This window comes from Penicillium canescens, assembly GCF_028828765.1.
Source record: "Penicillium canescens strain IBT 15451 chromosome Unknown utg000009l_segment0_segment0, whole genome shotgun sequence".
NCBI lineage: Eukaryota > Fungi > Ascomycota > Eurotiomycetes > Eurotiales > Aspergillaceae > Penicillium > Penicillium canescens.
In genome coordinates, this window is record NW_026703971.1 from 687,053 (window position 1) to 758,762 (window position 71,710).

Consider the following 71,710-nt stretch of genomic DNA (forward strand, 5'->3'; position numbering starts at 1 on the left):
TTGGGTGCGGTTTGGGCGGTTAGAAACCGCACCCACTGCGGTTTGGGTTTTGGGGGGAAGGTTTTGCCCCCAATTGCGGTTTTTGGCGCAGTCTAACTTATAGATACGCTCTCGAAGCGCCGATGTATGCTCCTTTAAGCGACCTATCGTATTTAATAGCAGTATATGTAGTAGGTATAGCTAATTAATAGAAATAGGATCGATAGAAATAGGTAAATCGGGATTGAATTGCTATAATATCGCGTTGCGCGTATACTAGCGTGGGCGGTAGGGAAGTGGGTCCTCGGGGTGTTGTTAAAACTTTTTCGTAGTCACTGTACCAAGATTCTCGTGACGCAGAAGAATCCCTATCCGCAAGTCACCGACCCCCATGAAAAAGGGATTTAAGTCTTGCAGCACAAACTAGATGATATCAAATACCAACGCATCCAATTTTCGCTGAAATTATACGAAACAGAGTCTATGCTTCTAAGCCTAGTTAAACGTGAGTACGACTCTATTCGAAAAGACCCAAAATGGTACATGCGAAAGGAGCTAGTGATGGACTGCGTAGATAGAGGTGGATGTTGCGGCCGTTAATGCGGCTGTTGTGCATCCTGTGCGACCTAGTCTTATGAAAAGGGCGTAAGTCGCTGCACTATAGAATGCCGTTGCTGTGTTGGCCATCGTGGCTTTAGGCCATCTTCAGAGGAAAAGAAAGAGATACTTAAGGGAATGGCCATGCTTTTAAGATCCGACATTGCGATTCATTTTCTAAGAATGGTGAACGTTGATACCTCTTGCTGTTCCTAGGCAAAATCCTAGTTCTTTAAGGTTGGATAGCTGATTATTTCTCGAGCTGGTAAACCCTGCCTCTCTCTACGGCTCCGCCTACAAGTGCCGGGAAGGCTGGGTGAAGTAAGGCGGATTTCTTTCCCCAATCGCCCTTAAATTTTAATGAATTCAAATAATGCCTATGACAAAGTTTAAAATCATACAGCACATGTGCAGTCAGAATGAAAAATATATTTCCAGCGCTATTCGTTATCTTCTTTTTCAAATGTTCTTCAAAGCTTGAAGCACTTGAGAAAAAGAAAAAAAGACTTGGACCTCTGGTACTGGCATGCGGTATATTTGCCATGAGAGGGTAATGAGGACCACCTTTTTAGCACATGGCAACTTCATCTATCAATTGAAAGAATTTGGTCCAATGACAAGTTTCAAATGTTTTCATTCAAAAGTTTTGGCCTTGGGCAATTCCATCCATACGCAAGCACATGAGTAGAACGTCATCCAGACATCTGGAGAGATCATGGCGATCGTTATAAGGCCCCGGCCCCGGCCGGGGCGAGTTGCAAAATGACAACAGGATTGATGGTAAGGGCTTCTAAGCATTTAAATGCGAGAACAAGAGTACATAAGATTGATTATTTCAGACATCTGGATCATGACGCAATTGAAGGGCAAACCAGCGGAAATACACGCGTACACATGTATGTATCTACTCCGCCCATTGCCCCAGTTGAGCTTCATAGGCCTTCCAACTAATATATGTTTGCACAACGGAGGCTGCAAGCTGCAAAAACGACAAAACTACCCCCAGGGTGCCAAAGAAGATCACGGCCCAGAAGGTGAACCACTTCAGACCATCTCTCCGATCATTCCAGAGCTCCTTGAAACCACTCGGCTGTTGGTTTACTATGTACTCTTGGATAAACAAAAGGCGAGTGCCTAGTATCGGAAAGTCAAATTGTGTATCGTAGGACTGTTTCGGAAGGAAGTTGCCAAACGAAGGCCTCGTGCAGCCGCACAGCTCGTCTAGAAGAGGATCGATGATATGGTCCTCGTCTTCCAGTCGCCTCCGCTCAAGATGTCGGTAGCGCTCTAAAGACCGCTTGTGCTGAGCGAAGAATAATCGATAAGAGAGCATCACCTCTTCAAGGAGAGCGGGGACCGGATTCGGGGTGCTGGAATCATACATGTCTATATATTCGTAATCTGCTAATATTCTTTCAATGCACATGTGAGTTAGCGGTGCAACATCTGGATTAAAACGGAGGATCTAAGAAGAATATTTTACCGAGCGAAAGCCCCATCCGCGGACAAATTCCATTTGCAGAACGAAGGAAGTCGGAACAAATTCAAACGTCGATTAACAAGGTCCAACTGGAGATGTGCGCTGAGACAATAGACCCAGTGGATCTGCAGCCCTCCTATTTTTTGAAGAGTAAATGCATTAAGATTGGCAACGCGGAGGATTCTTGATGACTCGGAGGGGTGCCGAGCAACCGAATGGGGATCCTTCAAGTTCCCCTCTCCAAAAAAAGGGGCAACGCCAAAGCCGCGTAGGATTTCAGCAATGGGGCGCTCCGACATTTGGATAGGCTGTGATGTCCTGAAAGCCGTGGTAGTTTCGCCTTTATCTAGTTCGAACGTCGCCGTCAACGAATGAGGCGGGATGTCGGCAATGTAAACAAGGCTTATGAGGCCAACCACTGCGAAAACAAGCTGGCGGACGTTATTTTGTAGCGTACTCCAGGAATTTGGGTCGATATTCCCTCGCTGAACTAATGTTTGGACTATATCGTCGGGACTCAACTGGGTATTCGCTGTCACGACATTTATCACAGCGTTGAATAGGTGAAGTGCCGCTGGATGGTCAGGGAGAAGCAACCTTCCAGCGGCAGTCGACTGCAACCACTTCAATCTTCGGTTTACGAAAAGGTAGTAAGGATGGTTACTTGAGAGCTCGACCACGGGAGTATCTGCGCTTTTGGCTGCACCAAAAAGGTTCAGACTGATGTCCCTAAGGAGGGAATCTTCTGCTTAAGCATTAACACAGAGTACAATGAGCCCGTGGATGTAGATACAACCCTGAGGAGTATGAACCACTTCAGGTGGCTCTTCGATATTAGATCTCTTCGAATTATACCGTAAGATGGTCATAGAGTTCGGGGCCATACTGATCTGAAGGTATGGGCTTTGTGCTACATAGCACCGTCGGAACTCTTTCACCAAAAATAAAGGGGGCTTTTTCAACTGGTAGAATATTATATAATCGGAAGGAGCGTCAACGTATTCCACAAGTGTTACGGACCCTGCGACACGAGGAGCCGCAAGCTACAGAGGCTGAGAAGGGGGCATTGCTGGGATGGGCCACCGGGAGCCAATCAGTCATGCAGGCACGAAGTCACGAGCATGAACGGGTACCTAGTCGAGCACGCCCCGGAGAGCGGCCGCAAACCATCTCCAAATGGAATTCTACTCGCACTGACCCCCATCCCAGTGAAATGAAAAGCCCATCCAATACCTGCATAATTGAGTACCGTCACTTCATATCTATATATTGAATTTTGCCTATGAGTAGTAGAAATGATACTCTTTCAAGCTCTCATTCCAAGGTTTCCTTTCAAAGATTACGAAGAGCCAGAGTGGCGGATTACATGGCGACACCTCTCCGCTACCTAGGCTGCATGTAGCCTCCAGGGCTGTAGGTATGAATGGCCAGTCGCTAACGACTTTTGGCTAGTGTACCAGCCAGCACACGACCAATTAGATCTTCTGCTGCATCTCCGCCCGAGACCGTTTTGGCCATACCACTGTGATACGCCTTCTACTACATCATTTGCAGCATCTTTGGAAGCCCTCCCAAGGCATCATGATCCCCGAGACTCATATGTATCAGAGCCCCTCCCCAACGTGCTCCCTGACGTGTTCAGCACTCGGGACGTCAGCTAAAGTCAACTTGGAGTGGAGATGGATGGGTGACGCGTTAGGCTCACCAGATCAACCAGAATCAGCCTGTAGATTAAATAAAATCTTTGAGTTTTTGATTTTGATGATTAAATGGCAGAAACATTAAAGGTGGTAGAAAAAGTGGCAGAAGGCATTCGTATCTTAATCAGCAAAGGAGAGTGGGGCGGTGGTGGGTATAGTAGCCAAAGGCGGTTAGTTACCAGCCATTCTGTCCACAAGTGTTTTGGCTTTGTAGTTGGAACTCGGATCAATTGATTGGGGTTCCTTGTCGACTGGTCAACAAGTTCAGCAATAGAAAATTTGAATGATCATGATAAACAAGTCAATCTGGATTGTGAACAAGTAAAAGTAGGCAACGAGGCAGCCATAAGGATTGATCACGAAGAACTAAATACATGATAGCGAATGAGCGTCCTTCAAATGTTCAAATCCATGTTCAAGTTACATAGCTAGTCCTTCCATAATGATGTCCACTGGGCAGTGCACATGTGGGATATGATCTCTCATCCTCATGTAATTGATGTTGTTATCATCAAGCGACATCCCGATTTGGCCTTCCGTGACTTTGTCCGCCCTGATCCAAGTTGATTGGTCCTGATGTGTCCATTCTTGGACATCCCTCCGGGTGCTCCAGGTGGGTCTGTACCAAGCAGCAGGAGCAGCGGAAATTGCTACTGTATCGCGTCGGCATTTACCGAAAATAAGCTGCTACAAGTATATTGTAGCTATCATCGGTTGCAGGCAGTTCGTCAAAACGAGAACCCTGGATTGCTCTCCTGATTCCTTCAGCTTGTTGACGCAAACGACGAGCCTCAAACCCTTCATTTTTCAGCTCCAACGCTTGGCTGAGCTTCCAGAGCACACGGGCATAGTCCCCTTTATCACCTTGGGTGCGTTCATTATATTGGGAAAGTTTTAAAGCTGCTTTGAGGTAATCTCTGATTCGACTCATACGTAAAATTAGTTTCAAGCTGAAAGTGCTACTAAGGGGAAAATAAAGATGAAAAGAAAAGATGCGAAGGGAAAGGGGCTGCATACACGGCCTTATCGGCGTCTTCCTGCTTGATGCTCAGGCTACCGAGTCGCAGGAGCTTTGCGCCAACGATGGGGTGCATGTGAGCCAGGTTAGAGAATAGCTGGTATGAATTTTCATAGAGTTTCTCAGCCTCAGTGAAAGCACCTTTGGCCTCACAGATTTGACCTTCAACGTAGTACGATCTGTGAACATAACGTGAGCACGTGATGCTATCTCTTATGGTCAAACTACCAGGAACTTACTGCGCTTCAAATTCAGTCTTTTCTCCAAACGTCTCAATAGCCAGCTTTCGACACTTCAAGAGGTTTGGGCGAGCCTGTTCATGGTTTCCATCCATTGTGTATCCAATAGCGATGTTTTGATAAATGCAAACGATGTCCTTCTTGCCGCTTTCAGCAGGCAAGGAGAGGTAGATGTTTAAGGCTTTCTCGTAATAGGCTCGGGCCTCCGCGGTTTGGACTTGCGATAAGAGGCTGTTGCCAAAATTGTTGTAAACAGCAGCTAATAGCGGGTCCATGGGGTCGAGAATTCTTTCTCCAATGTCTCTTGCGGACGTCAAGTACTGTTGAGCAATGGAGGTTTTGTTTTGCAGAGCGTAGATGTTTCCGATCTCGTTAAGGATAAGCATGTACTCAAACGAATCTTCATGGCCGACGCTTATCTGCATGCTCCTTTTTAATAGATCAAGCCCTTCGGCGTAATTACCCATGTCGAAAAGAAACCTGTGAGCAATCAGTTGGCCTAGCCACGGATCTAGAAGAAGCGATGGAAGCTGAATCAAGAGTGCAGGAGGAAAAGAAACCCAGTATGCTCCTCACTGACCTTCCTGCCGCTGCGAGACAGGAAATGAACTTTTCCCTCCCCGGAACGGTGTCGCCCTCGGCCGTGACATCCGAAATATGTGACAGTGTGCAGACCACATGCGCTATGTACCTTTGCCCTTGGGCCCAGAGCTCGGGATAGGTGCGAAACGATGCGCGCTTATGCGGCGGAAACTTTCGAGCAAGCAGAGCCCCTGTTGCCCCAAGTAATTTTAGGAATGTAGCATGGTCCAAGAATGAGCGGAAATTCAACTGGATTACTCGATGGACGAAAAGAGTCATGTCCTCCGATGACCTCCTGATAAGCCCAGCCCGGATGAGTTCGTGAACGGTTTGTTCAAAGCTGTGAGTTTAGTTTCAGCATGTTGATCAAGGCATCTCCACCTCATCCTAAACTTACTTCCATTCGTCAAAGCAGACGGCAAGTTCTATTAGATTATCGGAGAAATCGGCGCCGCTGGTTTCGAACAACTCTTCTGGAATATTGTCTGGTCCCAGGACGCTGATTGATCCAAACAGGGACAGTGCATTCTCTCCAATCGACTGGAAAGCCACTTTCCACGCCGTTGTCAATGAGTGCGCATAGTAAGGGCCCAAGTCACTAGGCTTCGATTCTTCGAAGAAGCTCCCTGCATTCTTTTCGTAAAGCTTGCAAAATTGGCGAATCTGGCATCGTCGTCGGCGGATATTTAAGGCTAAGATTACTACTGCGAGAGCTAATCCTCCAACGAATTTGGAGAGCTCCCCCGCCGCCGCAATCTCATCCGTTGAATAATGGCTGCGGCCAATAATATTCATAATTAGTTGGCCGGCTTCGTTGTTCCCGAATACAGGAATCTCGAATGAAACGACGTTGAAGTTTATGAGATCCATCTCCGTTCGGGATGTGATGAGGATGCCTCCGAACTGCGAGGTAATCATCAGGCATTCCTATATATGCTCTTTCTCCGTAACGTTGTCCAGAACCAGAAGCCACTCACTCTCTAGCTCAATGTCAGCCACGTGGCTCTAGAGGCATGGGCCTGAAGAAAATGCATGAAGGATAAGTGAGTGGGAACAAACCGGTGCTCTGGAGCCATTTCATGAGGAGATCTTTATTGGTTTGCAAGTCGTTCTCTCGCGAGGCTCCTGTCAACTTTAGAAGTACAGCTGCAGCGGTAAAGCTCTGATCTACAGTTAGCTGAGTCTCAGAATTAATCCAAAGAACTACCCCAACGCCCCTTTCCCGCTCCTCGTGCGCATAGGCTAGTGCAATTTGGGTCTTGCCAACGCCCCCAGCGCTCCAAAGCATCATTGAGCGCTGTTGTCTATTGATATCGTTATCGCGGATGAATGTTCGTATATTCGTAAGAATTTCATCTCTTCCGAAGAATGATTGATTGCGAGCGAGCGGTATGTTGTTGCACGGAAGTTCTGCCATTGACTGAACAACACCCTCGTCGTAGTTGGAGTGCGAAGCGGACGGATTGTTGAGACGCGGGTTCGCCATCGCATAGGTCACCTCGGACCTAGAAACGACTGCATCGTTTTCCATTTTTCTTCTCTGCTCAATGGCTGATATAATTGCCTTCACATGGTTCACCTTGGCGTCGATGCGGCTGACGGTCTGCCGAAACTCGCTCAACACGTTGGTCGTCCAGGCAGCAACCGCAAGACTTTCTAATGATATCATGCCATTAACAAATGGATCCATTGAGTGCTAACATCAGAAAACCTCATTGTTAAATCTCACCAACGGGGTTGCGTCTTAAGAATCTGACGGTATGCGACCAAAACATGATTATCTCAACGAAGACCTCGACGATAGCTTTGTCCAATAACGCATTGCCGTACTCCAGCGGGTGATAGAGTTGTAGGAGTTCCATATGTCCGGTAAGTTGATCCGTCAATTCTACTGTTCGGGTGAGTAACTGCTCAGATTGCACAGTAACCTAAGATGGTCAGCGATCCGTCTCCGCCGTAAGTCTAATGTGGATTCCCTCCGAACCTCAATCAGCAGCATCATGATTCCCCATATAATACCGCCAGCCGTGAACCTGGCACCCAGGGCAAGAGCGCAGGCCAGGTTCAACTGGCGGATAGCATGTAGAAAAGGGTCGAGCCTTCCCAGCAACCATGGGATCTTCTTGTTTGCTTGCTCCGCTGTCTTCTGAAGGCTATGTATGAGTTCTTCACACGTAGAACACTCCAAAACCTTCTTGAAATCTGCCAGTGGCAGCCTATCTTTACATAATTGCACCGCATCGTTCCAACGAGCCCCGCAGTACTCGGAGCTGGCATATATTTAATAATCTTCAGTTTGATAGAGAGAAGAAAGAGCCTAGACTCACGTATTGAACTCCTCTGGGTGAGTAGCCATTTTTTCTAAGCTCCAGAAGGCAGAATTGAAAAGATGTTAACTAGAGGCCAGAGAACAATAGAGCGCTTTAGTCGAGATAAGGGTACTATCTGTTAAAGTTTTAGCTCCACCTTCTCATTCGGGTTATCCCGAGTTCGGACGCTGTGGTTACTTTCCCCGTCATTCTTCGTTGTCACTGTCAGGCCTACATATTCTTTTACATGTTCTAGCCCCTTTTCCGCAGTGATATGTTTCTGCAAGACTATGATGCCTTTGCCGCTATGACCTCCTGATACCCAGGTGTCTTGATTTAGGATCCGCAGAGCGGGGTAAGAGGTCAATGCGGGTAGGTGATAAGAGCGACCCCCCAGCGAAAAGTTTTCTCTTCCAAGATTTAACGTTACCACCTAGGCACACATTTCAATGTTTATACCACCTAGGAATCCATGGATAGGTCTTGCTGCTCGGATCCAACCCCTGTGGACTATAGTGGTCTGACACTTACACACAGTGATCTTCATACATATGTTTTTTGTACTTGCTACCGCTACACATGTGCACCTAAGTTAGGCAGTACTAGCTTGCAAGAGTCGGCTTGTCCTTTTACACACACTCTTTCTTTCCTAAATCCAGTTGGCAGGGCCACTCCAACCTTCATCGGTTACACTTAAAACGACCCCTGGTACTGCCTAGTGTAGAGGGACTAGCGGTGTGTTAGGGATAGAATGCTAGTTACGTGGGACACTGTATATACATAAGCCATACGTAGCATAGTTAGACACATCAGACCACTCTACTTTCTGGACTACCCTAGGTCTCCCTCTCCATCTCCCACTAACCCCGGTGGTGGACCTGCACTCTATCCCATGATTCGCAGACATTGGACAACGACGCTCCCCACTATGCTAGTCGGGTACCAGGGCGGAGAACAGGGTATTTCTAACATGGCCCGAACAGCACTTGAGGGGACCAATATGGTATTGACAGGGCTTCCAGATGTAGAAAGAACCCAGAAAATAAAGAATGTCTATAATGTTTCAAATTTGACTGGCATTCGTACCTAATGCCAATAGCCTCAAGTGCTGTTTTAATACCAACAGAAGATAGGCTGTATTGAGAGATGTCAGTATATAGAAAGATATCCAAAGTCAAAATATATAAAGAAGAAAATGTTATCAGAGCCCTTTCAAGTTGATTCAAATATTGTAATCTCAGGATGGGTCGATTTTGTATATTCCTTGGTGTTTACGTAGCCTGGAGCTAAGTAGTATACTTCATTTTTTCAGAAGTCTTGGATATGTAAGCTCCACATTCTCCTTTATTTCTTCTTATCCCACAGAGATACTGATGGCAGCGAGTTATGAGTCCAGGACTATACGTGCTGCTCATGCGATGGCGCGATATGACTCGAAATTCATGGCACGAAATATCAACATTTCAAACTTCATATTACGAGAGATATGATTCATTCGAACGCATATAAACTTGAAATCCAAACAAAATGACTGCTGCAATAACAAGGAAGGAAAAAGAAAAGGGGAATAGGAGTGCTATTAGTAAGAGAGAATGGGGCGACAACAGCTGAGGTATATCAGGACTTGAGGTTAGGCTTCGGTTGGCGTAAAAACGATCAATCGCACTTCGACACTTTCACGCAATGCAGCCCCGTCACTACTTCCCGGTTCGACAAATGCGGCATGTGGACAGGCTAGGCGGTTGTATTAGAACAGGCAAAGAAATCTAGCCCTGGAGCATGTGTGATCAATTTTTGGGTTCTTACTCATCCATGGAGACTTATCTAAACGACAGTCAGAATCGTAATTAACGAAGACCAAAAATTCGTCCGTAGTTTGATTTGGCAGCCAGAACCATTTTTGGTTGGGGTTGTATTTCACGTAGTATACTTCGAGCGCAAAATCGGGGGTGACGCGATCAGCTGCTAATAGGTCGGCAGGGTCAATACTTCGAGGATCACAGATAGCGATAGGACATTCTTCGACCGGAGTCCTCAATGGTCGCCATAGACTACAATAATTGAAATTAACCCCTCGTGTCTTAGCAAGTGGAGGGGCAATTAGCTTTAAAACCACCTACTTGATGATCCGGGCCTTGAAGTTAGGGGTGAGATACATCGATGCCTCAAGCTCGGTCAAATGCCTTCGGATTCGTTTTAGCCCTCCCTCGACGGTGTGGTCAATATGAACAGGGAAAACAGGCGGTGCTGCATTTTCTCTGCCATAATTTTCCCCCTTATCATAGTCCATGATGTTTGTATTATTCTTTCGAATCTACCCAAGTCAACGATAAATGTTAGAGATGTCATAGCAGAGAGCAGTATAACGTGTCCATGGATTCTAAAGGTGGACAATGAGGATACTAACACGATAGTCATAGCAAAAAACATGTACTGCGTTGTATTTGACCTTAATGACTCTCGCCATCTCTTCACAAAAGGTTCCAATGTCTTCCGTTGGGTTTTCAAGCGTGGTAACGCTTTTGTAGTTCAAAATTTCAAACCCATTCGTCTGAAGGGAGAACGCCGGAAATCCTCGTTCCCGGATATTTTCGATCCGAATTCCATCTTGTGGTGAATATTCCAGATTAGTCTGCGGCACTTCGCGCGAGCTTTCGTTTTCAGCAATATTCAAAAAATAGGGCTTTTCTGTTTCATAACGTTCCAGAGGAGATATATGTTGCAAAGTTGCTAAGACCATCTTGTTGCTTCTAGATGTCGCAAAGTATACCTAGGTAGTATGCATGTGCATTCATGTACCGAGGAGAGAATGAGAAGATGGAGGACGTTCTACGATTGATAAGACCTCGGGAACCTTTCACATGTGGAAGGAATTCCACCTGGTCATGTAGTATGGATGATATCCTGGGCAGGCCCCACAACCCCACTACCCTAGACGGATCCACTTTCGCGACCTGGCACCTGGGTGATTCAAATGTTTACAGAAGCCGCAGTAAACCAAAATATTTCAAGAAATTTCCAGATGTCGACTACTCCAATAAATCTTCACTTCCGGTATTCATTGACGATTAGAGATCCTTTAAAATGTTACGTAGGTCGGGGCAGCTAATATCTTACCAAACATTTGAATGCTTTCAAGAGGATGTCCCCTGAGTACTCCGTCAACTGCCCAGGTGGTAGTGCATTAGGAAATGCCGGCCCGAAGCGGAGTGCGGTCTTCCACGGCATTCAAATGTTGAATTGCAGCCTAGACCCCGCCAAAGAACTAGCTGTCTCAAAATACCTCAATATATTGCTGCATAGGTATATTTTTTCTCGCCAATTAAATATTGTAGAGACGCACGTACATAAGGTCTGTACAGCCAGAGTGCACGGCCCAGGGTCGATCCACCATGGCATATCACCAAAGCACCAGCAATCAACACACAGCATAGGCAAGAGGGCCCCTCCTGGGGCCCAGATCAGAGCATTTGAGAGATATAGGAGTGTGTATTCTAGCATCTAAATTCAGTAGCTACAGTCACCACTGGCATCAGTGCACATGTACCACAATGGAATATATTTTAACTTTGGAACATTCAATAATTGAACTAGATCAGTACTCATTTATATGCGGTCGTGTGATATGTTACATTGAGTGTCATCAATCCTTCCAAGGCAATGAGTTGGCCTTGCCAACAAGCAGGCAAAGAGAGATCACCGATTTTCATTTCCATTTTCATTCTCGTCGCCTAATGGGGAAAATACAAGCAGTCTCAGCTCGACGCTCTGACGTGAGATCTCTGTTGCTGTGCGTTTGGCCGAGGTATGCGGACAGACTTGGACATGTCAGCCCCAGAACCTCAATAGAATTTCACTCAGTCTCTCCAATACTTACATGGAGCCCCAGAGCCAGGGAGACTATCAAAATTGACAAACAGTGATGCTTCATCTGGTTCTTGGTGATCTATGTAATACCAATGATAATAATCTTTCGGTTTTAACATGTATACTTCACCAGCATATTCACTTGACACACGGTCAACGGCAACTATGTCAGTTGGCTGAACGGTGGAGTGGTCGCAGTATAGCAAGTCGTAATCGTACACGCGTCCCAGCGGCTTCCATACACTGCCAAGTCGATATGCCATTTGAGTCGACGGAGTGGAATACTTGGAAACACATAGGTAAACTCACTTGATGATACGGAACCTCCACTTTCCGTTGAGATACATTTCGGCCTCCGCTTCCGACAAATGACGCTTAGCGCGTTTCAAGGCACTCCCTGGGGTGTGATCTGCCTATGTTAGTACGAAATACAAACAAACGGGAAGGCCAGTCTGTCATGTACTACCAATATGTGCAGCCTCAGCTGGACTATCGGGATTGAGCTCGGTCCCCATGGGACTTTCTGATTTGGATGGCTGGTGTGAGCGGCTTGATCGAAACTTGGATCGTGGGATTAGTGGGCGAGACACGCAGATAGAAGTGCTAGATACACATACTCGACAATCATAACAAATGATATGGGTTCCATTGAGATGCCGTTTCATGATTGTTACAACAGCCTCAATGTAATCTTTCTTCCAGTTGCCCTTCACATCCAAGTATGCTATATTGCTTGGAAGTTTGAGAATTTGGAATCCGTGCTTTAATAATGAAAGCCCATGTTCCTGGCCCCGGATATTGTAGAAGTGTCTCTGCTCCTGTTGCTGATATTGGATATTCGTACGAAGGTTTTCACACCCTTCTGGCAGCTCTCCGGACAGATAATATGGCTTCGTTATCTCATATTCAGGCAGGCATTTTAGAAAAGTGAGTTGAATATTGGATCGAGGACAAGACAGAAATTCTGTACATAGAGCCATTCTCGGAAAGAAATGTGTGAACTTCCCTCGCTTTGTAAACGGACCATTTACTTTGAAGAGCAATGAAAGAAGAGGGTCATGAACTGATCTTTTGTAAAAAAAGCTTCACTCGAAGCGGCTGCATGACGTAGATACTTTCGTTCGTGTCATGCAATATTGACCCTAGGCCATTTACAGCCCGTACGCAGTATGGAGGATTCACCCACGCTTCATGTTTTCTAAAACAGCAAAATACAAAGGCAATCAATGCAGGTACGAAGGAAGGATGATTTCGATAAGGGTTCTTTCCTTCAACTTAATTCAACGGGGAAATAAAATACTCCACATAACAATGAGACGGTGAATAGCAGGCCAGAAAAGGCCGCTTCGGGGGCCGTTTTAAGCCTCCCATTCACCAGCGACGGTCTTGGCGTCACGTGTATCTAAGGACACAGCCAATGTGACCTACTGCCACTTTCACTCTCTTTTTGGCCGTTGCATGGCGCCTAGCCCCGCAGCGACCTCACTGGAGCGCCGGCCGTTCCTGGTCCCACTCGTGATACTGCCGCTGCGAGCCCGTTCCAACCAGGGTCCGGAAAGAAGGAGCCATTCTGTCTCCCCTTTCAGCACCTTTTGAGCACCTTTATTCCCTAGATTCCATAAATACCGACCGCCATGACTCCCGAATTTTCATTCTTCCCGCTCGCCAGCGATCTTCTCATCATCCAATCTCTTTCTCCGGCAGAACCCTGGTGTTTCGAGTGGATTCTATACACTCTTGATCAGTTCCCTATTCCCTGCCGGACACTGCTCCCACATCATGCCTTGCCTTTCACGTCCTAATTTGTCAGACGATGAGAGCGACGCGAGCTCAGAACTGCCTGAGATCTTCTCGAACGAAGCCTCAGAAACAGATTCGGTCACCACATATTGTGATGACGAGGATGAATCGGAGTCGGAGGATGAATTCCCCATGGAAGACGAAGAGAAGCAGCTTCCACCGGAGCACTATCTCCAGGAGGCAGAGTGTCTCGATGTCTCCCAGCTTCGGCAAAAACGCTACAGCCCAAGAACCCAAGACAAACTGGATGAGACGCGGGACTATTGGGACAAGTGAGAGCGTGCCACCCCCATGGTTTCTCCAATTGCATTTGGCTAATTATTCCAGGTTTTGCGAGGGCGGAAAGCGGGACCCGGTGGAATGTTTCTTCTGGCTCTCTGACACAGAGGAGACGATCCGTTTTTTGAAAGCCCTCTTTTCCTGGCGCTGTGATCAGCGGAGGGGGAAGAACGGGCGACACACGCCGGGACTGAAGTATAAAAGCTCGCTGGAGACATTCTGGAAATGGTGGCATCTGGTCTACAAGGCTGAAGTCGGGCATGGACTTAGTAAAGATACGATCGTCAAAATCGAGGATGTGAGTCTGTTGGTCCGCTAATCTGTCAGACTGATCTGTATATGGCTGACAGCCCATAGGTGCTTGCGATAGTTGCGACTGAGAAAAATCTCTGCTTCGATCGGCGACCGAAAGCGACCATGTATATTGAAGATGTGGCCGAGTTTGCTCGAGTGGTACTGTCTACGACGGAGATGACTTTCCCTTGTGGCTGGTACCGGGTGCAGCTCCTCCTGTACTGTCAACTGGCCGCCATCACTGGCAGCCGGCCTGGAGCGCTCTTGAACCTTCGTTACCGGGACCTCATGTTGACCCTGGTACGAGATCCAAATGGCCACCTTCCTCGGCTTTTCATTTATATGAGACCGGAGTTCACAAAATCATTTCTTGGCAAGAAGGAATCGTAAGAATATTCCCCTAGCCCTGAATCCCTCGTTTATATCCATGGTTCTATTCACCTTGCCCTGTCGTTGTCCTTCCATTCCACTTTTACCCTCCTCACAGCGATACGAGCTCGAATCAGGTCAGCTTAGCTGATTGCAATAGGAATACCTTCCCTATCCCGGAGGTTATTTTTGATCCTACGCTGGTCCTTAGCCCGCACGTTTTCTTGTTGGGCTTGCTTTTTCGAGTCGGGGCATTCAAGACGCTTTCTAAAGACGGTCGCGTGATGAACTGTCCAGAAAATTTGTATAGTCTTCGGGTTTTAAATGGACTTGGACAGCAGGAGTTGAAGTTGAGACCGGAAATTCTTGATCAATATGTTTTTTGTCACGCATTGAGAGAACCCAATGGGATCCGAATTGCCCTGGAACAGAATCTGTCAGGCGGCTGGCTACGTTATCGTATGAAACGTGGGGGCGAAATTACGGGCTTTGAAGAGGTCACGAAGCCCTATGGCCTCCGGTACGGCGCGGCGAAAGCATTCAATGATAGTCGTGAGTGGCCCTTGTTTAGACTCTGCGCTTCTTGACTAACAAGTCCATACTATACAGCGGATGTGTCAAATGAACTACAAAATGTGATGCTCCAGCATGCCAGCATTAACACATTTGTTCGGCACTACAGTGTTGGTATCCACGTCGATGCTCAGGCAATTGTCCGAGGCATGCCCGCTCAGAAGCAGCTCATGCGTTTTGCCTGCTCGATGAGTCGGTCTATCGATCCGCGCAGGCCATATAGGCTAGAAGATTCGAGCTCTGTCAATCAAATCCCGCGTGTGATTGCCATGGAAGAGTTCAAGCAAGCACGAGAGCAGGCCCGGGACGTGAAAAGACGAACGTTTGAAAATGCTCAGTTCGCTCTCCAGCGCGAGTTTGGTGATGATCCTCCGCAGAAAGGGTCAGTTTCTCGTCGTCTGCGGAAACTCCACAGACGATGGGTACTGCAAAACAAAAAAGTGGACAAGTTACGCAAGAAATTTGAACGTGCAGAGGAGCAGTATAATCTTGCTGTACGTGATTCGCGAAACGAAAAAGGACGACAACGCAATCGCTTGATTCGTGAGAACTTGGAGCGGTATAAGAACGAGCAACCGGTGATCGACAGCGAACGGCAACTATCCGGAAAGATGGTCGACGAAGAAGTAAAGGTCGCTTTAGAAAGCACCGGCTATATGACACCACAGCATATGACCCTTATCGACACCGTCCTGACGATGCCGGGTACGACGGTTGAGAAAGAGTATGAGCGTCGAATTGCTGCAATCAATGCAGTGATTGCGGTATGTGATGCAGAAGAGGGCGCACCCTCGCGGCCTCGTGTCACCCAAAAACGCTCCGCCGATGCTGCCAATATGCCACCGGCTGCCACTTTGCCTAAAAGGCAGAATCCAATCCCTTCACATAAGAGCGACGATATGTTTTCCCAGGCTATCGCTTCGGTTTGCGTCAAATCTCCAACAGAGAGACCAACGATCTGCTTTATTTGCCTTGGTAGCCCTATGCTGCCACAAAGCGATCGCATGAGAACGTACAAGAATTCTGGATCTCTGAGCCGACACTTCGTCAACAAGCATATCAAGCCGTTTCCAAATGACATGCGTTTTGGGTGCTCTATCTGCGGAGAGAAGTTGGAGTCGAAGTCTGCGCTACTGAACCATGCAGAAAGGGTGCATGGAACCGTCTCCCGCTCTTCTAGAACAGCTCTTGGTATGGCATAAATACGAAATAGTCTCCGTTTTCTCACTTCATGAAGATGTTATCGGAGTTCAGGGTTATGGGTGCGATATTTGTTATCTCAGCTGGGATTTATAGACTTATTTAGGTTTTGGTAGAGCTGGTCTTTGCCGTGTGACAAGAATGTTTGATCTTCGCTTCCACGAATCTGGTCAATCCTGGGTAAAAGACACTTTGTAGTCACGGGGTATGACCACATGTACTGTATCACCTTTCTCGTGTTGTGGTCTTCATTTCTTTACTGGGTGTAGCCGTTCTAAGCATAAGAGTCGTCTCCTGGCAGGCCGCGTCTTCCCTTTATTTTCCCGAGCCACAGTCTCCTTGGGGCCTCAAACTAGAGATAGGCCATGTTATTGACGGACCGACGAGGCCACCAGTGCACCTGTCTGTGCTTTATTTCTAGGCCTTTGGTATGGGTTGCCTTCTATCTTTGAAGCCTATAAGCAGTCGCGAATTACGAGTCTGAATCATGAAGCTGTAGTATGGTATCACAGCTAAGAACTCGATTGCAAGCGACAAGTAAAACGGGCATCGGTCTCCGGGCGTCTTCCAAATGGCGTTATACACCCCGTACCTTACGGACAATTTAACGTTGTTTGCCCGGATACTGGAAACTACTAAATTGAAGTATTGAGGACGACCAATTGATAATAAGATAATTGACCTGATGATCTATTGTAATGATCCACAGTCTATGTAATCGCGCCAGGCCCATCAACACCCTCCTGGTATTGAAAGCTGTGTGTGGCACGATTACTGTGTGTTACAACACAGTTATTCCGGTATGGTGAAGATTACCATACAAAACACACAGAGATATTCGCCGGTAACGAATAACCAAGTGTGACAATACGGTGCGGGGAAATCACAGAATTTCCCCCATCGGAGTTGACTCCCAATTTTGCCACCATTGAGCCAACCCTGAGCCAACCCTGAGCCAACCCTGAGCCAACCCTGAGCCTACCCTGAGCCTACCCTGAGCCTACCTGAGCCTACCCTGAGCCAACCCTGAGCCAACCCTGAGCCAACCCTGAGCCAACCCTGAGCCAACCCTGAGCCTACCCTGAGCCTACCCTGAGCCTACCTGAGCCTACCCTGAGCCAACCCTGAGCCTACCCTGAGCCTACCCCGAGCCTACCCTGAGCCTACCCTGAGCCTACCCTGAGCCTACCCTGAGCCTACCCTGAGCCTACCCTGAGCCTACCCTGAGCCTACCCTGAGCCTACCCTGAGCCTACCCTGAGCCTACCCTGAGCCTACCCTGAGCCTACCCTGAGCCAACCCTGAGCCAACCCTGAGCCTCGGTGCTCAAGGAAGACATAGCAAATACAAATTCCTATGTACTCACTGTTCAAGTTCAACATTTTAGATTCTGTTTTGTTTTGGGATTTTTTAGAACGTGTGGTTGTATTTTGTCTCTGTCAAGACTATAATGTTCTTTGATCTCAATCTGCTCAACTTGAATAATATGCGGCCTTACATAATGCTGTTTACCATAAGATCCAGCGAGCTACGAGAAATAGACGTGATCACGCTTGGGCAGAATGGTTCGCTATGTCTAGGTTTCTTAACACTTGTTGCATACGGGGCTATAAACGCAATTCACACTACAAGAGAGCAGAGCAGCTCTTGCGAGAATGACTAGATCATCCCTCGGGCGATGCTTGGCCGCCAACAGTGGTTGCTACTGGATTTTAGCAAAATACGATATGTTGTTAGCAAAACTTACATTTCTTAGAAAATCAATCGATCCTGCCGTCTCGGTGGCGGATAAGAAATCCACCGCAGCGGAATCAATTGGCCAGCGCTCTAGATCATTCACGCCAACAACGCCTTCATCTTTGTCATATTTCTGCATGAGCCGCATCGTAATTGACGGAAGCGCGGCAATATATGCAGCTTCGGATTGCTGTGACGTGCAATCTACACAAAATTCTAGAGACGCTGTCATTTGTTAGCCAGACAAAGCAAGAGAGGTTCACCAACAGACCTATCTTGATGGTCCCGTCAATCCCGAACAGTATCTCGTTACACGCCAGAGACTGATGCGCAAGGCCAAATAATGCTAAATAGCAGGCACCGTCGAGGATCTAAAAAGTCAGGACAGCTCATCAAACAGACTACGACGGGCAAACCTGGAAGATGATGGATCCCAATTCTGCTTCGCTGGGATAAAGTGTGGGAGTAATCACAACATGCGCGAGGGTCAACGGCAAGTCGTCAACCAAAAAGAACGCAAGCTCGTCATGCATATAGCATTCATGCAAGGTGAGGACGTTCCTATGCTCGAGACGCCCGAATTTGTGGATTAATCTTTGAGCGTTCTGCCTCCGGTATGTCCGGATGGCAACCATGCGAGACGGACGGGTACGGCGCGTGGCAATCGTAACTTTCCCGGCAATCTCATATGTAATTACCTTCCGATAGGTATCCCATGGCGACTCTTGTCTTACAATCAAGACGGACGCAATATCTCCAACGCCGCACAAGCGTGGTAGGCAAAGGCTCTTACGAGACCCAGTGACAACCTTCGATTGACTATGGCGGCGCAGTCTGGCAGCTTTCGTGGCGGCAGCCGTTTGAGCCTCGCAGGTGGTGGGTCCCAACATTGAGGTGGGGAGCTGGAATTGGGCTTTGATAGTGTCAAGGTCACATATCATGTTCTCTGTGTATGGCTTGGTCATGATGTGAGAAGTGTGTTACTTCCAGTTTGATCAGCGCAAGCATTGAAAGGGAAGTGTGATCCTATTTATTTATACGCGCAGTGATACGAATTGGTTTTTACTGGACCCCAATATCGTTTTCGATAATTTGAACGTTTTCTTGTTTTCTCAGCTCAAAGATGATCGCAGTATGATCGACCGCCATAAGATGATGCTGCCGACCCACGGTCCCCACCTAACATTATCACCGGTACATATTGCGTGTTACGACAGATGATCAGCTGTTCAGCCCTCATTAACATGGCGCCTTGAGTCAACTGAGGTCTTGTTTCACTAGAATCGACACATGGCCTGACTGCTCAGTATATTGGGCTCTCAATTAACTACCTCAGGATTCTGTTGCCCACAGCAGTACTAAATGTTAAAGGGATGTTATCCTCGAACGACATCTAGATTTTGTATGACCGAAACATTGAGGGTGTGATACTGTCTGCTTTCAAGTATCAGGGCTTCAGATATGTCAGACCATAGGATACGGGATTTTTCCGTTGCCTCTATCCCTATTGGTTATTATCGATCGATTCTTGTAATTGCTCGGGCTTACTGAGAGGACTACATTGTCTACAATAAATTGTTCAACCCATCGTCGTACCTGGGATCCCATAGTCCATGGACTGATGGATCTGTGGCTTAGTAGATTCTCAATCAACAATTCTGAGTTACATGTCCAACTCATTGCAATGGCTAGTCATGCTACCAAGGGTAGCTAAGAAGAACGAGGAGCTTCTCAATCATAAAGCCGTTCCTCATCCGCAGCAGCACACCTCCGGCACTTGTATTCTGGCTGTGTCTGTGCAGAACAAAAGCCGGACACAGCATGTATTTCCAATCCTTCCCTCACAATAATCTCTTCGTACCTGCTCAGTAGAAATTGTGTGGCGAGGTGCATCGTGGCCCACTCCCTGGATGAAATGGTGTCGGAAGCTGAGATATGATCAGATACCGCTTGTAGGTATTGAATCGTATCGTTTACCATGTTTGTACTGATTGCTGTAACGCTTAGACGTCTCTTTCGTTCCATCTCTTGCGTTGCCAGTTTCCGTGAGATGGTTGAGGATTCGGCTGCTCTCTTTTTCCCTTCCAGAGGGGATAGGTCTTGAGTTTCAGCCTTCATGTCGCTATGAGGCGATGTAGAGTCCCTTGAGCTAGCAATAGAGGTAGCAACAGATGTAGCTACAGAGTCAAGCAGGGACCGGTCAACGGATGGTTGGAAAACCTGGCTTGCGTTGCCGCGATCCCCGTAGATGAATTGGCCGACGACCCGTCGGAAGTTTTCATCCGATTCATTGCCTCCATGAAACAGGTTTGTTAGCCAACGGATTCCTCGAGAAAGGGGGTCTAGAAGGATGATACCAGCTTGCCATGTATGTCCGTTTTGACCTTCTGTGTCTGGGGCAATGGGCCTATTCGATACCCGTGACAATTTGTAATCCATAATTGCTTGGTTCCCCTAGTACGGGTACTGTAATGACAAGATCTTATAGGGAAAGGAAAAAACTTGAGAGAATCGGCCATAAAGTCAATCATGACCTTTTAAATATTGTGGGCAGAAGCGGTCATATCAACCTTGAAAAGTATATTCACAGTTACCTTGTCGCGGGTTAGCCTTATCAGCACCGCCTCCTAGGAGCACTGTGGATGTCAATATGTTGCCCCACTCGCGGTACATACACCCTCGCGACGATTAGACCCAGGATATCCGTATCCACATGGAGCCCGAGCCACTAATTGATTTGAAGGAGATTCCCAGGAGCAACATGGCTGCCAGATCATAGTTGGTCATGAATAGGAACGTGTGGAAGGGAGTTGTATTTCCGACGCCTCGGGGTTTGTTATTGGCTCATCATTCAGCCGCACCGAAAGCCACACACTACAGAATTGCTAAGACCGCTCAAGGATTAGATTGATTGACTGAATTAAATGCGTGTTCATCTTTTGATTTGACTAGCCAACCGATCATGGCCGATGTTACAGCAGTGTCGTCACATTAACGCTCATCCTGGAGTTGCTTGGTGCAAAAGACATGTTGGCTGTCGATCACCTGTGTATAAATTTTCGTCAACCGTTGTACAGTATGTGTAGGGACTTTACAAAGCTGACTTCGGAAACATGTGAGGCATCTAGGAATTACATAGCCAGGAAATTGTACGAAGCTTGCAGGACGCTATTGATCCATTGATATTTTTGTTGGCGGCTGTATCGGCCTGTGGGAATCCACATATTAGTCCTGGGATCTCCCTTGCTCCTCGTGAGGGTCTCACGTATACATAGAGGTGGATGGTGTTTCAAGATGAACTATCAATGTTAAGAACAAATATAGTTGACTCTAACTACAAGATGTAGCGCGAGAAAGCCGCTTCTGCTTCCTCGCGTTCAAGGGAGCCCGGATGCATGTCCCGCATATCATTTCTCCACGCATCGAGTATGCTTCATATATAACCTTGAACAATGCGACTAGAGCTCCCAGGAACTAACACCGTTTTTCAGGAATGAGACGAGAAATTTCGGTCGCCAAATAAGCCCAGACTTCATGCTCAGGCATGTAAGGGCCCAGCGAGAATAAATTCCCACTACGTGCTTTCTCAAGCATCTATATATTGCACTCTTCCTACTTGATCACAGATACCACTCGAGAATAGAACTCTCCAAACGGAAGATTACACCCTAGATCTCACAATCACCCCGAGGCATTTACAGCTATTCCTCATCATGGCCTGGAATCCTACTGATCTCCAGCGGGTATTGGGCCAAGCATTGGGCGATCCCCTGCACCGTGAGCGGTGCATATGGGATCACTGTCAAAACACCGTGCCGATTGATTCCCGGATAAATGGAGTATTGTGCTTTCAGCTCTCCCAGAACTCTTCTTTCGCATATCCTTTAGCGCAAAGATTATCTTTGGCTGCAAAGCAACTTTTTTGTTTTGAGTGCAGACGCCATAGCTCTCGACGAAAGGCGTGGGCCGACCAAATTTTGCGTTTGTTAGATGCTCGCCTGGATCAAGCCAAAGATGTCATGGGTCAATCGGAAATTCATGATTCGCCTCTATTGGTACATGCGTGGCCAAGCAGCATGCCCTACAGCGTTGACATGGCCGTGTTCCCCAATGAAGCATTCTCAAACACAAGGAAAGACTGCCCGAAGAGGCAAATCGAGCGGTGCTTAGGTTGGCCGGAGCCGTGAAAATCCGTCGTCCGGATCTTCTCAAGACGAGAAACCCCTTCAGTTGAGCTGTATCCGTTACATGCCTCCAGTGATAAGCACGGTGTTCTCCGATAAAGAAAGTTGATTGACGTTCTCTGGCAACTGTCGCATGTTTCCCACGGAAGTGGCCACCCGAAAGCTTTTGCTTTTTCACAACCCACCCACCCCGCGTGCTACTCTCCTCGCGGGATCTGAGTCAGATGATGAGTTGAGCTTGACTCTGTTTTGTGACGCTCTGTGGTGATGGACTGCAAGTCAATCGAGGTGTCTGTTGTTTCTTTTTCATGGTTTTTTATGTTTGTTGGGGACACGTCTGGGGATGGGGCAGCTGATCGCCGCGTGCGTTCGGATTCAGAAGCGGTGGCAGGGATATCTGGGAGATATTTTGATCGACAGGGAGAAAAGATTTTGGATGAATTTTGAAGCTTTCGCTTAAGCTTTGGGAAACAAGAAGTTAACATCTTTTTGATAAGTCCCAATTGTATTTGCGCTTGTAGTGTGTAGAAGACTGACAAATGGTAGTTTGAGGAGATCTTTAGAGTTGGGAAGTGACTATTACATCCGAAGGATTATTGGGAACCGGATAGAAGACGATAACTCCGGTCAAACGATTTTGGTGCCGTTGCCAGGGAGACACATGGGCCGTGGTCTGTAAAAGCGAGTGATATTTAATTTAGGTAACTCTCGTGATATGAAGCACTATCTGAAATCGAAATCTGCATCACCGTCGTTCAGATGGTTCGCAGTCACAATAACGTCACAATTAACTTCAGCGAACTCTACTCGATTTAGGATCGAATGCATCAGGAATACACTTGCAAGCCACCATTAGGGATATCATCTGCAATGTATGTTGTAAGGCTTCACCTGTCGCCCAATTCCTCATATAACTGAGTATTTGGGTGAACAACAGGTGAGATCGAGCATCAACGGTTGAGGTAACTGGTTACTGAACTATTCAACGCTGTTGAAAACCAGACCCGAGGGGTTATGAGTGCAATCACAGCAGCCTTGGTGTGACTTTGCCGGTCTATAAAGGGCTCTCGAGCAGAACTTTTCCTCCATTTCATTTCCACAGCCATGATGGACCATCCCACCTCGCCTTCCCCAATTGACCGGCCAGCCAAGAGACAGCGTCTGGTATCCCAAGATGGAGAAGATGATTCCAAGTTGGAAGACCACACACAAGAATCTTCAAACGGCACAATCGTCGAACCCAAGGTCGGTCATACCTCTTCCGCAGGAAATGAACAGAAACACTAATACTCTGCAGATCCCAGTGACACCTGGTGCCCTGACGGCGGAGTTTATGAAAATTCTACAATACAATGACACCCTCGCTACGCCAGCCCTGAAACTGCTCGACTTGTACTTTTGCCTATGGGAATGCTACGTGGTCAAATCTGCCGAGAAGATGCGACTTGAGGATGAGCAGCGACAGCTTCAAGAGTTGAATGAGTGGCTAGCAAGCGACAGTGACATCCTTCTGCAGCTTTGCGAGGAACAGAAATTGGTATTGTGGGATCGGAAACGAGCAGTTCAGGCCCTTTGTAACGGTGTGATTTCAGCCTTGCAAGCGAGCGATCCTCAAGCCTATCACGTTGATGGGAATTGATAAGGTCTCAGTTTTGTTTGGGGCTCATGGATAAGGACACGTTTGGATATTACTGCTATGTATTGGTGCTCTGTACCAGTTATTTTCGCTGATTATAGAGAATGCGAATGCAATTGCGGATGAAATTAATTGGGTTCTGTGACGAAGTGTCAACGTTCCACAGCTGTTGATATTTCCAGCGCTTGGTTTTCTTAGGATCTGCCGTAAAGCCCTCCTAACGTGCCCTGGTCTTCTATAATTGAAGATAAATAAGATCTCTGCTCAGCTTTCGGCATCTTGTCCCTCCCAACCCGTTAAACGCTACTTTATACACTTCTGTAATTTCCCACCAGCAGATCCTGAATTGAAATGGACGAAATGAGCGAGTATTGTCCGTACATGTTTCTTCAATGCGTGTTTTGTGCTAAAGTTAGTGACTGTGATTTCGATCTTGACCTTCACGCCATCTGGCAGAAGTCTTCTGGTATATCGACAACGCCCTCATGTCTTGCCACGGACCTGGATCCGCGACATATTATCTAGGATGAAACCGACCCTGCAGAATATGGGACCGGGGGTCTCCCTCGAATGAATGTTTTTTAACCCCAATAACGACAATCCCTCCGGCTTCAAGTGGACGGGTCCAGATTCTCCGTTCATTTCTACTCAGGCTAGCGATAATTTCTACATGTCAGCGTTCGCTTTTTTTTCCCCGAAGAGGTGCAATAGATAGAGCGTCGACTAGCTCGGTTTGGTTCGACATCTGGCGAGACTATAGGAGAGCATATATTCTTTTTTCCCTGGGTTGAAACGGCCCTGGGGAATCTGTGTCGGGTACGCAGGCAGGCAGTTGCTAGACACAGTCGCCCGACATAGGATTGGTGAAACAGCCATTAGCTTCCGCATGACCCTATGGCCTAGTATGGAGCCTCTACCGCATTCCACGAAGGCTAGTCTATGCTCTTCTTACTGTAAATACGTGCCAAATATAGAATGCTTCCATGCGGTAATTCTCTTTCAATTGCGGCTCTGTCGTATTATCTCCAAGTTGTTAAAGTAAGACATAGGACAGATATGAACATGCAATGCTTCATTCTTCTCTTGCGTTGTCCAAAACCCTGGTAAATTGAGTCTGCAAGGGTGATCCCGGTCATCGAGGATCCTAGTCAATCGACCCCGAGATGACTCCAGTTCCTGCTCAAAGAAGCGCAGCCGAGACAGCTGCTTGTCGTGGCGCAGCTGAAGTCCGTCCCTCTCTTTAGTCAGGTGTCTGCTAGTCTCCTTCAAGATATGATTGCTCTGCTCTAACTTCTGGCCATCGATGTGTTTGGATACGCACGGCTCCCATAGGCGTCGATAGAGTCCGACAAGTCGACCAGCTGGAAAGGCGGACTTGGGATCGTCGCGTTCGAGGTCTGCTAGCACTTTTAAAATAGGTCAAAAAGGCTCGATCGCCCACGTATGTCTTATTTCTGCTTCCTGTTGCGAGGGGGAGAGCTGTAATGGTCAGCAAGAGCATTCGAAGCTGAGTCGTTCCATTTACCATTGGTGCATGATCGGAAGTTTCCTGCGAATTGTCATTTTCACAAACGATGGGCAATGCACTAGGCTGTTGATCTCCTTCTGCTTCCTGGTCTGACGTGCTGTTAGGGGCACCCATCTTGATCGTAGGGAAGAGTCGAGTTTCTGGGCAATAGCATGTCCATCAATTCTCAGAGGATTTTATAGACTAGCAGACGTAGGTGGTTACTCATTCTCACTTTCACCATGAAAGTCAATCAGTGTAGCAGCTTTTTGTTGAGATATTGGCTTACCAAGCCTGAGGCCTCAACATCTCTGAATTCATGCGCAATGGCCATGTAGGGCTCATTGGATGCTCTGTACCGTGGAACTCTTGCAGTTACATCGCACTCTCGCTTATTGTATTTTACTACTACAAATAGCTGTAAAGGTACCTCTTCAGAGAGTGAGAATTAAAATACCTCACGTACATTGACATACACTTCTTGCCAAGAGAACCCTCATAGTCAGACATTTCAAAATTGTTGAGGATATGTATTTCAACCAGACACCACTTTCCGTTTCGTTAAACGCCTCAGAAATCAGACAAATGGAATATTGTAGAACTTAAAGTCACCAAAAAAAGAAGTTGAAAAAGATAACAAAACAAAAAAAAAAAAAAAAAAATAGGCGTGTCTTTCATGGTCGCAAGTTCGGAAATTGAGTGTTGACAACGCGTGGCCAAGCTTCAACGGGTTGACGGGTCGAACGACCTCGGACAGACTCATAGCTCTACACAACTAACACCACACTAAAGCGAGGTTAAGAAAAAGAAACACATACTTCTCGGGACGAAATTGTAGGCGCTTTTCGGTGATTCAACGTTGAGTCATTCACTGGTGAGGTATCAGAACAAGAAATATGAGCCTGCCATTGCGGATTGAATAGTGCTCAGTGCCTGAATTTTAGAGAGCTGTGAAAGATTCAACAGTCAGCCAACGTTTCTTGACCAACTCAGCATCCTTTTTCTCAACACCACTTTTACTCTCTCTCTCGCTGAGCATCTCAAGGCATCAAAGATGTCGCTGCAAATATTGCGGCAAAAAGAAAACATGAGTTTCAATGGACCTCAATTAGGATAGGTACCAAGCTTGTAAGTCACAGAAGCCGATAAGCCTATAAATACGTCCTCTACCCCGACAATTTGCTCTACAATTTATTCTCCTGACTCTGCAAATTCGAGAAGGCTTGTGTCTGAGCCACTTGAGAAGTACTTCCCCATTGATCCCATACTGAAATTGCCACTGTACTGACATTCATTGAATACATCGTGGATTAGCAAGCCAGACAGTGCTTGTGAGAGATACAGGTATGATTCCCACCAGATGCACTGCTATCCACACTAGCCGACTGAGCTGATCTACTGTACAGCCTCTGTGTGTATCCCCAAGAGAGCGCGAATACCCGCGTCGCAGTTATGTGAATCTTAGCCTGACTTGTCTGGATTCTACTGATCCTGAAGTCGATGCGATTTAAATATAACCGAGGAAATTCGACAACAAGGCACGAGCGCAAGGGCCACAGCTTTTTGCCGTCTCTTCGTCCCTAGTTTTGACCACCAGAACATGTGAGTCATGCACTATCTCGCCGATCTGAAAGCTAATGAATGACAGTGAACCAAGGACATCGCATTAGAGTGCCCCCGAGGCTACCGCACTCCTGTTAGTGCTCTGCACAAGCCATGGCCTACACATCTTTCCTGGTCCCGTCGCTTAAGACTAGCCAGCATACCTTAGGTGGAGTAATACCAATAACAGGTATGGACATTCGATTGCGAGCTTGACTGCAAGGAAGTCCATTCATCCTGGTAGTGTGAGTGATTTGTCGCGCCCTCTGCTGTGCTATATCAGTTGTTCGCGCAAATTTTTGTGCTCCAAAACACCGACACTGCCGATTTTCATGCTATTGGAATTAGGAGCAGCCCATCCCCAATGTGAAACATCGCTGTTGGGAGTTCTATCGCCGCATCGGAGATAAGACCAAGGCGTCACTACGACGCGTGATCCATCGCGTCTTCCGCCTCAACCTCACCGCCCTCACACCATGAGCGGGGTGTATGAACCTCTCGCCGTACCCATCGCGAGGTCTTGTCCCATTACGACTGTACAATTTCTTGTCACAGGTGGGTTCGTCACGTGCGCTTGGGGCTCAGAAATTGCCCGGTGCACCCAGCGCGGCTTATCCGAAGCGACAGCCGGAGAGTGCGACGAACTGGATACAACATAATGTCAATTGGCATGAATGGTGACTGCATTGATGAAGACAATTGTAAGTGATCTCGTCGGTAAGATACGGCCACGAAGCTAATTGATCGTCTTGTCTCAAGCGAACATCTATGAACAGGTGAGTCATAACAACTCGTCCAAGTGGTAAGCCTTGCTGACTCGGACGTACAACAGGAGGGCCCCTCATATTCCCGTCACTCGAGTAGAATGCGAAGCGAGCAAATGTCTTGTCTGCTTGAGCTCCCCTATACCGATGCGATCGCATGCTGTCTATCATTTCCACATAACTACTGGTGGCATCGATGATGAGCCAAAGTAATGTTCAGATCGTCTTGGCCATTCTCTCAGTCGACTCTGTGCATCAGTCATGTGCTGATGTGTCTACCTGGTACAGAGTCCAAGCCACAATGGGCTTGCACCACCGTGCGTCTCGGTATCCGAAAGAACAGTTTCTTGTGGGTTAAAATCATGGCGTCCATTGGGTGACCCTCATTGTCCTCGGTTGACTTCTCGTATCTTTCGATGCCTGGAAATCTGAAAAACCCGGGGAGCGCTGGTTGATTTTTCTGGCTTGATGGCAGGCGAGACATACATTCGCAGACGGCCAGATTGTTAGTCCAAGTCTGTGTGCAAGTAGAAGTGAGGCAAAGGCCCCGTCATATCGAGCCCTCAGATTAACATTACCATATCAGCTACGAATCGAGAAAAGGAGGCCATCTAGTCCCGAGTCACAGCCGAGCCGACTTAAGAGCCACGAGCTAAAGAATCACCGACCGACACTGTTTTACCTGATCGTACTCCGCCTTGCTGAGCCGTTAGACGTATTCAAGCGGGTGGAACCTAACAAACGGAAATGAACGAGCGAAAAGGAATAAACTGGACATACAGGACGCTGCATCAAGGGCACTGTCAGAAATGCTGTGGTGTCTTTGGACGGATGCTTGGTAGATTTGATGGGTGTGCAAAGGCCATTTACCCTGGGTGTCGCTGAGCTGCAGGTTAGTCAAGCTGACCACTTGTGTTCTTTTTCCATTGAGGTCGTTTTCTAACAGGTCGCGTGCAAGCAGCTCTTGCTAGGAATGGCCACATTCTCTACGTCCCCTACGTCGACTGTCCTTGAGCATCAATTATTTGTCAGACAATGCGCTTTGAACGACATTTGGTATATCACTGTTCGGACAGATTCACAGAAGGTGGTATTGATGTCCCTAACAAAACCACCCAGAGTCATCCTGCTGTGCGACCTCTTTGACTATCTACGACAACCTATACTGAGATTTCCTACCCCTGATCGGCGCTCATGCCATGTGTGCCTTTAGAGGAATGGTTTAAGCGCATGTCTGCTGCGATTACAAGTCAAGTAAAGTACCAATTGCGATGATCTCTCCTCACGAAAGTATGTCATCAATGATGGCGGAGTTATTTACCAGATCTGGTCAAGATGGCGCTGGCTGGACCCCGATCCGGCTGCAAACGTGTTCCCTCGGCAGTAGAGCATGCTTGATCGCATGGACAGGGGTACTACGCCCAAAAAGCAGTGACCGCCAATTTGAGTGCATTGTGGTTACTACATGGGCGATGGGCTCACAATATAAATCGTAGTTGTTGGCAGGAATTACTCACAAGGGTACGACAACTCCCATATGAAGGAGACGATCGGATGTTCTTGAGCCAAAACCCTCAATAATTTGGTTGTCTTTGTTGCGAATCCAATTTGACTATCGCGATCGTTCTGGGATGTAGGCATTCTGCAGTAGAGTAGGATTGAGTAACTTCATTCGCCGACCAAAGCGATAAACTTGACTACGCAAGGAGCAGTCTATCGCATCACGATGTTCAGTTGAGACAACAAATGATATTTGGAGCGTCTCCTCATCAAATGCTTCTACACCTGGTGGGTCTGACCTTGAGCCCTGTTTTAGCTGAATCGAGAAACGTTCAGTGTTTGCATTCGACCAGCTCAATCTAAATGAAAACCGTATGCCAACTTCACCGAGTGATCAGTTGGGGGCAAGAAATGAGGCGAATTGAAACAATGAAACCGATATCTCTGTCATGCGGGTTAGATGGCAAGAAAGGGCTCGCGCTAATCCACTCACCTTCACCGCCCGGCCGTATGCCACATCAACACCCTCGTCAACGTTCATCAATGTTCATCAACGCTCATAAACGCCTTCGTCAACGTTTATCAACGTTTATCAACGTTTATCAACGTTCATCAACGTTCATCAACGCTCATCAACGCTCATCAACGTTCATCAACGTTCATCAACGTTCATCAACGTTCATCAACGCTCACCAACGCTCACCAACGCTCATCAACGCTCATCAACGCTCATCAACGCTCATCAACGCTCATCAACGCTCATCAACACATCCGCGATGCACCCAAACACTCAAGTCTCTATTTGCTCTCCGCTCTGGTGGCAGATGCAGTCTATTACTGCGGATGGACTAGCATACAGTAAACTATCAAGGCAGGAGGGTTGGGAATACGGCGCTTGATAGTGAAGAAGATTTAGTCGTGAATTTACGATTCTGCTGATTGATAGGCATCTATCTAGTGCTCACTCTATCTCTCCGATGATGATACTTCGGGATACGAAATGCATCATCAAGATGTTGCGCAGATCTTTGCTTCTTCGAGTACTCTTGAATACTCGAATACTGGTCCCTATCACCGCGAAGAGGTGCCTGCACGGGCTAGAGGAACTTGTTGTCGCAGATGCCCCTGCGGAGACTCTTGGTTTCGCAGATGTCCCTGCGGAGACTCTTGGTGTCGCAGATGTCCCTGCGGAGACTCTTGGTGTCGCAGATGTCCCTGCGGAGACTCTTGGTGTCGCAGATGTCCCTGCGGAGACTCTTGGTGTCGCAGATGTCCCTGCGGAGACTCTTGGTGTCGCAGATGTCCCTGCGGAGACTCTTGGTGTCGCAGATGTCCCTGCGGAGACTCTTGGTTTCGCAGATGTCCCTGCGGAGACTCTTGGTTTCGCAGATGTCCCTGCGGAGACTCTTGGTGTCGCAGATGTCCCTGCGGAGACTCTTGTTGTCGCAGATGTCCCTGCGGAGAACTTGGTAATGCAGCGGTCTCCTGCAGATAACTTGTTAACGCAGCGGTCTCCTGCGGGTCTCACTTGTCATCACAGCGCCCCCCTGCGAGGTAGTCTTGTTTTCGCAGCACCTCCCTGCGAGGATTATTGTTCACGACAGAGCCTATCCTGCGGGGAAATTGGTGACGCAGCACTCTCCTGCGGGTCTTAATTGTCATCACAGCGTCCCCCTGCTCACTTGGTAACGCAGCGCCCCCTGCGGAGCACCGTCCCTACGTTGCTGGGCTCAGGCCAGCAACAGCCGTCGTCACGGAAGCCTCTGGCCGGCAGACCAGATGGGACACACCGTGACCGCGGTGTGTGAAGAAGAAAGTTGGGTCGGGGGAGGAGGCTGCTTTTATGGGGGTCAGCTACGTCGTGCGTAGGCGCCAGGGGTGCAGGTCCTTCACCGAGAAAGAAGACCTCGGCCAAGAGAACGCTCTGGTTCGAGGTGATACTTCAAGGCCGCCGTTCCATGAGGGTTGAAACACCTGCTATGCGTGGTTCGCCCTGTTCACATTGCGGTGAGTGAGGGTGGTGTATCTACGTGGCGGTAGCAGGTATTCAAAAAAATTGTTTGCGGGATGTTGGATGATGGTGAGTGTTGATGGTGAGTGTTGATGGTGAGTGTTGATGGTGAGTGTTGATGGTGAGTGTTGATGGTGAGTGTTGATGGTGAGTATAGCTGCAAACCAAAACTAGAGCACGATGTCACCGTAACGCCATTCGGAGGCTCCGTCCATTCGGGACCGACTTTAGCTTTCGACAGTTCCCACACCTAGCTTCTTCTCTCTCTATTCACTAACTTCCCAATGACAAGCTAGCGAGCTTCAATCTCAATTTCCTACTGCGCATACTGCTTAGGTTTTACTCGCAAACTTGAGCCGTTCCTGCTCAATCTCCTGCTTCTTGCGAACTTTACTCAACGAAATCGCTCTTGTCAGTCGTTTTTCTTTTTCCAACCCAACAACCTCTTCCAAATGACACCACCGAACAAGTCGCCTACTGAGAGCCGCATGCACACCCTGCTTGAGGACTTGAAAAAGTCAATTGAGGCTTCCGACAGAGCCAGAGTCTCTGTGGAGCCCACAGTGTCGTCTCAGAAGATACGTCGCTCGATACTCAAGAACCGTGAGCATACTTCGCCCCGCCGAGATAGACCTGAGGATAGACCACTCAAAAGAGTGCGATTCGAGCCAGCTTCAGGAGACCCGTTGAAGGAATCCGTGTCATCCGGCGCGCACGCGCCGGAAAAGTCCATAGCTAGCTGGTCAGTTTCCTTTATCGTTGCCGCCCCAACATCAGCACCCCTGTCCTCTTGCTAATTTATTACGCAGGCCGAGCAGGCGAAAAAGGTGTGTTACGTAGCAATCATGGAGGCTCACTTCAAACGCGACAGCTTGTTAGCAGGACTGATACGTACAAACAATAGGTCACTTCGCGGCAGAGTTAAGCCAGACGAACGACAAAGTCATCGCAACGGAGGAAATTCCCCTCAAAGTATGAAGAACAAAGATCATATTGAGGCCCTCGGAACAGAAGTCAAGAGCCTCAAAAGGGAATTGGAATCGATGCGATCCTGCAGATTGGATGCTCGCAGCAGCGAACAAGACAGATAGTTAGACCATGATCACAGAGATATCTGTAAGGTCCTACCCGAAGTGGATACGTCCAGTTACCGTCATTCAATGCTATTATTTCTCATGAATCTATAGTCTCTTGAACGGCGCAATCATTTGATTTGCTAGCCCAGTTCATCAAGTTCAATATATTGCTGCCGTGCCGAATACCCAACGGCAGCAGGGTCGACTCGAGTACTCACGAGAGCATGATGTGGGTTGCAGTCAACAGGAGCGCCCTTCCTGTGCTAAGATACCCTCGAAAGTGGTATTTCTTCGTTGCGACTTTGATACTCATGGCTCTGAGCATACGCTGGGATAGGTTTGGGGCGTCAGTTGTCACCAACTGTAGTTGGCCGTGTGGTATATGAGACAATTGAGTGAAATGTATGTGTATTGCTGTCGCAATTGCCCACAGATGTGGAATTGTTTGTTTAACCATTGGCTTCCGACAACTTCAGCGCTATTCATTTGACTCGTGAGGAGATAGAACAGCGGTTCAACTCCCTCGGTAGATTTGGTTGTTCAATCAATATTTCGGTAAATGAACATCATGACTAGGCGTGAGAGTCCAGCCAGTGCATTCTACTCGGAAAACGGCGCTCAGTAGAGTCTCGTTTCTTCACCCAATCATCTTACGCTCGGCTTCCTGTCTGGTCTTTGTTCCGGATCACAGCAGAGGCGAGTAGCGCTTAATCACAAAATTTGCGTCGTAATTTATACCACTTAATTTGCTCAGGCACACGAAAACATATTTATCAAACTCCAGTCCGATTAACATTCCAGTTGCTCTCCCATTCAAGAGACCCATCGTCTTCTCAATTTTTCCAGGATGACACGTCCAAGGCGTCAAAGTCGGCGCCGGCGACAAGGAAGATTCCATGTACAGGCGCGAAAGCTGCCGAAAGACCAAGCTTGGACAGCCAAGGATATCCCACGCCGCGGCCAATCGTGTGAAGTGCAACTGCATCCAATTGCCTCGATGCAGTGGAACCAGAATGATATAACGAACAACAAACAAAGCCGGCCTGAGACTAGCACTGTTTCTTTTACAGTAAGTCAGTAGGTGGCCGGAGATACTTTGACCAGGCTCTCTTAGTCTGTGAATAAGCGATAAGAACTCCCAACTAGTCTTCCCGGTTTGACAGTTGTTACTAACGCACTGCTCTCAGATTGGTAAAATAATTGATTGAATGTTGCCGAGGGAAGGTCGATACCAACTTCAGTAAGTTCAAGCTCCAAATTAAGGAGCGCGCCGACTAATCTACGGGCTCGAACAACAGTCCTACAAGGTCTATACTCACTTCTCGGAGTTCTAATGATAAGCATCCCTTTCCGGGCACAGAATGTTCTTCCTCCAAGCCATACTGCGACATCTCGAATTCGATGCATTTTAATTCGTTCACAAATGGCTCTTGGAGGAGTCTCTCATGGTTGGATGGACGTGCCCAGAGGAACTAGAGCTACACAGGCTTTTCAAATTCTTGGGGGAACATCGGGACAAAATCCGGAGTAACTCTTGCCGTCAAGCCGCTGTTACCATGCGAAAAAGGTAAAGACCACGCTGGTGTCCACCGTCTTTCACAGGATCGTGAATCTCTTCTCCACATGACCCGCGTCGTCATTGAATCCTCTCTCTGTATGGGTGGACTTTCGAGCGTGCAGAAGCTTCGCCGTCTACTGAAGTTCCTGGAAGATAGATAGACTCCCAAAGTCAGAGTGCCGTCGAACGCAGTCAAGACGGAACTTCAAGCGCCAATTTTATTTGCCAAGACTGCGCCTCGAAGGTCTGAAAGACCGATTTCTGATTTCTGTTGCTGCCGAAACACACCCAGAACGTTCTTCACCGGATTGAAGCAATGTACAACTTGGAAGAAGAATGATTCATGCAAGCTGAATTCAGATGGCATCTACTCAATCGTTTCAATCTCTTGATGTCGAAATACGACGTTGTATTGACGTGTATCTCGGGATAAACAGATGTGAAATGATTCGTCAAGTGGTCGAAAATACTGCGCTTGAATGCGGACCGACGATTGGAATCTCATCGTCGGTTTAAGGGACAGTGCATCAAGGAGGTTTGAATTTGTGGCCCAGAGGAGAAATCAGAATGATTTGTTAGGGTCCAGCACAGCCAGCACCGCTTCCGTGCCGGCCTAAAAGAACACGGTCGTCATCCTGGAGGTGGGACTATGTGCATCGTGTCTGTGCTGCTAGGAAGCTGAGATACCGGCGAACAGAGCGTGCACTTTAGCAGCATTCATCGGCTGGATCGCTACATAGCGATATCCAGGGAACAGTGGTCAACTACCCCTATACACTTGTCCAAGTAAATGTTACTACATCAAAGGCTGTGATCAGCAATGAAGCCTCAGCATGAGGAATATAAGCGTAGTTGTATATCATTCCATGTATTCCGTAGAGGAAGTAGCAATCGCCCTTCTTAGGAATGGCAACAATATAGAGGATGTCCCAAAGTCAAAGGACTCGAGCACGATGGTGGTGCCCTTGGATCAGGCCCGCCTACACATTTTCATCCTTGTCATGCAAAACCAGGAGGATTTCATCGGAGTGTTATGTGGCCCGGTAAATACTGCGGACAGCATATAAGGATTTACGATACTATGAGTGTTCCCATGGGGAGACAGGACATGGTAGCAAGGGGGCTCTAGGAAAATGGAAATACGGCATTCTTGTTGGCTCAAGGTAATACGTCTGCTTGGATTTGATAGGATCGATGGTCGAAAGCAGGGTAATCTTTGGGGTGAAGCGTACGATTTGTTTTGAACTACACCCAAGTCAGGAGGAAATTAGTTAGACAGAGACCGTGGAATCACGAGCGCAGCTGACGATCATCAGCGGAACCGCAAATCATTTCCACCACTTAGTCTGGACGACCCATGGAATCGCCTGCTCGGTGAGAGAATGCGGTGGTCATGAAGGATTCAGGCCCGGGTTACTGCCTCACATGCTTTCTAGGTTGCTCGTGATTAAGCCCTACAGCCCAAAAGAGAAGCCCAGAGAATTGGGGCAGAATCACGAGAGTTTCGACCTGTTCATCTATGGGGTATTGGAACAGACCAGCAGTGTACTAGAAAGATTCTCTCTCGCTACAGTCGTAATCAAGATGTGGAGGGTAATTGAGATAAAGTTTAGGGGCCGCCGGCCCACAACCTCAACCCATTTCCGGCAGCCAATCGGTTCCTCGGTTTTAGTGCAAAAACCGGAGATATTTTTACATAAGCTCATGAGATCTGTCCATGATCGGATAAGTTTCCACAAGCTATCCGCTAGGGATATGGGACTGACGATTGAGGGGGTTGTGTCGGATTCAGAGAGTACAATCTCTACGGGAAAGCTTTATGCAGGACAGAAGACAGAGCTTCTAGAACATTCGACAGACCTGATAGACAAGGAGCAACTTGCCACTTGACAGGAGAATTATTCTCCTGTGACAGGAACCAGGAAAACATAACCACGGATCGGGATTTAGCCTACCATTCTGTTGCCAGAATTCCGCGCGATATTCCAAATACCTCACCTGCCTGGACTGTACCTCGGCCGTACCTCCTAAGCAACAGAGTCCTTTTCGACCGGACAGTGACGGCCGTCAAGCTTGGGCTTGTGGATCGGTCTGGACCTTTGCAAATCCTTCACTTCTTCTCCGGGCCATAAATAGAACCTCCTTGATCTAGTGTCCCATGGGTCGTCGCTGGGATCTGCATCGCAGAACCGTACCTGCGTCTGTCTAAATTTGCGCATTGTGTTTGATTGGTCCGTCGGGCGCTATTTGTATCAGAGTCTCATCAATGTGATAGTAGTGTTGCAATCTTGTGAGGGGGTGGCGATCACGCGAACCTAGCTCGTGGGCCTGGTTGCACATTTCACATGGTTGTCCTAGGCTCGGTTTCCTATGGAAACTTTCCAATAAGCTCTGGACTTTGTTTATGCCCTCCAAAGAAGGACAATCCTCATCCTGAGCTTGAGAGTATGTCAATATCTGTGCGGTAAGGGAGTAGAGATTCTAGTAAAAGCAACATTAGCTGGCTACGAGTAGACAGGGAAGAAACTACATTCAGCGGCGCGGGCCCAAGGATGAGCAGAATTGATTCGAGCGAGACCAAAGGATCCTCCAGCCAACCGCAGGCACAGTCCAGCGTTTCTGTCAGCCAGAAAAGTTCCAACCTATTATTTTGGCATCTGTTGAAGCACTTCAACCCTCATGAAAGAGAAGGTGACCGTGGCTAAAACAGGAAGATGTACAGTGCCACCGCCTTGAGCGATTTAATTGCAAGCTCAACAATATGTAGGAATCGCATTTTTGCGGCGTTGCTTTCTTTCAACAGTTAATGAAAGTGGTTCACCATACTCAACGCAAGATTGAGAAAAATGATCCCAGGTCGAAACTTCAGTCTATAGGCCACAAATCCTCCAAACACCGTTTCAACGTCGTTCGACTTGCTTCAACGCCAACCAAAGGACAGTGATCTCTCTACCCTCGGCGCAATGGTTCCATGGTAGAGACTTGACCGAAAAGTTATAAAAGGGGCCGGATTCCCAGCCCAAAAAACTCAGGACTTCGGTCCTCACACTTTGATCCTCACACTTTGATGCATCGTAGTGTCCCTCTCTTGCCTGCGGGCTCGAGAGTTTCCGTGACCACGGCTGTCGCTGCCACGAGCCCAGCGATGTAAGACTGTGCTCCCTCGCTGCCATGAGCCCCGCGAGCGTAAAAGGTGCTTCGCAGGATAGGTCTGCGTCAACAACAATCCTCGCAGGGGGTGCTGCGAAAACAAGACTACCTCGCAGGGGGGCGCTGTGATGACAAGTGAGACCCGCAGGAGACCGCTGCGTTAACAAGTTATCTGCAGGAGACCGCTGCATTACCAAGTTCTCTGCAGGAGACCGCTGCATTACCAAGTTCTCCGCAGCCTAGGTCCTGCGTCAACAAAGCGCCTCGCAGGGACATCTGCGACACCAAGAGTCTCCGCAGGATGGGCTCTGCGTGACCAAGTGTGCTTCGCAGGATGGGCTCTGCGTCAACAAGTGTGCCTCGCAGGATGGGCTCTGCGTGATCAAGTGTGCTTCGCAGGATGGGCTCTGCGTCATCAAGTGTGCCTCGCAGGATGGGCTCTGCGTCATCAAGTGTGCTTCGCAGGATGGGCTCTGCGTCAACAAGTGTGCCTCGCAGGATGGGCTCTGCGTGACCAAGTGTGCTTCGCAGGATGGGCTCTGCGTCAACAAGTGTGCCTCGCAGGATGGGCTCTGCGTGATCAAGTGTGCTTCGCAGGATGGGCTCTGCGTCAACAAGTGTGCTTCGCAGGATGGGCTCTGCGTCAACAAGTGTGCCTCGCAGGATGGGCTCTGCGAAACCAAGTACTCCAGACCATCCGTGACCACGGCTGTCGCTGCCACGAGCCCAGCGATGTAAGATTTGCGCTCCCTCACAGCCAATGAGCCCTGTGTATGTAAAAATGTGCTCCCTCACAGCCAATGAGCCCTGTGACTGTAAAAATGTGCTCCCTCACAGCCAATGAGCCCTGTGACTGTAAAAATGCGCTCCCTCACAGCCAATGAGCCCTGTGTATGTAAAAATGTGCTCCCTCACAGCCAATGAGCCCTGTGACTGTAAAAATGTGCTCCCTCGCTGCCCTGAGCCCCGCGAGTGTAAGAGTGTGCTCCCTCGTTGCCATGAGCCCCGCGAGTGTAAGAATGTGCTCCCTCGTTGCCCTGAGCCCCGCGAGTGTAAGAGTGTGCTCCCTCGCTGCCCTGAGCCCCGCGAGTGTAAAAATGTGCTTCGCAGGACGAGCTCTGCGTCAACAAACGTGCTTTGCAGGGGATTTCTGCGTTAACAAGCCCTCTAGCAATGTGCAGGCACCTCTTCGTGGTGTTAGAGACCAGTATTCGGTATTCAACAGTATTCGAAGAAGCAAAGACCTGCCCAACCTCCTCATAGTCTGTTTCTTTTTCCGAAGGATCATCATTGGACAGATAGAATGAGCCCTAGATAGATCGTCCCAAATTCAATGGCCAACATTATATAACAACGAAAGTGTCATTTTTATCAAAGGGGAGGTTCCCAAATGTTCTGCACTGATGGTTTGCGATCCGATAGTCCTTTCGCGTAGTGAAATTGACACCCTTCATTCAGGCGTAGAGCAAACATGTTGGTGAGAATTGGTGAGAGTGTTGAAGTGTTGGTGTTTTGATGTGTTGAGAGTTGATGTGTTGATGTGTTGATGTGTTGATGTGTTGATGTGTTGATGTGTTGATGTGTTGATGTTGATGTTGATGTTGATGTTTGATGTTGATGTTTGATGTTGATGTGTTGATGTGTTGATGTTCGATGTTGATGTGTTGATGTGTTGATGTGTTGATGTTGATGTTGATGTTGATGTTGATGTTTGATGTTGATGTTTGATGTTGATGTTTGATGTTGATGTTTGATGTTGATGTTTGATGTTGATGTGTTGATGTTCGATGTTGATGTGTTGATGTGTTGATGTTGATGTTGATGTTGATGTTTGATGTTGATGTTTGATGTTGATGTTTGATGTTGATGTTGATGTTTGATGTTGATGTGTTGATGTGTTGATGTTCGATGTTGATGTGTTGATGTGTTGATGTTGATGTTGATGTTGATGTTTGATGTTGATGTTTGATGTTGATGTTCGATGTTGATGTGTTGATGTGTTGATGTTCGATGTTGATGTGTTGATGTGTTGATGTGTTGATGTTGATGTTGATGTTGATGTTTGATGTTGATGTTTGATGTTGATGTTTGATGTTGATGTTTGATGTTCGATGTTGATGTTCGATGTTTGATGTTGATGTTTGATGTTGATGTTTGATGTTGATGTTTGATGTTGATGTTTGATGTTGATGTTTGATGTTGATGTTTGATGTTGATGTTTGATGTTGATGTTTGATGTTGATGTTTGATGTTGGTGTTTGATGTTGATGTGGTGAACGGTCGGGCGGTGAAGGGAGCGCTGGTCACCGTCTCACAGAGGCAACGTAGTCTCTTGCCATGTCCCCCACATCATAGAAACTTCAATTGCTTTTTTTTTCCTTTTTGGCCCTGCAAAGCAATTTTGATCACGCAACATACTGTACACTTAAGATCAGAACTACGAAGTGTAGAGCCATGTGATGTATCTCAAAAATCCAAATCATGGATTCAATTCAAGATGATTATGCGATAGGGTCAGTTTCTTGCGTCGCCAAAGAAATTGCTTGAGATGACTATTGCTACTCACTCGTAGGGGTCGGCACGAATAACGAATATATTCGTATTCGTTACGAATATTCGCAATTCGCATTCGTATTCGCAGACATTTTGCACGACGAATGCGAATGCGAATAAATTTTCTATTCGCCGCGAATATTCGCAAGTTCGGTCACGTGGCAAAAGAATAACTAGTGAGCAGTCACAGCCCAAGTGACAAGACTTCACTTGATGTTCCGTGCCTTGCGAACAATGATCCACAGAGGCTTTATACTACTATATCCTTCGAAGCAAAGCAGCGGCTGGTTGGGAATACCAGCAAGACGCTCTAGGATTTTTCACTGGGTGTTCTCTGAACTATATATATCTCTCAACAGCATCACTTTCCGCATTGTCTCACCTTTTAGAGAATGTCGACGTACCCCTAACAGATCCCTACCACGGCTAAACAACCTCTCTACTGCGACTTCAGCCGCCGGAATGGCAAGGTAATCCCTGGCTGCAGCTGCCATCCGCGGATACTCATCCTTGTGCGTCCTCCACCAGCCAAATAACCAATCTTCATCCTTTGTTACAGATTCATCAACAGTCACCACACCTTCCTCAAAGTAGCGGTCAATATCTGAACGCTGGATCACTTGTGGTTGCAGCTTCTGCAGAACACGAGCCTCCAGACTTTGCCGCTTGTTGTCCTGATTAATCTGTGACGTTGATTGCTCCAGTGATGATTTCGATGGGTATTGCTCATGCAAGGTATCCTTGATGGATCGAATAACCTTTGGCGCCGTCACCTGCCCAAGCTCCTTATCCAATAAGAGGGTTTTGAAGCGTGGGTCAAGGACAAGAGCTATATAATAAGCATCTTGGGCGTCCATCAGTTCATAATATTTCTTGTATTTCTTCATCCCCGCGGAGATGGCGGAGGTAATGTCAGAGCTAAGCCCCGAAAAGTCGCCTTGTGCAGAAGCTGCATCTTCGAGCATGTCATTCAGTTCGTAATAGATGGGAATGGCTAAGCTGATCTGGGATTTCCGCCGGGAAACCAGTTGAGTGAACTCATCGAACTTGGAGAGGATCATTTCGAGCTGTTGCAGCTGCAACCAGTCGTCAGCTGAAAATGGCGGAAACTGGTTCTGATGCTCTATCCACATCCGGATCTGTGCTTTGGCTTGCAAGGCTCCCTGGACCATACGGTATGTGGAGTTCCAGCGGGTTTCCACGTCATACTCGATGAACTTGTCGTTCAAGCCATTTGCTTGGCAAGTCACTTTCCACTGCTGTCGTCGTTGAGGTGTCCTCAATATCCAGAGAGTCATGATCCGAATCCGGGCCAACGCAGACTGCCGTCCGATTTTCTTATTTCCCTGTAAGAGATCACAGGCTTCAATGGCAGACTTGTGATCTCCAGATTTCATCCTCGAGAGGATGTCGCGGACAATGAGATTGAGGACATGTGCAAGACACCGGATGTAGCTGTCAATACCTTGAAATCGGAGACGTCCTTTATCGGGCAATTTGGAATCCTCCGAGTTGTACTTTTCCAACAGGTGAAAATACAGCTCAGACACCAGCGTTTCATTATTCGACGCATTATCAGCTGTGATTGTGAGCAGCTTCTCCTCAATCCGAAGCTCGACAAGCATCTTCTGCAGAGTCTCCGCCATATTTTCTCCACTGTGGGATCCAGCAAGTTCGCTGAACTCCAGGACTCGTTCTTGATATTTGAAGTCGGTGGACACCCAGTGACCGATAACTCCCAGAATGGCTTTATGGTTCTTGCTTGTCCAGACATCCAAGGAAAGCGCAATTGTGGAGCATGTCCGTGCTAGTTCATCGATCAACTGGATCCGACAGCGATCAAAATCTGCGTCAATGCGGCGGGCAACTGTTCGAGAAGAGAAAGGAAGAGGAGCGTCCGGCAAGTCCTTGAATATCTGTTGGAACGCAGGGGACTCAATTGCCGTAAATGCCACATCATCTGTCACAACCCATCGAAGTATGTTCTGTTCCAACAGGGCTCTAGTATCATGCTCGGCTCGGGACTGGAATATTGAAGCAATTGAGAGCTGTTTCGTCTCGCTGGAACCCTCGCCCAGGTCCTCTGGACCGGACTTTTCGAAAATGTTGTGTTTGGCTAGGTGCGTCTTCATGTTGGTCGTAGATGTTGCCCTTGCCGAATCTGTGGTTTTCCAGCCACAATGAATGCATTGAATCTCTCGATCCTCAAGCAGCTGTCGGCTTCGCCTGGGCCGCCATTGCTTGCCCGGAAGAGGACTAACTCGAAATTGATTCCAAAGCCATTGATTCAGTGGCTTAATGCGGGCTTTTCTGTGCGATTTGTATGGCCGTATGGCCTCTGTAAAGCATCTAGAGCCCCCTGGTGGAACAGATTCCGAAGGAGTAGGTAGATTGAGATGCAGCTGGCTGGCGGAGTCTTCAGGACCAATCGATTCTAAGCGACCAGGTGGCGAATCCAGTCGGGGTTTCTTTCTGATATGATCTTCAATATCGTCTTCGTCACTTCCACCATTTAAGAAGTGGTAGTCTATTCTCTGAGACCGTTGGGGGCGTGGTGGCAATTCGACAGATGAGCTGCCGGAGCCATCATAGTTTGAAGCTTGCAATTCAGCACCAGACATTCTGAGCTCTATTTCCGTCATCGAAACACGTCCTTGAAATAAACTTGTCAGATTCGGACGCGACTTGTCACTTGGATAAACAAACTGCACGTGATATACTTTTTCCTATTGGGTGGGAGTTGGTTTTGGTGACGGGGCAATATTTGTACGAATATTCGTACGAATATTGGCCTTGCGAATACGAATATTCGTAGAGGTCTGTGATCTACGAATGCGAATGCGAATATCTCAAAATGTTACGAATATGTATTCGTGCCGACCCCTACTCACTCGAACCTATTCTACACTAGAATGCCTACATAATAGAGCGATTGCGAGAGTGAGAGTTTCTTTCTCGAGGTTAACATGTCATTGGTAGCTTTGGCTCGGGAATATCTGACCCGCTCCTTCTACATGTAGGAGCCGTCGCAACTTTGTGAATAATACCCCGCCAGTAAATCCAACCAATCTCTCGTAGAAGTCCACTACAGCGATGAAGAAACGGTCATTACCTTCTGTGAGGCTTATTCCCCACTACATGCGATAAACCATGCTCCGCTGCTGATATAGCATGATTGATTTTCGATCAGGCCCCAACAAGCCATCTGAAATCAGAACTGGTAAAGACACTCTCCACGATCACCGCTCGGGACCTGGTAATTTGTACAGGGGTGTTCTCACCCACGTGTGACCCAAGCAGGCATCCACTCAAATCCTCCCCAAGCAAATGTAACATGAGCGCTTATTGGGGTAGATAATTCGTATAGGCTGTACGGGACATTCAGAGGTCCAACAACCCGAGGGCTCTTGTGGTGCTGTTACAGATATCAAACCCACCGTCACGATGAATTGCTTAAACAGTAATATGCCGGATATCGTCCTGGACGCGGTGACAAATACATCATCGATGCTCAAAGGACAATGCGCTCGGGAGGTAGAGCAGTCTGTGATTTTGACAAGACCTTCTTGCGCCGCCAATTGCGATATGTTAGACGACGGTCTCAATGGACGAAGGAACTGGATAACTTGACTGACCTCCAGCTGCTCTGACATTCAAGGTGTATGGGCTTTGCACGTAGTGCTCGGGCTTGGATAGAAAAGCACAGGCTTAGGAATGAAATCGCCAAGCTTCTGTCTAACAGGGAAAAGCAAACAATCCTGATAGCATGCAGCTCCGTGTATGTCCGAGTGGTTCCCGCTCGCTCGAATATGTCGATAAGCTGAGCAACAAGGAGAGGAAGAGGAATCAGGGGGACCTATCAGGCGTGGTTCTTGGGTCATGGGTCCTCTCAATCGTTTGGCCATCCTCGGTCTTGTCCATCGATTTGAAGCTGACTGGCTATTGTTAGTTGATTCGGGTAGAAATGACGGGACTTTTGCCTCACCTTCTCCATGCAAGCAGTCCTGACTAACAACCTCGCCAGTACGAAAATATGGCTCTAGCTAGACAAAGCATTGGCTTCTCCCGGTTTCTTAGGGGTTTCAGGCTCGAAAGACGCTAGATGCCATCTGAGGACAACGATGGTCACCCACTGGACGCCAGGGATCCAAGCCGCAAGTAGGCCATTCTATGAGAGGGTTCAAATGCCGGGGGACAGACACTGCTATGCGCTCCATTTGGTCTGCATCAGGTAGGCATACCAACGCATGATCTGATGAACCAAATCGACTGGGAGAAGGTCGAGGTAGCGACTCGTCGATGCCACCAGTAGTCATGTGGAAGAAACAAAGCATAGATGGTATTGGTGTAGGGGAGATCGAGCAGATAAGAGATTTGCTCGCTTTGCATTCGGGTGATGGGAATCTGATGGCGTCTTCCTGTGGTGAGACCCGAGTCAGCAAGTGTTGATTCAGTTGGACAAGGTGTTGTACTTTACGCCGTTCATGAAGAATCCGAGTGTATGCTTGAGACAGATAATCAACAAGATTCGTGATCATACCTGCTTACCAACTAGATCACTGCCGAATCAGTTCTGCGATGCAGTCACCAATATGCCATGTTGTATCCAGGTTCGTCACACTCTCCGGCTGTCGCTTCGAGAAGTCGCGCTGGATAAACCGACAAGTTCTCAACACAGCAAAGGCGCATGACGAACTCACGTGTGACAAAAAATTGTACAGTTGTATTAGGAGACAGCTTCGTGCAGACAGCGAGAGGTTGAGGCACTCCGCCGCTTTGGCGCGTCGGGCCCTGGGTCTTATCTGACTCGGCGGGAATAGGTTACTCGCCACAAGAATTGTCGCGGTTGGCGATGGGCTGGCTGCTCCTGCAATGGCATAGAGATGTCAGTGGAGTTTGTGTCTCCGGCACAGAGTTGACACAAATCATCGGACCCGGCGCAGCAGGAGGCGTGATATTGCACTCACCTCGTCGTGCACAACGAACGTCTGGGGCTTATGCATCCTGCTGTTTGCCCGCGGCCTTAGTTTGCAGTATTTCACATAGGACATGTTGCATGGTTTGAAGTGATAGGGCCAGAAATGGCATGTAAGCCATGACCCTGCGCGGAGCACTGACGGAGAGCTGGTTCGGACTCAGTCTGGTGCGCTGTCAACGGTTTCCTGTCCATCGTTAGCTTGTCGATCGGCGAAGCAATGCTTGACTCACATGTTCTGAAAGACGACACGGGAAAGGGCACCGTGGCTGGTGTATATTGGATGGAATGCATGGATCTTTGTTTCGCACCGTCTTTGAAGTCAGTCTAGTCTCGGATAGGGTCGCGCGGAGACAGACTTACCTCGACCGCTCTTCTGCATCGGTATATTCAGGAGCGGACAGTGGTCGGCTGCTATGGTGGACAGATGTTCGCATAGGTACTTTGACTAGCTAACCCAAATATGCTTCTTTGATCGGCTGGCATGAGTGACATAGTGGACCTGGTGGTCGTCGCGTCTCACAAGCACTTTCTAGCTTGTCGGTCCACGATGTAACTATAGATGTCAATACAGTGAAATTCCAGTAGGTCAAAGGGGAGAACTTATCAGGAATCGAAGACTTGCTCGACTCTGCATAGCCAAGTGATGGTAATGGAGAACAAATTGCTGGGGGAAGAGGACGTATTTATAGGTTCTCGGCTCCTGTAGCACGCGGGCTCTACTAGAGAGCAAACGTTGAACACGATGTCTATCCTAAGTGAGGCCTGTTGCAACCCATGCCTTCATTCTACCGCAACTATTAGCAGCGAAATTCGTGGTGCGATCTTAGATGCTCATCGAGAAAACAAGCTAAAGTCATGTTGAAAATGAGTCAAAGTGAGTCGGTTAAGAAACGTTGGGCCACTGTTGAATCTACGGTCTTAATATTGAGGCAACGGAAGCTGTGCATTCTTTGATTTTAGCAAGAGCGTTCACATATTCATCCAAGGAACATGAGAATTTTCTGGCCTCGCTTGAGTGTTGATTGTCTGAGCCGTGTGTGGTTCTGTCCGTCTAGGCAGCGGAAAGCGTCAGGCCGCGGTCGCGCGAGCGCGGGTACTCAACCCATCACCCGTTGACGCTTGGTCGTCTTTGTTGACGGGAGTCAACTTTTGAACTTGCGATCATGGTTGAGATAGATATCTTGTTTTTACGATTTTCTTTTTCAGTCCCCTAGATTATACTCTATTTACTTTTGGGATTTCTGAGCTCTCAAACGAATGTGGAAAATGCGTTGTGATTGAATATATATCTCCTGGACTATTCATCACCGGAAGCCACTAATATGAGGCACATTCACCAACCATCAACACCACGAGACTGATCACCAGCACCATCATTAAACGGACTGCTAACAGAGTGCTGAGATTGAAAAGCGATTGAAAAGCTGACTACGCTGATTAACTTTCATGGTGAAATGAGACTGAGTACCTAGCCACCGATGTCTTCTAGTCTATAAAAACCTCCAAGAATTAGTGGACATACTATTGCCCAGATACTCGACTTTCCCCTGCGATTAAGATGGATGCCCCTAATAGCACGCCAGACCAGGAAAGAGAAGGAGAACAACAGCCCAGTGCATTGCCAATCGTTTCTGAAAAAGAGAATTCGCAGGAGGCTTCTGATCATGTCCCTCCACTGGTAAGTAAAGCGACTCAGCTTCCAATGCTCTTGCTGACCGTCGCAGCTCTCTCCCTCGCAACAGGAAGCAGAAACAAGACCTGCCTTGGCGACTGAGCCCTTTCAACCTATTTTGAAGGCGCTAGCAGACCTCGAACGCGACGATCCCAAGTCCGCCTTTCCAGCAGGTCGAATTGTCGGACTGTATCGACGCCTATGGGAGTCGTGCGTGTCCAAACACATCGATGGCCAGAACCTAGAGCAGAGCAATCAGATCTTGAAGGAAGCTAGCACACACCTGACTCAAGAAAGGGACGGCCTTCAGCTGCGCCACGACAAGCAGCTATCTCGGCTGCGCTTTTTCGAGCAGGCACTGGAATCATCTCGGGGTCGACTGACTCGCGTACTCGATGACTGGAACCACCCGTCCAGACTCAATCTACATGTACCAGGGTTCTTGGACAACGCAAGAGAAGGGTGAAGGGTTGCATATGTATTCATGATTGTCGTAGGTCTTACTTTTCCAAATTGGCAATAATATGACAACATTGTAATTGAGAGAGAATTACCGCATGGAAAGTAGCTTACATCTGGAATAGCATAGCCTTCGTGGAATGTTCTGCGAATAATCCCTCATGTTCTAGTATCGCTTTTATTACCCCAATATATTATAAACAAAAAACTACGGATCCAGTGACAATGTGGGCAGTGTAGCTAGCGGAGAAAGTGTCGATTAACTCGGCCGTCCCGCATTGCATCACGACAGCTACCCGAAGTAGATGTCGCCAGCTCTTCCAGACCACCAAACCTTCTCCCCGGAGACCGCTTCAGCAATCTTTGCGGAGTGTTGGCATCTTCCATTCTGCTTCGAATGGCCCTCTGGATGCAATCGTTCCTTGTTAGATGCAGGGATTTTGCCAAACTGAAGTATGTCAGTCTCGGATTGACCACAAGTGCATTAACAATCGAGGAATGCCCGCCCCTGACCGCCAACATCAATGGATCCTCAGAACATTGATTCCTGAGGTTCACATCAATCCGATTATGGCTTAGTAATGCCTGGACCATCTCCAAGTCACCACAACCGGCGGCAATGCAGAGAGCAGTGTCGTGAGTTGCGATCGTGCTTTCATTGATGTTAAGACGTGCGTCTTGCTGCACCAAGAGTCTTACCACATCGAGATGGCCATGTGCAACCGCTCGACAGATGGGCGGATCTATTACATCCCTTCCATTGATCTCCACGCCCTGCACACTTAACAGACAAGCAACCGTGTTCATGCGTCCGTGATATGCTGCCACGGAGAATGGAGAGTGGCCTCCAACACAGAGATTCAGACTGATCCCTGGCACCGCAAGCAGCCGTCGTAGGAGCACGGTATCCAACCTGGCCGCGGCGTGGTGGAGAGATGTAGACAGCGTCTCGAAACTCCCGCGGCCTCCAACAAAATTGACGTTGATGTCTTTCTCAGCCAACAGCCTTTCGGTTATCTCGTCGCATGACGAGTAAGTCGACAGCCAAAGTGGCGTATTGCCATTTTTGTCTTTGCAGTTCACGTTGGCACGGGGGTGACTTAGGAGCAAATTGACCATTTCTAGGCGATCGCTTTGAATGGCGAGATGGAGCGGCGTGTAGCCATTCCGGTTCTGGATGTCCAAATTCAGGCCCTTTTGTCCGAGAAGCCGTTTGACAACATCTACCGACCCATAGGATACTGCATGGTGAAGAGGTAGCTCAGCCTCCTGTGATGATTGGGTACCAAGAAACACCTCGGCCATCGGATCGTTTGAAAAAATCATTTCCATCACGGGTCTATTGAAGCGACATGCCCAGTCCCATGGCGAGTGGCCCGAATCATCCTGTAGATCAGGGTCGCTGCCTCTAGAAAGTAGCAGATGCACGAGCCCTATTCGGCCTGCGAAGACTGCTAGGTGGAGCGCCGTTCGGCCGTGTTTGTGCTTGATGTCCACCTGGACGTTGGGTTGTTCTAGAACGCGCTTGACGGTGGAAAAAGTTCCGTAGTGGATGGCATACCACAGGGCGCTCTCCCGCGCTTGATTTTGAATGTTGATGTCTAGGTCTCGACGATTGAGCAAGAGGTCACGCACAGCAGCGGAAGAGAATTTCAGCGCCCTCATTAAAGGAGTTTTGCCTCGGTAAAATGCATTGATGTTGGCGTTGTGCCGGAGCAAAACCTCCGCAAGACCGACGTTGTCGTATTTGACGGCCAAGTGCAACAGATTGCTGTTCTGAAATTTGATGTTGTATTTCCAGATGCTGGGCTGCAGTTTAAAATCAAAATCTTTGCATGATTTTGCGAAGGCAAATAATGCACTACCGTCCAAATACGACACAATCCACAGCAAAAGCTCGTTGGGCAGGTCTCTGATGTTTGGCTGTAATGTATTAGCTCATCGGTAAACTCCGTAAGAACGAATAGAACAGACCATGACGGGACAGCGGATTGAGCTAACGAAATGTAGATGAAGGTGAGGTGAGAGTTGTGAAAGTAGGATATGGGAGGCCTTTATATACTCACCTCAGCCAAATTCCACGGTCAGCTATGAATGTAGTCTGTCACTCCGCTGAGAGATGCGTAGCAATCACACGGCAGCATCAAAGCTTTGACAACAATGTTCAGGCGGAGTTGGAGAATCTGTGGGGTCTAGCTCCTGGGAACGCGAAAACTGTTCCTGGTAGTGTGTCAATGGCCTGGGAAACCAATCTATCTCTACGTACCCACATCTTGCATCTAGCGCCATAAGAATAAATCACAACCTATCATGCACTTCGAAATTCATAGGCAACCCAGAACCTAACGCAGCATTTGTCGACTTCGCTGCCTACCGCAGTAGCCAATCTGTTCGCCAATGTATGGTCCCCGCGATGGATAGTCAAATGTGCAGCTGATTGCAGCAGTGGTCTGGAATGATATCCCTTCATGCAGGCCACTGACCGGCTGTATACGGCGCATACTGCGTATGAATGCATTCTTCGACGTACCGACTGTTTCATGGAAGTGTCCCGTGCCAGCCACGCAGCCATGTAGGTAAGGAGCCCACGGCGATGGCATATAAAGCTGGCGAGGGAACGCCGCAGTGGATTGCCCAACACCACCACAATCCGAAGCATTTTCTGCCTTTGACGACTACCTCAATAACTACCATGCTGCCTTGGAATCCGTTTCTTGTTTGTGAGATAGAGGTCAGCCCCAATGGCGGTCCTGGCTCTTGTTGCGGGACGACGAAAAAAGGCGAGCCGTGCAAAAACTCGATCAAAGTTGAAGACACCAAGATCGGCCATCAAAAGTTGACCAGTCTCGCCAGAGAGCCGTTTGACTTGTCAACGTTGCAGTCCAAGCTCTGTGATGTCGCCAGAGACTTCCTCTGCGCGAGATGGCACCGGCAACGGCAGGCCGACCAAGTTGGCCAGCAGTGGTATGAAGCCGCCGTCCGCAACCAGGCGCGAGTACCACATGGCTCCAGAATGGCCTCTCCATCAGTCATTGTACATCGGGGCCAGCGTCAGACATCGTCAGCCTCCAGGCGACGCCCTGCATCAGACAACACCCGGTCATCACCACCACCGGTGCCCCTGTCAACCAACCCCGAGCCAGTGCAGCCATTCTATCCATTTGTGACTTCTGCAACGCTGCGGACGAACAATGTTCCATGGCGCGTTTCGCCGACCCGACCAGCCATCCTCTCATCGGCAACTAATATCCGGGCGGGTGTCCAAGACTTGACGCTGCAGAGTCTCAGGCCGAGCCAAGCGGTCGACAGCATCCACGTCGACAGCATCTACTGTGTGTTCTGCCAGACCGAGGATGAAGACCATGCGGACGAGAGCGTGATCTTGCACTGCGGTCAGTGCACATCGCTCTGTCATCTGTCATGCGCCGAAGAATGGTTGGAAAAGCGAGATACAGGGTTTGGCACGTCATGCTGTGTGTGGTAAGTGTGGATGACCTTATTTCTGAGACGACCAAGATACTGATGACCGCAGCCGAAACGAAGGAGCCCTAGATGCCATCACTCGCCCCTTACGAATCCCCTCGTCGGATGCCGAAACACATTCCGTCCTCGCAGCAAGTGAATCATCTCCCGATGGTGGGCCCCGTCGCTCAGCCAGACTAGCAGGAATTTATCTACCGCGACAACCTTCCACCGCTGCATCGCTTCGCCGATCGGCACGACTCAATTCCACTCAGCGTAGGTGATCACAGGTTACAGCCGTTATAGCCGTGATATACAATTTTGAAGCAAATTAGCAAGAAATGAAATACCGATGGTTAAACTCAGAAGGACAACGCGACCGTTTCATCTCGTAAGTGCTGGACACCAATACACCATAGCCAGTAGCTATTGACTGCTTCGGTGATTCCGAAAATGTCTGAGCTCGAAACTATAGTGGTAGATAAAAGTTCTGTTTTCATGATACCTAACGGCGGTGACCAAAGAAACAGAGGATTCATCTCAGTGGAGCCGTGTCGCGTGAAGGCGGGGATTGTTGGCAGAAAAGCCACAGGCAAGAGACTGACAAACTCTCGTGCTTGTTAACCTACTCTGGGAACCAATATGTTGGCCCTGGGAACCTCAAAAGCATTTCCTAGGGGATAAACAGCCCCTAGGAAATGCTGTTTAGCTCCTGGAGTCATTTCTAATCTCTAGGAAAGCGAGGTCTACCCCCGGCATCTTCACTTTACGTTCCTGACTGAATACGAAACTCGCTCTGGGAATACATTGACCAGATCTGGGAGCTGTGGAGCCCCTGGGAGCTTACTTTAGGGTCCTAGAGTCACTATCTTGCCTTCCGAGATCGCCGACAGCCCTCACAAAAAACCTTCACCGGACCTGCGCACAATTCTGCGTCATTCGGTCACTCCTAGAGGGCCAAATTATAGCCCCAGGAATCAAAAGAATCGTCAACAGGAACGCGGCTTTGATTCCTCGAGGTGGGGATACTAGACCCCAGAAGCTACATCGGGTTTCCTGGGGGATATGTGGCTCCTAGAAGCTGCTTCTTTGCTCCCAGATATGTTTCAGGAGCCCCTGGGAGTAAGATAACTCCCAGGGTCAAGAGATGAGCTCCTAGCACTGATCGAATCGTCAATAGGAGCGTGACCGGTTTCGTGATAGTGATGGTGGATAGTCTTACAAGCTACGTACGATTTGCTGGGGCTATGGTATTTCCATAGTCACCGTTTTGAAGTCTTTACGAACACCAAGTTTGATCGATGTTTACACAGAGCAAGTCGTTGTTCGACAGCCCCGGAAAATGTGTCCATGTCTTGGGAGTAACCCAGCTCCTGGAATCACCCTGAGCCCCAGGGTCTGCTGCCTTTTAAAAACTTGCATCAGGTATTCTGGGGTTGGATTGGTCGCTGCATATACCATATTAGTGCACCTCGTGGAAGAACATTTGACCCGGACGTGACGTCGTGGGTGAAGAAATTCATAAATACATGCTTCCCATCCTACTCTTTCCACAATTAGGCTCCTCAGTGCCACCTTCTGCCTTGGGAGGATGATAACCACTCTTTTTTGATGATGACGATACTCTCCAACCTTGAATACCATATTCATAGGAACTGACTTAAGCAGTTCGGCTTTAGTGGATTCGATGCCTGACTTTCGATTGTAACTTACAATGTCATCCCCAGTTATATGTTACTCTGAAAAGGGAACTTGAAAGCAAACTCAACGTCTCCCAAAATATTCCTCCCATTTCTGTCTAGCACCCTGCCATTGAATACCGCGTTCGCCTCCGGACCGTACATTCTCTTCCACAAAACAACCGAGCGATCTTCATTATGGGTATCCGACTTGAATTCCATCGCCGTATCATGCTCTGAAAATTTGATCGTGTGGGGTTCTCCTGAAGCGTCGATGTAGGGTAGGGTAGAGCCGGGCCGTATGTCTTGGTAAAGATCATCCCAATCGATCGCAAAAGAGGATGATTTCACGGTACACATGTATTTCGACCGTTGAGTCTCCATTTGAGGATGTCGATGTCTCAAGTATACGCCCGTACCCTTTAACCACATCACCGGCATGCTCGTATCGGGGTCTCTGTACATGTATTTGCTCTCCACAGGCTGGACTAAGGCGTCAAATGGCTCTTCAGATGCCACGAGCTCTGTTGGCGCTTCGTACGTGGGCTGGTTGGGGCGTATTGCCACGATCCAAATTTCAGGCGTATGTATGAGTCCGCCATTGGTCTCTACCTCCGCAATTCGACTGCCCCAGTACGTCGCCGGACGCTGGATTCTCTCCATTAAATCCAGAATATCGCTACCAAGAATTAAGACTTGCAGTCCCTTCTTGATCAGTGGCTCAAAGTAGACCATGAAAGGGTCCTGCTCCCTGAGCGGATTCAGATATCTGCTGGCGTAGAGGAATTGTTCTGTGACTCCGAGCAGGTGCGCTATTAAAGAGATTTCCGTGGCGGTGAGTCCACTCAACAAGGGGTCGGCTAGCTCGTAATACTCGCTCTCCGTCATAACCAACCCAAAGATAGACCCGATGACGTTACGATATCTTTGGGGTATTGGAAATCTGTATACCCATGCCTTTGGCTCCATGTCTGGATGCGGTGGGGCAATTGTGGCCGGCTTGCAGAGAGCATGCGGTGTAGCTTTTGAGGGATGTTTGCATGCGCCAAGCCGATATGAACATCAGTTCTTTCAGTTGATAGATGATATGCAGGAAATTTTGCTAGGATATACAAAGGAGCGTACGTGCTACTTATATTACGGCGTCTAGCCCGCAATCTTGTAGTTGCCTTGACCTATACACGCTTGATGTTGTTCTTTGGCCCCGTAAGAGCTATTCCATTGGATGTGACGCGAGTGAGTCGCGCTAAGGCCTTGGCGGTGGGGCTAGTAAACAATTGCCGGACGTGTATTGGTTAAGACAATTTCGAGGTTTCGGGCTAGACGTACACACAGAACACCGACACTTCCCGGCTCAGGAGGGCTACAGCCTATCGGCCAGGATGGCGCCGCCCTTCCAAGGCTTCCAACACCCATGGGTTGGCGAGACCTGCTTGCAATCTAGTTCCGAAGCTGTGACTCCTGTTCCATTTACGACACAGTTAATGTAATTTATGTTGGAATCGGCCGAACTCATCCTAGGAGCTGCCACGCTTTTTGTGAGGGGCCCCGCCAGGCGTTAGTCTTCAATATAATTACGAGGAATGTGAACAAGGCGCCATGTGGGTGCGATTCAAACAACGTAGTCAGCCTTGACAGTAGGCATTTGAGATCAAAATTCATGGAATTATCGGCTCCATGATACGTGGACCCGGAGTCTTCGTAAGGAAGGAGTTGAAGGATGCAGGGGGAAAATTCTCAATCCGGTAAACGGCTCCATTACTAGCAGCCAAGTGCGATAAACCAAACCAAGAAAAGTTGGATTCACCGTATTGCAGTCGGAAGCCTTCAATTTGATTATAGGTTGCTTATGCCTGCGAAACCCAAACAGGGATTCAGGCCCCTAGCGGCTCTCCAAATAGGAATGGTCCAGCTTTCATGCCCTCCAAGCTAGCTCGGCAGCTAGGTCAGGGCAGTGACTTTTCCCAACGATTGATCTGTTGCTCTTGTGTTTAAAACAATCCCTTGCCCTCCTACTCTTTGGACATTCAAACTTTACCCATCCATGAATAACACAATGGACGCAAAGGTCGACTTTTCGGTTCCAACTTACGCCGACCAATATTATGGAGAGTTCCAAGCACTCTGCCCTAACGATAGAGAAGTGCTCTACAACCACTTTCTGGCGACTGCGAAACTGAGATTGGAAAACAAACCACATTGGTGGCCAAGCGCCGTTGATTGGAATTTTATTAATGACGAGGTTTTGGCTGCTGTGAAATCGAGACTGGAAGAGGAACCTAGGTGGTGGCCCACTAGCGTTGAATGGGGCTTCAAAGACGCCTCAGGTATGCAAGAATCCGGTCAGTCTTACGTCGTGCACTCTTTTTAACACTAATACTAATGTATGTCCAGAGAAATCCGAAGTCCTAGCATGCGTTATGAGAAACTATGACCACCAGGACCTTGCGAGAATACTCGACAAAGTTAGCGGGGAGCTTTATACAACAAATTGTTTCACAATCGTCGACCGATTATTCGCAATTGGGAAGTCTCAATCTAACAAATCCCAAGAGATCTTGAGTACGGTCCAGAACAGAGAGATCGTTACCAGTTTGCTGATGACTCCTTGTTAGGGCCCCAAAGCCGACCAATCGGCCCAAAGACCGCCCTGCGAGAGTCCCTGCCGATAAAAATATTTGCACTGCGGAATCAGCAATCCACGAGTGATAGCACGTTCCGTAGCGGTCGTCCGGGATATGTTGGCTTCCGGAAACATACCGTAGCAAGAACTTACGCCACGCCCGTCGATGTTAGTAGCAAGGCTGCACTCGTAAACCAACTTTACGTGCGGGTGCTAGAGGTCGAATACCACTGCAGGGAGTTGCATACAACCCAACCCCAACTTGCAAATCTCAAGCACGGTTTCTCCATCGACATAGCTTCTTACTCCCAACAGGGTGATCTGTTGTACGTGATTCCTCGATCCAAGTGATAAGAAAGAAAATTGAAAGACTAAACAATGCGCTAGGACAAGCAGGCAGTCGCTCCAAGCAAACCATGCGAATTCCGAACTGATTCTGGCAGATTCTCAAGGTAGCAAGATACATCTTGAGCCTGCTATTGGTATTTGCATTACCCGTGCTCCCGTGATTGGCGAGCTGTTTGTCGTCGAGCTCGAAGACCGTCGGAAAACTCAAGAAGCGTCATATTATATGTATGTTCAATCCCTGGGACGACAATATAACGCGCAAACTAACCTGCAACATCAAAGGGCATATTCAATCACCATGGCCCAAATTTCCGAAAATGGGAAGTCCCTTATTTGCTTTTCGTCGGATTGGGACAAGGTCTCGAATACTATCATATCGATGGAAATCTTCAAGAAAAGCGCCCAAATTGGAAAGCAAAGCATAGATATAGTACAATCTATTACTACTCTCCCAACTGAACCTAAAAAACAAAATGCAGAATCGAATCACAATCTATGAATGAGCATAAATCTATCAGAACACCCATCCAGTTTAACTCAATGCATTGCTGTCCTCTTCTTTTTCTGATGTTGCCTCAATACATATAATGTTCAAAAAGGAAATAAAACCAGACATTGAAAAACATAACTAAGAGAAAGTCAAAAATTCCATGCACCTGCAAAGTAGTGAAGGGTATGCTTGGTACATCCCGAGAGTGATGTCACTTTGCCACTTGTTCTTCACGTTTCCTCAATCCGCGAAACAATCAGAAGAAGGTGCGGTCTGGGAGGTAGTCGAAGATGACTCCGAGATTGATGACGAAGACCTCGGTGTCGTCAAAGCGGAGGACGCCTTGGTGGAGGATATCGTGTCAGTAGCTCCCGCGACGGTTCGGTGCCACAAAAGCAATCTTCATTTGAAGGGGCCTGTAGACCTGCCTTCTTTGGATCGCTCTGCTTCACTTTCCAAGCCAGTACTGTAAGTATTGCTTTCCCCTGGCGTGAAGCAAGGTTTGGTCAGGATTGAAATCTTTGTTTATTCCTGGCGGTCTTTTGCTATTTCATTCTGCATCAAGAGCCGGTATTCTAGCTCTTACGTTTCTAGTTTCTCCAGATGAATTCACTCTGCGTCATGAAATCTGAGCTTCTACATAGGAAAGCTTAAGATGCTCGCTGCTCTTCATTGGTTCAACACGATAAGGCCTATCAAGACATTGACATTAACCACCGTATGATGGCCAACTGAACCGGTGATTTTATTCCACTTGAGTTGCGTGACAACATTTTCCATTTTGACAAGCCTGATTTGGGTGAGCGAGAGGGTTTACACGCTCCGCTTGCGCACGACTAACTACTATCTCTAATCAGCTTGAGCATCCCGGAGTCTTATGCTCTTTGCGGAAACTGTAGGCGAGCTACGTTGACAACGAAGTAGTCCTCGTAGAATTACGAGTACGAGACGAGTGGGTCATAATATTAAGAAATGTTTCACCGGAGCTGAAGGAATCAACAAGATATAACAGTGATGTTTCGTCTTTGAGATAGTTGTACCAGCTTTGTATTCGTTCGAAACGGGAAGTTGCAGAAAAGCAAAACAATTGCGGCCGACGACTGGCGGTGGGTTTTGAAAGGCTACCATCGCCAAGTGTCCCATAACAAAAATGCCTCCAACAGCGGGGCAAGCCACCATTGCGCTGGGATTTATCCCCAATCTCGCTTGTTTGACCTGCTTTGGGACTAATGCCTGAACTCTAGTATCCCACCGAGTTCGCACGTCGAATTATGGATTTGGAAAAGAATTCCAAATTCGCTCATGCTTCACATCGGGCGATTTTTCAAGTTGGACAAATGGAGGCGATCTAGCATTAATGAAATTGAAAATCCCTGAACAGATTTAACGGGAGGCCTGAAATGGTTGGGCAACCAATGAAATCATTGGGCCTTTCCAACCACGGTCCTTTCATGTACTTTCTCCCCAGGTTAACTGTGTTGTGATCTGAAGCTCGCCAAGCACTGCTAATGCTTGGCTGAGCAGCGCTATAGAGAGCTTCAGAGCACTTGGTTGAATGCATCAAGCAACGTGGCCTTTTCATATTGCTAGTGAGCTGATCACGCAATAGTTTCATGAAAGGCATATCGTATGCATTTGACCATTATAAATAGCTATAGAGAAGCCTCCTTCGGGAGGTAGACTTAAATCATCTCGTTTTACTGCCCATTGCTCATGCATAGTGCTTCTCAGACCATTGTAAATTACAACAGGTTATGAGCCCGGCTTCGTCTCCGTAAGCCGGGAATAGCTTCATTCTTGCTATCAATTCTTTACTTGCTTTACCCCTGAGTCCACTCCTCCAACAATGTCTGATAGACGCACCACACGTTCTCAACGTCGCCGTCTCGAGACCGATCACCTCGATTGGAGTGAAAGTGAAGCTCCACCAATGAGCGACGCTTACCCCTCTGATGTTGAAGACGATACGCATACCGTGATCCAGGACTCGGCGCCGGGCCCTTCATCGCGAGCAATTGGCAACCAACCAATAAGAGAGCAGCCAGCTTCGACCTCGCTGCCTCAATATGGGCCAGAGATCACTGGCACCAACCAACCACATGTCTTAGACGCCAGTACAACGTCTGATAGATATAGGCTTAACATTCAAAGTAGGAGAGCACCCTCTCTCTTTACTCAACCAAGTGAGCCAATCCATGGACCATCGGACCAGTCAGAGACCGATGGGCCCCATACAGATGCCGACGTAATGTATCGCAACCGAACTGCGTCGAGCAAGCCGGGAAGAAGCTATACAGCTCACCCGAACGGAACACATACTCCTAGAGCCTCCAGTCGCCATAGTGGAGAGCCAATTCAAAGAACAGCTTCGCGGAGATCTCACTTTTCCACTGGCAATGCACCGCTAAGACGTCTACCAAGCCATCAACCGACGCCGGCAATGACCAATGAAGAGGTCCAATACGCAAGAGCCGTTCGCAAAGCCACCGAGCACATCAAAATAGCTGCGACTATTCATCGCAAGCTTACTGATGACGACAAATTCGAAGCTTTGAAGGGAAAGGAGAACTACACCCTTTGGGTAATGAGCATGCAACAAGTCTTTGAAGACAATGCAATTGAAGCCATTGTATATGGCGAAGTCATTGCCCTCCCAGCCGACCATCGGTATTCAATGATGCAAAAGAAATTCATCAGCCACGCGAGAAAGGTTATTTGCAATCACATATCGAAGCCCATTCTCCAGTTCTTACAACACCGCAAAATCAACCAGCCGCATGCTATTTGGAGAGCATTGGAGCTGAATTATAAGCCGCATCCATACAAAGTAGCTGAAGACGGCATTGCGGAGCTTGAGCGATGTAAGCTGAGCAATTACGCCAGCTTCGACCAATACAAAAACGCCTTTCAGTCTGCATGGGCCAAGGTCCATAATGAAGGCATTGAAAGCGAGCGAATCAAATGCCTTTGGTTCATTCGAAAGCTCGACTCGGAGAAATGGCAAAGCTGGAAGACCAACCTCAAGTCTCGACTCACAGCTTCATCTAACCCTGATAAGGAAATTCTCCAATTCGAGCTGCTCGTCAGCGAGATAGAGAACCAGACAGAGAACGTCTCCAACGAGACATCAAAAGCATACTCAACCGCTGCAACGGGAGAGAAATGCAAGCACTGCGGCCGGAAGCATAAAAGCTCCAATTGCTGGAAGAAATACCCCGAGAAACGGCCAAAAAGAGGGGAAAAGGAAGAGAAAGGAGAAGAAAGAAGATCTCTACTCACCGCCTCCCTCACCGCTTCGCTAAGCGACGAATCACCGTCACCAGCTACTATAGCCCTCTCGGTAAACACCAAAAATGGCCCAGGAGCATGGATATGTGATCCAGGAAGCGATGACCACTTTATCTCTTCACCTCACTACTTCGTGGCTGGCACTGCTAAGCCAATTACGACCACCATAGTCACTATAAATGGACGACAAGAGCAAAACGGGCTTCGTGGAAACGTCGTTTTGACCGTCAAATCGGGCCGTAAAACCAGAGAAATCGAACTCTGCAATACAATATGGTGCCCGACCATACAGTGCAACCTCTTCAGCGGCAACCGTATCTCAAAGAAAGGCATTACAGCCATTTATAAGCCAACCAGGGTTGACTTCATTGAGAAGGACGGCTCGCACCTTACTTCGGGAAGGAAGAATGGCTCACAATGGCTGCTTAACGTCGTTAAAACTCATCAAACTGAGAAAGCAATATATGCCTTGAAAACGACGACAGAATCGGATGAGTTGAATGCCGAGAGCCTCACCAAGGAAGCTCCGCATATCGAGGAAGCTCAACAAATTGAGCAAGCTCCGCCTATAGCAACCGAGCAAGCGTCAAAAGCGTCAAAAGCGTCAAAACCACCTGTTTTGGACCGCTCCCGAGTCAATGTCGACACTTGGCACCGCCGTATGATGCATCTCAGCATTCAGGGGGTGCAGAATACAGCCAAAATCGTCAATGGCATTGACATTGATGGGTTGTCAGCCTCAAAAAGGCCATGCGAATGCTGCGCCATTGGCAAAGCAACTTTGAAACCACGCCGCGCACCTGTGCTTCACCGCTCGAAAAAGACCGGAGAACTCGTCTATATAGATATTGGCGGCGGCGGCAAGCTAAAACCTGCTCTCAATACTGAAGCTCGCTACTGGCTCCTAATGATCGATGATTTCGATGGCTGGGCCGATATTTGCTTCCTCAAGTCTAAGAACGAAGCAAAAGACGCTATCAAGAAGCTTCTTGCCCAGTACGAAAGGGACCACCAAGCCCGAATTGAGCAGTTTGTTTCTATCGACTCGACCAAGGAAATTGGAGCCATTCAGACCGATAATGGGGGTGAATTCATTCAGAAAGACCTCCAAATTTGGGCTGAAAACCGCGGAATCCACTGGCATTTCATTGCTCCATATGCTCATGAGCAAAATGGGAAAGTGGAACGACTGATGCGCATAGTAGCTGAGAGAATGCGATCCGTTTTAGCTGACTCGAACCTCCCGCCATTCCTCTGGGCGGAGATCATGAAGACCGTCGTATACGTCCGAAACCGCACCATTTACTATGGTAGACGACTCGCCGGGATGCCACCAACCACCCCATATGAGCTTCGCCATGGCCGGAAGCCGGATCTCTCTCACCTTCGTATCATCGGATGCCGGGTATTCAGAGTATTTGGCCGAGAGCAGGTGGCTCAAGACCCCGTCGGCAAACATCTCGCCCGCCGCATCGAAATCGGCTACCTCGTCGGTTATGAAGATGACAATGGCGGCATTTTCAAGGTCTACCGACCTTACCCAGTGCGATCAGACGGCACTAGACCTAATGGCGGCACTCTCCACTTAGTGAGAGATGCAATTTTCGAGGAAGGAGAAGACTGGGCCCTTTACAACAACCCCGACCTTCCAGACCCTCGAAACAAGCTTCCTCATCATCAAATCGATGAGCCTATTGGCCATCAAAGCCAACAAAGCCAGGAAAGCTTCAAGGAAGCAGATCACTTGCTCCTCAACCCTGAATCGGACAATGAAGAAAGCTCCGATGAATCTGCCGACAATCTCACCTCTGAAGTAGACGCATACCTAACAAGCAATCAATCTCCTCTCGATATGGCCGAGGAGGACAAGCTATCGCCGTCCAAAACCGACAAGATCATTAGAGCACTAGCTTTCAGACCCTCAGTGATCTCAAAAAGTGACAGAAGGGAAATCCAGGCATGGGAAGACACTACAACGGTATTATTAGCTCAAAAGCTGGCTAGTAATGACCTTCATACCCTACCTCAAAACATGGAGGAAATCCCTACCAAATGGCTCGACTCTCCAGTCTCTCTTGCTCAAGCGAAAGCTTCACCTCTCTGGCCATGGTGGCAGAGAGCTATGCAAGCAGAGATCTCACAATTTGAAGCTCTCGGTGTATGGAAAACGGCGACACCGCCTAAGGGCGCCCGCCCACTTCGTGGTCGATGGGTATACAAATTGAAGACTGATTCAGCGGGTAAACCAGCGAAGTTCAAAGCTCGCTGGGTCGCTCGCGGAGACCAGCAACTTCCTGGTATTGACTTTGACGAAGTCTACGCCAGTACTGGCCGATATGACACCCTTCGAGTGCTCCTTGCCGTCATCGCAATGCGAGACCTTCACACCACGCATATGGACGTCAACTTAGCGTATCTCAATGCAGCTTTGGAGGAAGAAACGTATATGCATTACCCAGAAGGCTTCGAGGACCGCGGAGCATTTTGCAGGCTTTATAAAAGCTTGTACGGACTTCGCCAGTCGGCAGCAAACTGGTACAAAACCCTCTCCGAATACCTCCACTCCAGGCAATTCATGAGCACCAAGGCTGATCCATGCCTTTACGTACGCCATGTCCAGGGGGTGGAATAGTGCTCATCTTCGTCTATGTTGACGACTTGCTGATAGCAGCAACTTCGGAGAAGCTTCTTAACGACACTAAAGAAGCTATTTCAGCAAAATGGTCAACTTCCGACCTCGGTGAAGTGTCATATTACCTTGGCCTTCGCATCAAAAGAGACAGGAAGCAGAGGCTGCTGAGCATTGACCAGCAAGCATATGTTGACGGATTTGCTAAACCAACAACCAAGATAGCTTCACCAAGCCCTCTTACTCCGATGAATCCTATCGCAGTACTCAAGAAAGCTGATCCAGAGCTTCCTACCGACACCTTACGAGGCGAGGAATATAGGAAGACCACTGGCAAAATCGGCTATGCGAGCAACAACTCCAGGCCCGACCTTACCCTCGCATTCTCCATACTGTCGAAATTCAATCAGAGCCCCGACGAATCGCATACCCTCGCCGCCGACCACGCCATTAGTTATGCCAAGAGAACCAGCGGATATGGGATCACTTACGGCAAGGCGAAGGAAGCAGGCAATACTGGTTTTGAAGAAGGTCTAGGGTTGTGGGGGTGCGTGGACGCGAGCTTCGCTTCCGACCCCGACACTATGAGATCGAGAACCGGCTGGGTATTCTTCCTCGCCGGCGCTCCTATTTCATGGTGTACTCGCCGTCAAACCAGCGTCACGAAGTCTTCAGCTGAGGCTGAATACTACGCTCTCTCAGACGCAGGAAGCCAGGCCGTATGGCTGCGTCGCTTGCTAGACGATCTAGGCATTGGCAACAAGGGTGAAGCAGTGCATTTGCTCTGTGATAGCCTCTCAGCTATTGCTCTTACGACGTCCGCGAAGAACCATTCGAGGAGCAAGCATATTGACGTCCATTGGCACTGGATTCGCGAAGCCGTCGAAGATCAAAAGATACGGCTGTCGCATGTGCCAGGTGTCCGTAATATAGCGGATGGCCTCACAAAACCGCTCCCGAAACCGTCATTTGACGAGTTCAGGAAGCAGTTATCCATTTCTCTCATCAACTGAAGAGATATCTTGCTCCATGAGCAAAATGGCATTCTGATTCGACCGATCAGAATCGAGTATTTGGGGAAGTTATTTGACACCCTATCCATTCATTTTAGAGCTGAATTTTATGGCTTTTGAACCTCTGAAATGCTTGCTGCATTCAGGGGGTGTGTTGTGATCTGAAGCTCGCCAAGCACTGCTAATGCTTGGCTGAGCAGCGCTATAGAGAGCTTCAGAGCACTTGGTTGAATGCATCAAGCAACGTGGCCTTTTCATAAAAGCTAGTGAGCTGATCACGCAATAGTTTCATGAAAGGCATATCGTATGCATTTGACCATTATAAATAGCTATAGAGAAGCCTCCTTCGGGAGGTAGACTTAAATCATCTCGTTTTACTGCCCATTGCTCATGCATAGTGCTTCTCAGACCATTGTAAATTACAACAAACTGGTTACGGCCAGCGTTTATGCTTTGCGCTCCTCTTACCACGGAAACATTATGTATCGGCCAGATAACTTTATTTGTAGGGCGAATCGGACAGATGAGGGGCGAAGACACTAGAGACTCTTCTCCAAACTCTATTATGACACATGCTAGTCTATTTTCGGGTTTAGCACCTTTCAGTGGTGCACTACGGTGGGGCACTAGCCCGCAGCGCCGAATTAACTGGATGGGTTTCACAAAGCACATAGTTGGATGTATGCGGCTCTGGAGTGAAGCAAATTGACTTTTTGTCCTCGGGCATTCCGTCCAATGCCTGCTGGCCCACCACCAGGAACGCGGCGTAACTCGGGCAGCGAGATTGTTCGATTCGTTGAGCCACGGCTGATCTTTCCACGAAGTTCCATCCCTAAAAAGGCTTAGAGAAAGCTTGTCAACTTTTGCACATGGGAAAAGGCAAGGTCCGATGCTGGCGTTTGACATCCACTCTCGCTTTGCTTTGGAGGACTCTGACAAGGCTGACAAGTCCAAGCACAGCCCGCCCCTAAGTACGTTATCACCTCCAAGTTTCTCCGTATTTATCATCCCGAGAAAGTGGAATGGAGCAGATATCTGGGATGAGCAGGAATACAACCATATAACAAAACGGGATGCCCCGAACCTCTGCTAACAACCACATTATTCCCAAACAGCGCTCAAGGTTAACGACGTCTCTAAGCGTGGCAAGAAGAAGACTAGACTGCCGTGGGTTTTTATTATCTTTCCGTATCTCTCATGCGTTAGACGATGAGAACCCCAAAAGATCGTGCTTATCTCCCGAGAGAGATCATCCTCCTCACGGCGGAGAATCTCAACCCTCGTGACCAATTATCACTCTTACGCGCCGTTCCTGACCTCGCCCGAGCCTTGACATTCCGACACACTTCTGTTCAGGATGAAGAAGGAAATACAATCTTGCACCTTCTCGCAGAAGAAGCTGAGGGCAGACTGAAAGAGCTGCTATTAGCGAAAAGTAGTACTCAAGTGGACCTGAAGAACAAGAACGGTCAAACGCCACTCTCTCTCGCAGCTCTGTATGGACGTGAAGCGGTTGTAAAGCTGCTTCTGGAGCGAGACGATGTGGAGGCGGACTCGAAGAACAAGAATGGTCAGACGCCACTGTCTCTCGCAGCTCTGTGTGGACGTGAAGCGGTGGTGAAGCTGCTTCTGGAGCGAGACGATGTGGAGGCGGACTCGAAGAACAAGAATGGTCAAACGCCACTTTTTCACGCAGCTGAGTGTGGACATAAGGAAGTGGTGAAGCTGCTACTGGAGCGAGACGATGTGGAGGCGGACTCGAAGGATAAGTACGGTCGGACACCACTGTCGTGTGCTGCTTTGAATGGACGTGAAGCGGTGGTGAAGCTGCTTCTCGAGCGAGACGATGTGGAGACGGACTCGAAGGATAATGGTGGTTTGACACCGCTGTGGTACGCAGCTCTGTTTGGACATGAAGAATTGGTGAAGCTACTGGTTGAACGAGATGATGTGGAGGCGGACTCGAAGGATAATAATGGCCGGACACTACTATTACGGGCAGCTGAGTGCGGACGTGAAGCAGTGGTGAAGCAGCTTCTGGAGCGAGATGATATTGACGCGGACTCGAAGGACAATGAGGGTCGAACACCGCTATCGTACGCAGCTTGGGATGGACGTGAAGCGGTGGTGAAGCTGCTTCTGGAGCGAGACGATGTGGAGGCGGACTCGAAGGATAATGATGGCCGGACACCACTATCATTTGCAGCTGGAGGTGGACATGTAGGGCTCCGAAAGGAATATGATCATTCATGAATATTCATGAATATTTGCGAATATGAATAATATGAATTGCATAATATGAATATGAATAAGAGACTTATTCATATTGCATTATTCATGAATATTCATGAATGATCATATTTATTCATATACTGAGAGAGCATACATTACCGTTCATGTTGTTACGTCTCAATACAGGAACCCATTTTCATGTGCCTAAGACTCTATAACAAATGCGTTCACCATCTCTAAGATATTACATTCCCATAAATCTTAATATTATCACAATCACTTTTTTGGAACGCTATTCTTGATACTGTCCCTTCAGTAGCATAAGCCACCGCATAGTCTCCGCATTTAGACAGTGTCTCCTGAGCCCCAATACATCCCTGGCATTGCTGAACTCGCGTTCAATCCCTACCTCCGCTGATGGAATTGGCAGGTAATCTCGGGCTGCCTTTGCCATGAGTGGAAAGCTAAATACATTCGCCTTCCACCATTTGAGAACCCATTCCTCGTCTGCATCGTCAATCATATGGTGGGACCAACTCACCGGTGGCGCGTCTAGATATCTATCAATGTCTGAAAGAAGCGTCCGCTGTGATGGCTGTACTTTTCGCAGCGTCCTCCACATAGTCTCGGACATTCCCGGCGGGCGATCCACTACACACGACATGGACAACTCCTGCGGATACTCCCTCTTTAGGAACTCCCGCACTTGAGAGATGATCAGTCCCGCATCTTGCTCGCTCATCTGCGATCCAATCAAAGACGATTTAATACGCGGGTCTAGGACGGAAGCCACGTAGTAAAGAAGATTGGTGTCCATCTTCCTCGCAAACTTGTTCATCTTTTGGATTCCTCTTTCCACCGCATCCCGGATCTCAGTATCCACACCTTCAAAATCACCTTCGGCTTTTTGAACCTCGTCAAGGAGGTCGTCCACGAAACCGCATAAGAGGTCTGATGCGAAATTGGTCGTCTTTATCGTCATAGTTCTTGAGAAGCTCGGCGTGAAGACTGTCGCAGAGAGTTCCATTGTTGGCAGCATTATCCCCCGTAATTGTGAGGAGCTTTGGCGCGACGTCTAGTTCCTCAAGCATTCTAATCACAATTTCCGCAAGGTTCTCCCCAGAGTGCGGTCCACATATGTCAGTAAACTCCAGAAGCTCTTCCCGCTTCTCAAACTCGGGTGAGATCCAATGGCCAATGATGCCCATGATCGCTATCTGATTCTCCGATGTCCAAACATCAAGAGACAGCGCAAGCGTGCGACTACTACTGGCTAATTCCTCTTTCACGCAAGTCCGGTTTTTGCGAAATTCCTCCTTGATCCTGTTGAAGAGAGTGTCGGCCGTCTTGATGGGTAATATAGCCCCTGTCGCTTCAAAAAGTGCCCTAAATGCCGGATGCTCCACTACCGTAAACGGCTGTCTCGTTTGGACAACCCATTGTATCAGCATTTGTTCAAGGCCCGCCCTTTCTTTTGCAGGTGTCAAAAAACTGTCCAGGGTCGTTCCGATAGTTGACGATGACGTGATGTCTGATCCGGATCTGATGCGGTGCTTAGCCTGGAGATGGGCCAACAAATTCGAAGTGGAGCCATAGCGTGCCGAATCCCTGGATGACCAACTGCACTGCCTACAGACTAAGAGCCGATCCTTCTTTGGTGGCCCACCCTTTCGACGCCAGGTGTTGTCTAGCTCTGTGATCCAGAAATGCTCGAGGGTCCAGCTAGAATATGACTTGGCTTTTCGTCTCTTGTAAGGCGGTGGGCTACTCTGACTGCTAGTCAACCCTGATAGCGTGGGATCTAGCGGTGCGGGCGAAGACCTGGGAATGGGTAAGGACCGCACGGATGGGGACGCCTCTTCGCCTCCTGTAAACTCGGATGGTGCTGGCGAGCAGGGGCTCTCTATTTCACGAATATTTCCTTCCCATGGCTCAGGGAGTAGGGAGGGTGTGCCATTGTTCAGAGCATTGTAGTCGCGACGCGGAAGACCACGCGTCTTTCGCACAAATGGGTTAGGTGAGGATGCCATTCTGTATTTGCCCAGTGTTAGTAGTCCAAGTGGTACCTGGGAGCGAGGCGGGGCACACCTTTAGTATCACTCGACAATACTTGATCATGGCGGGTCGGAAATGAACGGTGAGAATGAAACAATAATGGGGAAACACTAGCTGTGCTTTCGCCTGATGCAATCCCAGTAAAGTGGAAAGTTGATAGGTCTTTTCTTTACACGCGGCGGTTTCTCGCTCGCGACTCTCATGGTAAACAATCTGTAACCTGCATGAGAAGTGAGTTAAGGTGGCATGATAAACGCGTTTTTACGTGCCAATAGTCATGGTTATAATAAATCTAAACTTTGGAGTAGATCGAGTGGGAACAAGAGAAGTTATGGTAGTCGATTTAACTAGAGCAGCAAAGATGTGGAAAGACAACTTGTAGATATATATAATTTCGCTCGACTTTCTGTAGCAACCGTTGGTCACCAAAACTAGACATTTACCTATAAAAAATCACGAAAAATAATGACGCAGAATACATAGAGCTTACCGAGCCCTACAATATAGGGTATATACTTCAGAACATGGATTGCATGGGAAATATTTTCTACTTATGCTTGACCGAGGCCGTGATCGCACTTGAAATACAAGTTGGCTAGTGGAAACGTGTATTTCTGTAATACAAAAACCGGGGAAACGGAAGATCCATTAATGCGCGCAAAATGCATGATATGAATAATATGAATGCGAATATGAATAATGCGCTTATTCGCGCGAATACGATATTCATTTATTCATATTCGCGGGGTGCGAATATGAATATGCCCTATATTCGCATTCATTTATTCCTTTCGGAGCCCTATGGACATGAAGCGGTGGTGAAGCTACTGGTTGAGCGAGATGATGTGGACGCAGACTTGAAGAATAATTACGGTCGGACACCACTGTCGTGTGCTGCTTTGAATGGATATGAAGCGGTGGTGAAACTGCTACTGGAGCGAGACGATGTGGAGGCGGACTCGAAGGATAATTATGGCCGGACACCACTATCATTTGCAGCTGGGGGTGGACATGAAGCGGTGGTAAAGCTACTGGTTGAGCGAGATGATGTGGACGCAGACTTGAAGAATAAGTACGGTCGGACACCACTGTCTTATGCGGCTGGGTCAATGTCTTTTGTAACTGAGTATGAACGTGAAGCGGTGGTGAAGCTACTGGTTGAGCGAGATGATGTGGAGGTGGACTCGATGGACAATAATCATCGGACACCACTATTATGGGCAGCTGAGTGTGGATATGAAGAAGTGGTGAAGCTACTGGTTGAGCGAGATGATGTGGAGGCGGACTCCAAGGATAAGTGCGGTCAGACACCTCTGTCGTGTGCTGCTTTGAATGGATATGAAGCGGTGGTGAAACTGCTACTGTGGCGAGATGATGTGGAGGCGGACTCAAAGGATAATGAGGGTCGTACACCGCTATCGTACGCAGCATGGGGTGGACATGAAGCGGTGGTGAAGCTACTGGTTGCGCGAGATGATGTGGAGGCAGACTCGAAGAATAAGTACGGTCGGACACCACTGTCTTATGCGGCTGGGTCACTGTCTTTTGCAACTGAATATGACCGTGAAGCGGTGGTGAAGCTACTGGTTGAGCGAGATGATGTGGAGGTGGACTCGATGGACAATAATCATCGGACACCACTATTATGGGCAGCTCGGAATGGAAATGAGGCGATGGTGGAGCTTCTCAACTCCCTGTCATAAATACCGAGCAAAAATCCAAGCAAATATTTGAGAGGATGATCAGGCTCCAGAATAGCAGGAGATGATACCTGGCGTAACGTTCCAAGTGAGAAGCGATGTAGGCTCATGGCTTAGTGGAGAGACGCAACCACTCTGAGGATATTGCTAATCTGCTGAGGCGATATTGACATCCACAGTGCTCCTTGGAGCAGGTGCCGATAAGGCTGACTCGCGAAAAGATAATTGTGCATGTGCATTCAAAAGGCTGACATGACCGCTTCAGCCCACAACATTCAAAGGTCATAATTGTCTTGTGGTCGATTCTCTTAAGTTTTCTTTCCCCTACAAGATCTTGTCATTATAATACTAATTAGGGGAGCCAAGCAATCATGGATTACAAGCTGCCACGGATATCAAACAGGCCCCTTACCCCAGACACAGAAGTTCAAAACGGACATATATGGCAAGCTGGTATCATCCTTCTAGATTCCCTTTCTCGAGGAATCCATTGGCTAACAAGCCTGTTTCATGGAGGCAAAAAATCGGGTGAAAACTTCCGACAGGTCGTCGGCCAATTCATCCACGGAGATCGCTGCAACGCAAACCAGGTTTTGCAACCGTCTGTTGACCGGTCCCTGTCTGACTCTGTAGCTACCACTGTAGCTACCTCTGTTGCTACTTTCCTTGCTAGCTCAAGAAACTCTAAATCGCCTGAAAGCTGCATGAAGACAGGAAAGCAAGATCTACCCCCACTGGAAGGGAAAAAGAGAGTAGCCGAATCCTCAACGCTCTCACGAAAACTGGCGACGCAAGAGAGGCAGCAAAAGGGACTTCCAAGAGTTACAGTAATCAGTACGACGACGATAAACGATACGATTCAATACCTACAAGCGGTATCTGACCACATCTCAGCTTCCGACACCATTTCCTCCAAGGAATGGCCAAGATGCACCTCGCCGCGCAATCGCTACTGAGGAGGTACGAAGATATCATCGCGAGGGAAAGAATACAGATACACGGTGTGTTGGATTGTTTTTCTTCACGGACTGAATCAGAAGAAAAGTGCCCGAGGTGTGTTGCTGCGGATGAGGAGCGGTTATATGATTGAGAAGCCCCTCGTTCTTCTTAGCTACTGTAAGAACAAACCGTTAGGAACTGAGTAAGTAGCGATAAGCGGCAGATTGCCCAACAACACTGAAAATTCTTGAACATGCTGCTTCTGCCTTGAGTGGCACTCCGCCTTATCCTCAGCTTATTTTTCATTTATCTGGATATATTGAACAGGAGTACGAATAAATACCTCCATTACGAAGACAATCTCCAGACGGTCCTTTAGTTTCATGGCCTTTCCGAAGGTGTGTTCACTAACACTGAATATACTAGGTGAGGATGAAATATTAGACAGATCAGCTGTGGGCAAAATGCCGTTCGCTGGTCTGCGGCAGGCTCCCGCATCCGAGCAAGAGAGAGAAGAAGGCTCCAGAATTATTTATTCAGGGAATCCTAAAACTTCTGATCTTTTAACATTAATTACCTCTTCCACGAGAATGGAAGTGCGGACGCAAAGAAGATACAAGGTATCTAGGCAATGATAAGGTGTACATGGGCCATGTTATGGAATCAAAAGCGTAAGCAATCGCACGTCCTAACTCAACTTTACCGAGATTACTGTGAGAACCAAATTCGTTCTTGTCAATACCCCAGTGGGGGACCCAATCTTGTCTTGTAGCAGCCCTCACAATTTCTAGACCCTATAGCTACCTTCGCCGTTCTTGCCAGAACAGGGAGTGACAAGGAGTGACAGTATTGTTTGAGCTCTGTCTGTATGGTACGACAATTTCTTGCGTGTGGATTTCAGTATCCGGTTTCGTGCCAAAGCCTGGAGCGTCCTCTCGCTAGGGCTCTTTTCTTTGTGAGGGCTTGGCAAATTTTGATGAAATTTAGAAGTCTAAGACTTCAAATGAAGCAAGATTGTTTTGTTTGCTGGATCTCTGTGAGGTTATTGATGTCCACGTGGTCTACAGTACATCTGCATCGAATAATTTAATGTGCCTAGGGTCGTAGACAGCACAGCTACACCTGTTAATGATGTTGTGATATGAGGCTGGTGCAGATCAGGAAGCAAGCCGAACCATCGGAATTAGTCCCGAGATATGTATACGAAGAACCAAGTTGATTTCCAATCAACTTGTTCTTCTCGTTGTATATATAGTCTCAAGTTTCCCACCGAATAATAGATGAATCAATCTTCCTTTGAACTACAACAATGCCGTCCGCTACGGAAACCTTTCCACGGTCAAGAGCGTCTTAAATCAACCGAACGTCCAGGTGGACGTCAAGCACAAACACGGCCGAACGGCGCTCCACCTAGCAGTCTTCGCAGGCCGAATAGGGCTCGTGCATCTGCTACTTTCTAGAGGCAGCGACCCTGATCTACAGGATGATTCGGGCCACTCGCCATGGGACTGTGCACGTCGCTTCAATAGGCCCGTGATGGAAATGATTTTTTCAAACGATCCGAAGTCCGAGGTGTTTCTTGGTACCCAATTATCACAGGAGGCCGAGCTACCCTTTCACCAAGCAGTATCCTATGGGTCGGTAGATGTTGTCAACGGCTTCTCGGACAAAAGGGTCTGAACTTGGACATCCAAAATAGGAAAGGCTCTACGCCGCTCCATCTCGCCATTCGAAGCAAGCGCCTGAAAATGGTCAATTAAGTCACCCCCGTGTCAACGTGAACTGCAAAGACAAAGATGGCAATACGCCACTGTGGCTGTCGACTTACTCGTCATGTGACGAGATCATGGAAAGGTTGTTGGCCGAGAAAGAGATTAACGAAAACTTTGTAGGAGGCCGCGGAAAGTCCGAGACGCCGTCTACATCTTTCCATCACGCCGCGGCCAGATTGGATACCGTGTTCCTACGACGGCTGCTTGCGGTGCCAGGGATCGGGATCGATCCGAAACTTTGTGCTTGACGGGCTCCGTCGGGCGAGTCGTGGACCAGAGCAGACATGATGACTGCAAAAAGCGGGGATATGAGCTCAATGTAGGTGACATTATTCTCAGTGTGAGTAGTGACGGCCCCGAGAATTTGCTCTCGGGGCTCATAACCTGTTGTAGTCCTGTGGAATTGTGTTGACTGTGATTCTGAGAGTATTCAGGAAGCTATATATACATATGAGGTCCAAGATGATCTTCAATCAACATGCTTCTTCGTATAGACACTTCGGGAATTATTTCCGACAGTGCGGCTTTCTTCCAGATCTGCACTAGCCTCATATCACAACAGCCCGCCCCTCAGTCACCGATTCCTCTGGTCCCAACCTCTCGTTCAGCTCTTAGCAATGTTTCTAAGAGCTTAACGAATTTGTTGACGGGAAATAGAGAAGTTTTGCTTGCTATGGTGACCTTAGCTCTGCTTTATGTGTATTGAGGTGTGCATATCCATTACGAGGCAAAAGTTATCATCAACGAGACTCAAATATTACTAGCTAGACTTATGGTTGTCAATCAAGTGAATACTCTTAGTCTAGCT

The 71,710-nt window shown here is 48.1% G+C and overlaps 6 protein-coding genes across 6 annotated transcripts; 2 read left to right on the forward strand and 4 right to left on the reverse strand.

The window, feature by feature from the left end:
- Window positions 1-1,480: 1,480 nt before the first annotated feature.
- N7446_011856 (uncharacterized protein) lies at window positions 1,481-2,355 on the reverse strand (the record flags this gene model as incomplete). The annotated part of the gene is made up of 2 exons (XM_058520598.1): window positions 1,481-1,946; window positions 2,060-2,355. 2 exons carry the CDS (start codon window positions 2,353-2,355, stop codon window positions 1,481-1,483), a joined length of 762 nt encoding a protein of 253 aa, XP_058366884.1.
- Window positions 2,356-4,176: 1,821 nt separating this feature from the next.
- On the reverse strand, window positions 4,177-7,951 carry N7446_011857 (tetratricopeptide repeat protein; the record flags this gene model as incomplete). Its single annotated transcript, XM_058520599.1, has 12 exons — window positions 4,177-4,375; window positions 4,431-4,673; window positions 4,774-4,953; window positions 5,014-5,493; window positions 5,594-5,935; window positions 5,993-6,498; window positions 6,559-6,575; window positions 6,655-6,757; window positions 6,803-7,251; window positions 7,325-7,523; window positions 7,580-7,865; window positions 7,923-7,951. 12 exons carry the CDS (start codon window positions 7,949-7,951, stop codon window positions 4,177-4,179), a joined length of 3,033 nt encoding a protein of 1,010 aa, XP_058366885.1.
- A 1,583-nt stretch (window positions 7,952-9,534) lies between these two features.
- On the reverse strand, window positions 9,535-10,644 carry N7446_011858 (uncharacterized protein; the record flags this gene model as incomplete). The annotated part of the gene is made up of 4 exons (XM_058520600.1): window positions 9,535-9,638; window positions 9,711-9,955; window positions 10,025-10,218; window positions 10,312-10,644. The coding sequence occupies 4 exons, from the start codon at window positions 10,642-10,644 to the stop codon at window positions 9,535-9,537; spliced, it is 876 nt and encodes a 291-aa protein (XP_058366886.1).
- A 21,034-nt stretch (window positions 10,645-31,678) lies between these two features.
- N7446_011859 (uncharacterized protein) lies at window positions 31,679-32,023 on the forward strand (the record flags this gene model as incomplete). The annotated part of the gene is made up of 1 exon (XM_058520601.1): window positions 31,679-32,023. The coding sequence occupies one exon, from the start codon at window positions 31,679-31,681 to the stop codon at window positions 32,021-32,023; it is 345 nt and encodes a 114-aa protein (XP_058366887.1).
- Window positions 32,024-51,861: 19,838 nt separating this feature from the next.
- Window positions 51,862-52,701, reverse strand: N7446_011860 (uncharacterized protein; the record flags this gene model as incomplete). Its single annotated transcript, XM_058520602.1, has 1 exon — window positions 51,862-52,701. One exon carries the CDS (start codon window positions 52,699-52,701, stop codon window positions 51,862-51,864), a length of 840 nt encoding a protein of 279 aa, XP_058366888.1.
- A 1,168-nt stretch (window positions 52,702-53,869) lies between these two features.
- N7446_011861 (uncharacterized protein) lies at window positions 53,870-54,428 on the forward strand (the record flags this gene model as incomplete). The annotated part of the gene is made up of 2 exons (XM_058520603.1): window positions 53,870-54,155; window positions 54,208-54,428. The coding sequence occupies 2 exons, from the start codon at window positions 53,870-53,872 to the stop codon at window positions 54,426-54,428; spliced, it is 507 nt and encodes a 168-aa protein (XP_058366889.1).
- Between the last annotated feature and the right edge of the window lie 17,282 nt (window positions 54,429-71,710).